The sequence below is a fragment of the Gossypium arboreum genome, chromosome 7, assembly GCF_025698485.1.
Source record: "Gossypium arboreum isolate Shixiya-1 chromosome 7, ASM2569848v2, whole genome shotgun sequence".
NCBI lineage: Eukaryota > Viridiplantae > Streptophyta > Magnoliopsida > Malvales > Malvaceae > Gossypium > Gossypium arboreum.
The window spans coordinates 83,317,868-83,389,956 of record NC_069076.1 but is presented as its reverse complement, the minus strand read 5'-3'; the positions used below and the strand labels follow the sequence as shown (position 1 = coordinate 83,389,956).

Genomic DNA, 72,089 nt, shown 5'->3' with positions numbered 1-72,089 from the left:
CACACGGGCGTGTCCCAGGCCACACGAGCATGTGTCCCTATCTTCAAGGAAAAATTTCTAAAGTTGTCAGTTTAGTTCCGAATCACTTCTAAAACATATATTGGGCCCCGTAGGCCCATATTAAGGATTTTAAGATGAAATTTGATAAGAATTGATCTGGAATGTAAATTTTATGTCTCGTTTTGTGTAAATGTTAGTGTATAAGTCCAGCAATGCCTCATAGCCCTATTCCGGTGACGGCTTGGGGTTAGGGGGTGTTACAATAATAGTGTGCACAAGAGTTCTAGGTAACCCAGTGTCAACCAAAGTATCCCAAAGAAAGTCCTAATGAATCATGTCATATTCTTTCTTAAGATCCACCTTGATCACTAACCGCCTCCGAACGTACTAATCTCCAAAGTGTGAATACTACAACAAAATATAAAATGACAAGATGGTCCTTGCAAGTATACGGGTCGAGTTGTAATATAGTATTACAATGAAGTAAGTGAGTACTCTAAGGATCGTACCCAAGGGAGGCGAGTGCTAGATCAAATGTAACACCTCTAGCCCATATCCGTCGCTGGATTAGGGTTACGAGGCATTACCAGTCAAAACACAATTTCAAAGCATTCATATATATATAATCACTCAAGTCAAACTCATTTATAAATAAAATATAATTAATTCACCTTTCAGTACATACATCGATTTATACCTAGCATATATAGATCACAACAAATTTCAACTTATTACTAACAGTATATAATGCATTTAATTACACAGCTTTATCAAATACCAACATGGTTAAATATACTTCCATTACCACCTATGTAATTATACATATAGCCACCAAAATTACATATACATTCTTATAACCCAATAAGCCAAAAAAAAAGAAAGCACATCTTAAATCACTGCATATACGGCTCAGGTAATAATCAATTTGAATTTTGCATGCTTTACACTTTACCACAAATTGAAACAACCACACGATATTATTCACACATTTCCATATAATTCATTTAGAGTATTAATTATTAAAAGAAAATTGTACATACCTACTTTAGTTATTAAATTACACGCAATTGGCCTTAGTGAATTTTAACCATTTCATTCACACACCACCAAGAAATACATCGATTAAATATACTAGTTAATGTGTCCAAAATTTCGTATTCAATAACAAAGTAATAGTCAATGTTCGGACATCTTAAATTATGGATCACTTAATATCACTCATGGTCTAACTTTAACAGCAAATTCTTAATAACTACATTTAAGCATACAATTATATTACATAATTTAATAAGTAGTTACATATGTGTATTTGGTACATTATACCTTGGCCGAACATAATATTAATGCACATGTACATGATAAGCAGTTTACCCTAAAAAAATAACGATCACACTTAACATTGAAAACTTACTAAACAATCGACCAAATATTCATGAAACACATGCATTACATATTTTTCCACCTCAACTAATTAACATACCAAATGCATATTGTACTATTATTCCTTCATAGTCGAATCTTCTATTTGAAATCATGTACATATCCCAAAACTTTCATCATCAATTACCAACGAACATGCTCATTAAATATTTTGACTATGATCTTACCATGCCAAGTTCAAACATAATCAGCAAGCCATTCCCAAACATATAGTGCTTACCACATATATTATACCTTCATGGCACGCAACTTAGTAACCAAAATTAATATAAACCTTAACTAACATAACCAAATTCTAATATAATAACTTAGCCATTTTTGCATGGCTTAGATTACACATAACCAAAAATCCAGCTTACAAAAGCACACTCTAGCCTATACATGCCATAATTCGAGTTTGAATATTAAAATACCGAAGCTGTAGATAGTGTGATAGACTTTGCTGACGATCCCCGAGCTTGTAACTCGAATCAAAAATCTATAAAACAAAGACATATATACACACAATAAGCTATTTGAGCTTAGTAAGTCATAAGCAAACAAACAAACTGATAACATAATCAACTTATTTTAACCAACCAAATTACAATATCAATATCAGGCTTATTCTTAACTTTTAACTTCAATAATAATATACCTGAACACATATATCCATTACCTTGGTCGAATGTTCACAAGATTAAGTCATCAAATCATTGTTCAATTTTCGAAACCAAATTATCAATATAAAACCTAATATACATACCTTTGTATAAATAAGCTTTTAAATCAAGATAAAATTTATATACACACATTAACTAAGTAACCGAATATGCAAGATCATTATATATATATGCGAAAATAAAATCACACCAACAAGGATCATACTTCTAGCCCATAAGGCCGAATACACATGATATATTTACACATATACTTTTCATTCATGTCACATATGCTTGTAACTAATATCATAACACTCACTTACCTTGTTGCAAATAAATACTAAAGTAATACATACCTGATTACTTAGCTAATTTTACATATTTTTCCCCACTTATCGATGCCTGATGAACCATTCTGAATTGGGTAGGGCACTCGGATAATCATACATGTATCGTACAATGCCAACGTCCCAGACGTGGTCTTACATGTAATCACATATCGATGTCACTGTGCCAGACAGGGTCTTACTCGTACACATATATCGGAATCACATATCGATGCCATGGTCTTACTCGCACACATATATCGGGATCCTATGTCATGACATATGTATCCTAACTATTCCTGAGGTTCATACAGGGCTTTCGGATGTCATAACTCAGTCGAAATGAACTCGGAATGTAGTAACTAAGCTTATTCATATTCGACCATAGTGTATATAATTTCATACATTTCGTTCCAGCATACATATTTAATATTAAACTACAATTAAACACGTCTATTTACTTATAAACTTACCTCGGACGATACAAAACGGAACAAGGCAGCTAGTCGACAACTTTCATTTTTCCCCGATCTAAATCCGATTTCTTTGGTTCTTGATCTAAACATATTCTAATTAAGCTCATTAAAACATATTTTGATTCAATTTAGCCCAAAACACATAAATGGGTAAATTACCATTTTACCCTGACATTTACACTTTTTACAATTTAGTCCCTATTGCACAAAACACAAAATATTCAAAATTTCAAGGTACCCATGTTTGGCTGAATATTCCTAGTGTTCATACAAGCCCAAATATTTTATTTATTTCACATTTTAGTCCCTTAAATTATTATTTTTTCAATTTAGTCCTAATTACTCAAAATCATCAAAAACTCCAATACAAAATATGTTAATCTAAAACATATCTTTCATATTTCATCATCAAACAAAAAAAAATCACAAGATATCAACAATGGCATAACTCAAAATATTCATCAAAATCAAAAATTAAAGCTCGAGTTTTGTAGTACTCGAAGCAACGATCTCAAAAACGTAAAAATTATCAAAAACCGAGCTAGAACTTACCTTGAATCAAGCTTGAAAGAGCCGAACCCTAGGTTTCTTTTCTCTTTTCTTTTGTTTTAATGTTTCAGTCATAGAAATAATAATATGAACATGGTTTCTTATTATATGTTTTATTATATACTTATTATTACTTATTTTACTATCATAACCTTAGTTATAAAATTACAAAATCATATATAACATACCCATTACCGTCCACTTTACTTAATATTGGGATAATTGCAACATAAAGGCTTCCATTTAAAAATCCAAGTGCAATTCAGCCTCTTTTAGAAATAACCACCTAATTTTCATTTTACGCGATTAAGTCCTTTTATTTAATCGGACTCTCAAACGACAAAATTAAATCACGAAAATTTCACAGACATAAATTCACACAATATAAACACAAAAAATATTTTTAAAATATTTTTTGACTCAGATTCGTGGTCCTGAAACCACCGTTCTGATTAGGGTCTAAATCGAGCTATTACATCAATTCTAACCTAAACAATAAAAGATCTAATTGGTACTTTTAAATAAATTATAGTACTAGAGCATAAAGAGGGTCTTTATGGTTTTTATAATAATAAAATAAAATAACATAAAATAAATAAAACTCAAGAGATAGAAAAGTAGAGTAAATCATATCTCGATTATGGGTGATTAGCTCATTTTGATAATCCACATAACTGCTGCTTTAGGCTCCTCGTCAATCAACTAGTCACTACCCTAGCAAGACCTTCTGGTCTTCCACTAACATAACGAGTCAATAAGAACTACTTATCTTTTAACATCACAGTCCAGACTAGCTTGTGATGAAGGTGTTCATGAATGGGCAATATTAATTTTAGGTTAATTCTCACCATGATGACTTATCGGGGTTGTTAGGTCCAGGGTTTGTTTCGCGTTCTTCCTTTCCTAAATAGTTGATCCGTTGAGTGTCCCTACAAAACAATTAATAGATCATACCTCCATTCGCTAATCCCCCACAGAGGGATTAGTTTCTCATGGCTTTCATAAACAATATGGAATAGATGGAAGAATTAATCATAATGAATGAATTGAAGTAAAGAGTTTAAGAAAAACCTAATTGATATTGATAATAAATAAGAATCCACAAAAGTTGATCTCCTGCACAATTCAGATATCTTGAAATACAACAAAAACAAATAAACTAAACTCTAAAAAACCTAAGAAAGTAAGAAAACAAAACTAAATCTAAAGAAAGAATCTAAGCTAATGGAATGGTGTCTATAACATGTGCTAAAAGAGCCTATTTATATCCTTCAGGTGGCCATCGTCCTTACCCTAGGTCAGCTGATGTTCTTGAGTTTTAAGTTTGATTATGCAGACCAAAATGCCCTGCTTCGTGTTTATTTTCCATCCCAGAGTCGATGTTGCGACACACCAGGACCTGTGTCGCAACAGATGTGGCAGTATACTCCTTCTTAAGATGTCTTTAGGGATATGTCGCGACACTGTCAATCTGTGTCGCGACATCGAAGGTAGTTTCGTACTCTCTCCATTCTGCTCTATATGTTACGACATTAAGCCTCCCGTGTTGTGACATAGCATCCAGTATCGGTCTAAAATGCCTTCTAATGGTCTCTTATACACTCACAAGGTATGTTAGCTCTCCCTTAGGCCTCTTTTGACCCTTAGGGTCAATAAAAGACTCAATTTTCACATTTTGTTGAAGGTAAGTAAAGCTAAAGAAACTTAACTAAAATATAACGAAAATGCTTATATTCGAGCTCCTTAAATGTGAAAACTAGTTTAATCTATTACACCGATTTATGGCAGATCAACCACCATCTACCCTTTTTAACTTTTTTGTAGTCTTCATAGTATAAATAGCATCTTAACAATGATTATGTTTGATATGTTTCGCGACGAGATGAAGCTTGATTGGTTTTACTTGACCAAAGCTTGCATTGCTTGTCAAAGCCAGATTACAATTGTTTTGGTGATTATTTTGCACAGAACATTGTACAAACTAATTGGGTGAAATTGATTAATAGTTTTTGCACTAGCAATCTCAGTATTAGAACTAGAAGAGTCTTGTTAAGTTTAGGATCCAAGTATTCCTCTGAGAACACGCGCTTTACTAAATTGAAAACACTAACCCTCACAACCTCTCAATTTGCTTAGTAGAATTTGGCATGAATCCTATCCACCCCAGATACCTTAAGAGGATTCATACTAAAAATAGAACAACAAATCTTCTTTAAAGTGACATCAGGCAATAACTCACTAAGAATATTAGCCTCCAAATTTGGGAAATGTCCGCACATATGAAACCTCCCCATCGAATAATTATCAATCATATATAAAGATGAGAAATAATCAATCGCATGCCTTCGTAAAATATCCTTATCAAAACACCAACCAATCCCTTCGATCAGTAAAGCTTCAATTTTATTATGGCTCATCTGCTTTAATGTGTGATTATGGAAAAAAGCAGTATTCTTGTCTCCATTCAATAACCACTCACTTCGATATGTTTGAAACCAATGCATTTCTTCTTGGTTTAGAATGTGTTATAATTTGAGCCAATTTTTTGTTCTCTAAAATTGAGCCTCATACTAAAACTTATTTCTAAGGCTTACTACACACATTCCAATTCTCTCAACTTCATTCTTTTCCTGTTAAAAATGTTATCAAATCCAATTCTATTCCACTCCTGTATTGACTTCAAAAATGTGTCAATATTCTGCATAAAATCACCCCCAGAATCCTACACCTTCAAAATCACATCTTGGAATTCCAAGTGTTGTAGCCAACTCACAAGGAACCGGAAGGGGCGAACACCCCTCTGTACCTCTTTAGGGCTATTTGACACCAATAAAATATGGTGATCCAACTTTAATTTATAAAGGTGTTTGATTGTTGTATTCAAGGCAAACCTCTACCAATCATCATTGCAAAATGACCTATGCTTGATTGTTGTATTCAGGGCAAACCTCTACCAATCATCATTGCAAAATGACCTATCAAGTCTATGAAACAATTGAACCCTACTCCAAGTGAACTTCGATCCTTGGAAACCTAAATCAATGAAACTGTGATGAAAGAAGAAAGACCTAAAATTATTACACCAAACCTATAAAGCATCTACACACCTTGTCCTTCATCAGCACTCATAATCATATTAAAATCACCTACCATAATCTATGGCTCATTAACTCCAGAAGCTAAATGAGCAATGTGATCCTATAATTGTCTCCTTAAACCCCGTTGGAGGCTCGTATATAACACTGTGCAGAGGAAAGGCATTCAGCATCTTTGGTCCCGAATCTGCACATGAATAAACTGAAAATGTGCCTTTGGGCTCTCCACACTAGTCCTCTCCTTCCACAACAACCAAATATCACCAAGAAAACCCATGACCTTAACCCTATATAAATAATCAAAACCCAATTTGGCAATCACAGCCTCAACCTTAGAGACACTGATTCTAGCTTCAAAAATAACAACAAAGTCCAATCAAAATTCTCTATTATACTCATTTAAAATCCTGTGAAAACGTGGATGCCCACAACCCTGGCAATTCCAAAATAGAAACCAAAAATCTAACCCTATAAAAAATATTAAGTAATATAAATATAGGAATTCCTTACCCCGAATTAAGCTTCCTCAGCATCTGCCAATGATTCATTACTCGAACCACCATCCTCCATCTCATCGTCCATCAATCTGGAGTTTTCTCCATTATAGCTATGTATCCCATGAATAATTTCATTCATCACTATCGTAATGGTTAGAAATGGTTTCTCGTGCGCTGACAAGGTGCAAGGAATCTAACAAGTATTTTCCCCTGCCTCTCCCCCAACCAATCTGTTTGACCTGTGGCGAGAACTTTCTCCCATTTGAATTTCCAGTTTAGAACTATAATTTTTTTTACAGAGTCCCCTATCGGTTCTTTCCCCTTACTAGAAGGACAAGTCACCGCCACATGATTCCCATATCCAGTCTTGGGCCAGATGCTTGAAAAAAATGCTCCTTAAGTTTTCCCCAAGAAAAATGGTTCCCATTTTAGATCCATCATCAAAAGGGTTCTGGGCCAACCCCAAAAGAGGTCCACCAAGGGAATTAAATTGCTTTAGGACCTCGCGGCCCACTTTAGGCCCATCCTATATTAATATTAATTTTCCCTTATTAGCTGACTTACCCCGTATCATGTTCCTAGTATTAAGTTTACCAGCAGCTTGTTCTTTTGCCAATCTTTCTCCGAATTCCTCTACAAATTGCACCTAAGAAATCTGATTCACATTCTCCACATTAATTTCCTACCCAAAATCACCAGAATTATCGCCCGAATCACCACTCAATGATTCAAATCTGGACCTATTCCTTTCACCTACCACCGTGGCTCTGCATGTTTTTTCCAACACCGCTTTAACCCCTTTCTTCTGTCTCCTCTCGACTAGCATCCAAGGGCCATACCTTTCCTCCTCAACATATTTTGGAACCCCAGACGTCTCCTTTGACAACTGATCCACATCTATCATTGAAGTAGTATCCTGACCCGATTTGTAAGGACAAATCTCTTGGCTATAGCCATACCTTCCACAGTTAAAACACACCATCGGTAAGGATTTATACTCCACACTATCTGGTCATCAATCTTGATCTTTGATATCAAAAGTTGTCCTAAATCAACAAAAACCGCAAGTCTAGCACATTTTCCTCTAGCTTTGCTGTCTGTAATCCGATCAATTTTGGCTACTGAACCTATCACACCACCAATAAACTTCAATAAGCTTGTATTGTATATCCTTTCCGGTAAGCCAGGCAAACAAACCCAGACCAACAGATTATTGGGCTGTGTTTGATTAGTTGAAAAGTCTGGTGTCCATGGTCTCACCATTATATAATGTCCAAAAATTACCTACGGTCCTCCCGATATTACAGCAAGGTACTCATTTTCATCGTGGAAACGAACCGACAAATAAACATTCTCCAGATCAAATATGTAACAGCTCGTTTTCCAATGGTGTCGAGACCACAACTTCGGCGTATCAATTCGCAAATACTAATTATTTAATTTTACGAGGTCATTAGTGTCGTATTAAAATTTGGTTAAGAAATTTTATTGTTTGGATAGTCAATTAAGAAAAAAGGATTAAATCGTAAAAGCTATAGAAGTTGTTTCTAGTAGTGGAATGTGTCAAATGGTATAAGAAAGGAAGGTAAGGATTTTAAATGGTAAATATACCATTAGGACTTTAGTGGATGGTTTAGGTGAGTTTGAAGTTGAAATTTCATTAGAAATCAAAGGTTAATTTAGTAATTAGACACATTAAATAAGAAAAATAAAAGTTAACAAAAAAATTAAAGTGGCAACATCTTTATTTATTTCATCCAACTGAAACTCCATTGTCAAGGGAGAAGCAAGCTTTCAGTCATTTAGGGTTCTTCGTTTTGGTAGGTAAATCTTACACGTTTTTAGTAATTTTTATGTTTCTAAGCTCCTATTGCTCGATCTAGCTAACTCGAAGACTAATTTGTAAAGCTTTAAAATGTTATGGATTATGCCATTGATGAATTTGGGGCATTCTTGAAGTTTTATGATAATTTATTAAGCTTGGTTGTTAAATAGGACTATTTTGTAAAGTAGTTTTTGGTAATTTTAATGTTTAAGCACTAAAATATGAAAATAGTGAAATTACTTGTACTTGCTGCGAATTAAAAGTAAATATGGACTGTAGTGAGGTCCTAAATAGTTTGGCTAAGCTGGGTTTTAGTGGAAATTGGTTAAATTACGAGTTTTGGACTTAGGGACTAAATTGCATAAAAGGTATAATGTTAGGGGTAATTTTGTAAAAATGTATAAAAGTACTTATTAGCATCAAATGAGTTAATTTTTCTGTTTGAATTGGTTAATTGAATGGGATTATTATTATAGATCAAGAACGAGTTGAAAATTGAGGAAAAGAGAAAGTTGTTGAATAGTCCCTGAAATTTTGTCATTGCTACAGTTTAGCTTGGTAAGTTCGTTCAGTTTAATTTAATACAATTATTATGCTTATCTTGTAAAACTAAATTGTTGAATGTTAGTTTAATATAGTCAATGTTAAGGTAAGGAGAATTATAGATCTGATTTGTATATATTGTTGGTTGGTAATGTGTACCCCTATGCATGATAAGCGTAGGATAGAGTATAATTGGCATGTCAATAGGTTATAATGCACGCTGTACGAGATTGATATGAGACAAGAGGATGGGTCCTGTATATTTCTTATTCGCTGAATATACAAAAGTCTTGCATTTGTTGCGAACTATCGTGTTACATTACAGTGTTTTTTGGTATGTTAGGGGGGAAAATGTTAGCCTACGGGTTAGGCACTTAGTGCCAAGGCGTGTTATTGGTTGGATTGGCTCGTATAAGTGTTTGGCGTGTTTCCAGATGGTTAACTGTGTACTCATATCCATATATTGTTCATTGACAAGATTCTAGTGAAAACAGATTATTATTTGAATTGTGGTGTCAATAATGGTTAGGCACCTAAGTTGATTGTTTGGCATGCTTTGAGTGTTTTTGAATGTGTTTTGAGAGCTTGTATGAATGTGCTTTTGGTATGTTTAGGTACATAAGCATTGGGGAGTGAAAATGACAAGTTTTGGTTTGAATTTGGATGCACATGACTTGGGACACAAACTGTCACGAGGCTGTGTGTCCTTGTGCCTTATTTGTATTCAATGTAGGTTGGTTCACACGGGCACAGAGAGTTACACAGCCTGGCGACACGACCATGTGACCTTATACTACATGGACACAGTTAGTTACATGGTCAGCGAACACGAGCATGTGAAGTAGCCACACGACCATGTCTTAAGCCACACGATTTGGGCTCTATCACACGGCCATGTGCCCCCTGTTTTGAAATTTTTCATATTTTCACTAAATCTTCTGATTTTTTTCTAATTGGTCCCTGATTATTTCTAAACTATTTTTAAGGCCTCGTAGACCTGATTTTAGGCCAATGAGTGTATGTTTCACTTTAAATTACATGACAATATAAATGATTGTAGCGACGTAAAAAAAAATTCGTTTTGGTTTGGGGTCGCTAAATGTGGCGTTTATTTGAAAATTTAAACCGACTTTCGATTTTATTAAAAAAGGGAGTCGCCACCGATCTTTTTTCTAGGTGTGACCGGACACCTAATAAACCATCCTTTTTTAGAAAAAAGAAAACTTATTATTGTACAAAAATGAGGGCCGAATTTAGGTCTACGTCAAAAGTCCAGAGAAAAATTGGGGTTCGGGAGTCAGTTACGCGCGAGGAAGGTATTAGCACCCTCGCGACGCCCAAAATTGGTATCTCATAAACATGTGTTGACTTGATTTTCAAAAATACGAGTTCAATATAATATTTAATCGTGATCCGATTGAAAAATAAGAATTTTAGTTTTTGATTTTTTAGAAAGGGTGTCCGTTTTTTAACACAAGCCATTTAATTTCACCCAACATAGCGATGAAATCGATAGCTTAATATTAAATCGGTACATTGCCTTATTTTGAAATTAATTAAAACATGAGAAAAATATTCCTAAAGTGAGAAATTAAAAATAGATAAAGGAAGCAAAAAAAATGATATCATTAATGAAAAATATTAACATGGAATACTAGAATATTAGAATAACAATAATAATGATATTTACAAAATAAAAACAAATCACGTACTAATAATAAAATAGGAAAAATGATATATTTGGTAATAATAATATAAAATAATAATATGTACATAAAAATACATATATATATATGCATATAATAAAAGTATGTAATAATAATAATATCTACAATAAAAGAAAATATTAGGAAACATACAAAAAAATATATACATAAAATTTACAACAATAATATAAAATAATGATATGTGCAAAATATATATATATACATATGTACATAAAATATACACTAATATAATAATAGTTATAATAATACTAGCAATAGTAATAATTTGTAATAATAATATATACACAATATGGTATTTAAAATATATATATATATATAATAGTATTTAAGAATATATACATAAGAAATATATAACTAATGGCATTAAAAATATATACATAATATATATAAAATACCTAAAAAAGGGAAAATAAGAGAGAAGGGGGGAAAGGAATCCAGGCCAAGGGGGGGTCACACGGTCGATCGTCGGTTTCATGGTCGTCAAACACCACCTACAGTGGCGGAAAATGTAATTTTTTTAACAATATATGTATATATAAAGAAAGAAAAAACAACACAAAAAAAAGAAAGAAAAAGATTGAAAGAAGAGGAAAAAAAGAAAAATGCAACCTTTTTATTGATGTTTCTTTTGTGTTCAAAATTTGAAGGATTTTGTGTTTGTCTCCTCTTTTTTTTAATCTTTTCAAAATCCCTCCTTCTTTCTTTTTTACATGATTTTTGAATGGCTTTTTATAGCCATCTTTTACATGATTTTCTATTTTTTTTTTTCTATTTTGTAGGTGGTGGTGGTAGACAATGGGAGGAAAAATGGGAGGAAAAATGGGGCAAGTGGGAAAGTGGTTAGGTGGCTAGGTTTTTTATCTTTTTGTTAGGTTTTCTTTTTTCTTTTTTTTTTTTTTTTTTGGGGTTAGGTTTTTTGGGGTAAGTTTTTCTTTTTTTTTTTTTTTCTTTTTTTTTTTGGGTTAGGTTTTTTTTGGGGGCTTAATGGGCTTTTGAATTGGGTTTGGGTAGATGTAAATGGGTCATGGGTTAAGGGTTTTAGTGGGTTTAGAGGTTTGGTTGGGTTTTCATATAATTGGGCCGGGCAATTTGGGCTTCTACAATTGCCCTCTTTGCTCATTGTCGTTACAACGATAATAGAGTAAAGACTTTCAAGGAAGACCAAACTTGCCGGTCTTGCTAGGTCTTGACTTGATTTGGAACTCTTCTTGTTTAGTTAGTCTCTTTTCAGTCCACCGCATCTTGTAGCTTTAGTTCAATCTCTCGCAAATTCGGAGATATGCCTTGTAGCTTCAATCTGTTCCAATGTAACTTCAAGGATATGAGATTTGTGGCTTCGATCCGTTTCACTGTAACCCGAAAGATAAGATCTACAATTTCAATATGCTCTTCTATCGCCGGTGAGATAAGGTTTTGGTCTTCTCTCTGCGACTCGGAAAGGCAAGATCGATGCCTCGATCAACTCCATTGCAACTTTAAGGAGGCGAATCGGCGTCTTCAATCGGCTTCAATCTTTGTTCTCTACTCGGCATGTGATCCCGAGCTCAACTCATTTTTTGCAATATGAATTGACTCTCTAAAAGCAGACATTAAAAGCAGAAATTGAAAATAGCTCAATAGCGTGAGCCAAGGCTCAACTCACCTCTCGCAATATGAGTTGATTTTTGAAACTTAACTTGAAAAGCGATTTTGAAAATACCTCGATATGTGATGGAGGTTCAACTCACCTCTCGCAATATGAGTTGATTTTTGAAAAAGAAATTAAAAGACTCAACTCAACTCTCGAGAATTAAAAGCTCAACTCACCTCTCGCAATATGAGTTGAATTTTTTGAAAAAAAAAAAAAATTGAAAATAGCTCAAGACGTGAGCCAAGGCTCAACTCACTTCTCATAATATGAGTTGATTTTTGAAAGCGAATTTGAAAACAGATTTTGAAAATACCTCGACATGTAACTTGAGGCTCAACTCACATCTCGCAATGTGAGTTGATTTTTTTGAAAATATAAATTGAAAAAATACCTCGGTGTGATGATCAAGCTCAACTCACCTCTCGCAATATGAGTTGATTTTTTGAAAGATAGAAATTGAAAATAGCTCAACAGATGAGCCAAGGGTCAACTCACCTCTCGCAATATAAGTTGATTTTTGAAAGCAGAAATTGAAAATACCTCAACGTGTCTTGAGGCTCAACTCATTTCTCACAATATGAGTTGAATTTTGAAAACAGAATTGAAATTACCTCAACGTGTCCCGAGGCTCAACTCACCTCTCGCAATATGAGTTGATTTTTTTTTTTTTTGAAATGCGAAATTGAAAATGGAAATTGAAAATACCTCGGCGTGTGATCTCGAGGCTCAACTCACCTCTCGCAATCTGAGTTGAATTTTTGACAACAGAATTGAAATTACCTCGGCGTGTCCTGAGGCTCAACTCACCTCTCGCAATATGAGTTGATTTTTTGAAAGGCAAAAATTGAAAAACGGAAATTAAAAATACCTCGGCGTGTGACCTGAGGCTCAACTCGCCACTCGCAATACCAGTTGATTTTTTTGACAACAGAAATTGAAATTACCTCAGCGTGTCCTGAGGCTCAACTCACCTCTCGCAATATGAGTTGATTTTGAAAAAGTAGAAATTAAAAGGTTCAACCTACCTCTCGCAATATGAGTTGATTCTTGAACAACGTAAATTGAAAACAGAAATTGAAAATATCTCAGCGTGACCTGAGGCTCAACTCACCGCTCGCAATATGAGTTGAAATTAAAACACAAAAATTGAAAATACCTCAGCGTGCCCCGAGGCTCAACTCACCTCTAGCAATATGAGTTGATTTTGAAAAACAAAAATTAAAAGGCTTAACTCACCTCTCGCAATATGAGTCAATTTAAAACTAAAAATACCTCAGCGTGTCCCGAGGCTCAACTCACTTCTCGCAATATGAGTTGATTTTGAAAACAACAATTAAAAATACCTCAACGTGTCTTGAGGCTCAACTCATCTCTCGCAATATGAGTTGAATTTTGAAAACAGAAATTGCAATTACCTCAGCGTGTCCCGAGGCTCAACTAACCTCTCGCAATATGAGTTGATTTTTTTTTGAAAGGCAAAAATTGAAAAATGGAAATTGAAAATACCCCGGCGTGTGATCTGAGGCTCAACTCACCTCTCTAATCTGAGTTGACTTTTTGACAACAGAATTGAAATTACCTCGGTGTGTCACGAGGCTCAACTCACCTCTCGCAATATGAGTTGATTTTTTGAAAGCGAAATTGAAAACGGAAATTGAAAATACCTCGGCGTGTGACACGAGGCTCAACTCGCCACTCGCAATCTGAGTTGATTTTTTGACAACAGAATTGAAATTACCTCAGCGTGTCCGAGGCTCAACTCACCTCTCGCAATATGAGTTGATTTTTTTGAAAGACGAAATTGAAAGCGGAAATTGAAAATACCTCGGCGTGCGACACGAGGCTCAACTCACCTCTCGCAATCTGAGTTGACTTTTTGACAACGAAATTGAAATTACCTCAACGTGTCCTGAGGCTCAACTCACCTCTCGCAATATGAGTTGATTTTTTTTGAAAGACAGAAATTGAAAAACGGAAATTGAAAATACCTCGGCGTGCAACCTGAGGCTCAACTCACCTCTCGCAATACGAGTTGACTTTTTTGACAACAGAAATTGAAATTACCTCAGCATGTCCTGAGGCTCAACTCATCTCTCGCAATATGAGTTGATTAAAACACAAAAATTGAAAATACCTCAGCGTGCCCCGAGGCTCAACTCACTTCTAGCAATATGAGTTGATTTTGAAAAACAAAAATTAAAAGGCTTAACTCACCTCTCGCAATATGAGTCAATTTAAAACTAAAAATACCTCAGCGTGTCCCGAGGCTCAACTCACTTCTCATAATATGAGTTGATTTTGAAAACAACAATTAAAAATACCTCAACGTGTCTTGAGGCTCAACTCATCTCTCATAATATGAGTTGATTTTCCTTGAAAAGCATGAATTAAAAACATCAAAATACCAAAACCTGTCCTTTGGTAGAATTCGGGTGTCTTTTCCTTTGATTCAGTTCGACTCTCATTCAAGATTTCTTGCTCTGTTGGAGTACCTGTATATGCCATGTATGATGTTATCATGATATGCACATGTTTGTCTTAAATGCTTTTATGCCTACATGATTATGCAGTGCTCCTTAAGCATGTTTGTTGTATGTCCATTTAGCCACGATTGTTGAGGATCTGTGTTCATTGCTTTGATTCTCGACTTTCTCTTCAGGCCTTATACTTGTCTTCAAGCTTTACGAGTAATCGACGTTTCTCAAATATCACTCTTTTGCCCCCGATTGAACTTTGTTCTTACTTTAAGACTCTTGTGCTTATCAAATTTTCATCCAGGTAATGCTTAACATTTCTTTTGCTTAGAGTGTGTCATTTCACCATTTATCATGTAAATAAACACATAATGAGATGCATGAAAAAGGTCAGATAGGGACAAAAATGATATTTCATATTCATCTATTTCAAATGTGGCAAACAAAGCAAGTTAACCAATGAGAGTAAAAAAAAATGTCAAAAAGAAAGAAAGGATCGTATTCAACGGATACAAATGCTCTAGATATTCAACACATGAACTCTTCCTCGTTCCTCAATCAAAAATCTTTTCGAGCGCGGCTTCTTGTGTAGAAGATTTCGAGCTTTCAGAAATGCTTCAAATACTGTAGTCTCACTGTTTGACCCGCTGTTAAAACGCCACGCTCTTTAAGCTAGGTTTACCTCATTAGGACGCCCTCTCGGGTTTTCATCCTAATCTTTTGTGCTAATCAAAGGCGCCCTTGCGGGTTTTCGCCTTGATCCTTTTTTTTTTTGATGCCCTTTTCGGGTTTTCATCTCAAACATAACATTTCTTCACAACATCGAGTTCACTGGATTGTGAGCTCCTTGCCATCCATCTCGGTAAGGATCAAAGGTCCTCCGAAAATGCCTTCTTTACTGACGTATGGTCCTTCCCAATTTGGTGCCCATTTTCCTCGCAGGTCCTTACGTATTGGGAGAATCTTCCTCGATCGAGTTCTCCTTCGTGGAATTCTCTTGGCCATACTTTCTTGTCATGGGCGCGATCATTCTCTTCGGTACATCTGCGCCGTGACAAATTGCTCTTAGACGTTTTTCTTGATGAGGTTCAACTAATCATATCGAGCTCGAACCCATTCTCGCTTCTTCTAACTTTAATTCCATTAAGACTCGCAGGGAGGGATCTCAACCTCAATAGGTAGCACGACTTCCATTCCGTAAGCGGAGAGAAAGGAGTTGCTCCCGTAGATGTTCGCACAGATGTGCGATATGCAAACAAAGCAAATGGAAGCGTCTCGTGCCAATCTTTATATGTCTCAGTTATTTTCCCAATGACCCTCTTAATATTTTTATTGGCTGCTTCAACAGTCCCGTTCATCTTTGGGCGATAGGGCGAGGAGTTATGATGCTTTATTTGGAATTGCTCGCATACTTCCTTCATCATCTTGTTATTTAGATTCATGGCGTTATCTGAAATGATTCTTTCAGGCAAACCATATCGACAAATGATTTTCCTTCTTTAAAACACGCAAGCTGCAGTCTTGGTCACATTGGCAAGCGAAGTGGCTTCTATCCATTTGTGAAGTAATCAATGACCACAAAATGAATCGATGTCCATTAGAAGCTTTGGAAAATAGCCCTATGACATCCATGCCCCACATAGAAAAAGGCCACGGAGAAGTCATGGCGTGAAGGGCGAAGGGCTACATGAATTTTATCGCCGTAGATTTGACATTTGTGGCATTTTCTGGCAAAACTAATGCAGTCGCTTTCCATCGTCAACCAGTAGTAACCGAGTCTCATAGACTTTCTGGCCATAGTGAAACCATTGGTATGCGTCCCGCAAATTCCCTCATGGACGTCTTCAAGTATTTTTCTAGCCTCAACAGCATCTACGCATCTCAAGAGCACCTGATCTTTTCCTCTTTTGTACAGGATGTCCCCATCAAGAACAAATCCCGCTGCCATTCTTCTGATTGTTCTTTTGTCGTTCTCGTTTGCTTGTTCAGGATACTTTTGATTCTTGATATATTCTAAGATATCATGGAACCATGACCGTCCGTCTGGCTCCTTTTCAATGCTGAAACAATGGGCAGGGACTTCGTATATGCTCATTTGAAGAGGCATTATTTCAGTTTCCCAGTTTGCTTTGAACATTGAAGCCAATGTGGCCAGGGCATCAGCCAATTGGTTTTCTTCTCGCGGGAAGTAATGAAAAGTTATTTTTTTGAATTCTTTGATCAATTCAGCTACTAAATCACTGTACTTAATCAATTTTGGGTCCCTCACTTCCCACTCTCTACGGATTTAGTAAATCACTAGAAATTTGAGTCCCGTACACCTCCAAGATTTTGATGTTTCGTTCGATAGTGCACGAAGCCCCATGATCTGAGCCTTATATTCTGCGATATTATTGGTACGAAGAAGTTCGATCTTCTTTGTGAGCGGATAATGATTCCGTCTGGTGATACGAGATTGCTCCAATTCCATGCCCTAAAGCATTTGGCCGACCATCAAAGCACATCTTCCATGACTTCTCTTTGATGACTCGATTCTATTTCGTGATGCATATTAAGTCTTTATGCGGGAAATCGAATCTTAAAGGCTCATATTCCTCGCTCGTTCGAGTTGCTAAGAAGTCAACTATTGTGCTCTCTTTTATCAATTTTGACTTACATAGGCAATGTCATATTCGAAAGGAGGATCGCCATTGTGCCATTCTTCCCGAGAGTGCGGGCGATTCCATCACGTATTTTATTGAGTCCACTTTGAAATTAGCCATGTCGTGTGATACAACATATATTGTGCGAGTCTCCGAGCTACCCAAACCAGAGCGCAAGCAAGTATTTTTCAATGGACGAATACTTTGCCTCATATTGATGAACTTTTCTTGAGGTAGTAGATCGCCTTTTCTTTCTTTCTGACTCGTCGTGTTGCCCCGATCGCAACCCATTGAATTTTCAAACACGGTTAAATACAATATCAATGGTCTTCCGGAGTTGGTGGTACTAGCCTTTGGAGGACTAGACAAATATTGCTTTATTTTATCAAAGGCCACACGGCATTCCTCATTCCATTCTCCAGGTTATGTTTTGAAGAAGTCGAAAAATTGGGTCGCATTGGTTGGTAAGCTAGCGATAAATCGAGGCGATGTAATTTAATCTCCTAAAATCCTCTAACATCCTTTTGCGTGCTTGTGGAGATGGTAACTCTTGAATGGCTTTTATTTTATCGGGATCAACCTCGATACCTCTTTCATCGACAATGAAGCCTAGCAACTTCCCAAGGTAGCCCCAAACGTACATTTGGTGGATTAGGCTTTAGTGAAACTTTCTCGACCTTTCAAACAACTTCTTGAGGTGCACTACATGCTCTTCTTCTCCTCGGGATTTAGCAATCATGTAAATCGACGTAGACTTCTATTTCTTTATGCATCATGTCATGAAATAACGTCACCATAGCCCTCTGATATGTTGCCCCAGCATTCTTTAACCCGAATGGCATCACCTTGTAGCAGAACGTTCCCCACATTGTTATGAAGGTAGTTTTCTCCATATCCTCAGGGGCCATCTTGATCTGATTATACCCTGAGAATCCATCCATGAAAGAAAACAATGAATGTTTTGTTGTGTTGTCCACCAACGTGTCAATATGTGGCAAGGGAAAATTATCTTTTGGGCTTGCTCGATTCAGGTCACGGTAATCCACGCACATTCGTACTTTGCCATCTTTCTTTGGTACCGGGACTATGTTAGCCACCCATTCTGGATATTTGGAGGGTTGTAGGAAGCCAGCGTCAAATTGCTTCTTGACTTCCTCTTTTATTTTCAACAGCATTTCGGGTCTCATTCGTCTTAGCTTTTGTTGAATGGGCTTGCATTCTGGCTTTAATGGGAGCTTATGGACCGCTATATCTTCATCCAATCTGGCATGTCTCGATATGACCATACGAATACATCTTTGTATTCATGAACAAAGCAATCAAATTATGCCTAGTGCCCCGAAATAGAAGTCCCAATCTTCACTTCTTGCCTCCTTTCTTGAGTTCTCGATTTATTATTTCAACAGATTCTTGATGAGGCAAAATCTGTTCATCCTCTTGTTCCACCATTCTTAGCAAATCAGAGACGAGACATAGTCTTGACGTTTTCTTGACTTCAATTCTCCTAAACAAACAGCCTTCTCAAAATCAATTTCGGGACTCGAATTGGGTTTGTTCATCTTTGTTGACATCCGAGCACCGAAAGTTGAATGGAAAAGGAACTATAGAGGGCATCCAAGTATTGAAACCAACAAACGAAATGTTATGGCATAGGATGAGGCAAATGTAAGGATTGGCTATGACATGAGAAAATGATTATGAAATTAGTGATAATGTGAAAGATTATAACGAAATGCATCTTCATTGATATTCATTTGAATGATAAAGAGCGAATGCAGGCTCTTACAAAAGAATTCTATTATATCTAAGGACATAACAGAATGTTAACATTTGAGCATTACTCTGAAGACTTATAAACTACAAGAAGGTCCTCGGTAGTCCAATTGTTCAACATGAAACCAGGAGGACAAGGCGTATCCTCGAGACGTCTTTACTCACATCAGCCCCTTTGTCAATAACATTTATACTGACATTTTGAAGACCCTTTTCAATTAACCATAGCGTGTTTCGTGGACTATCTTGTCCAGGGTACATCATTCCCGCAGATGTAAATGTTTTTGACAAAGGAGGGTACTCTATTGGTTCCCATTCTGGTTCTCGGCCCAAAGTTCTTACAATCCTTCTTTCCTGATTTTTTTTCACTGTCTTCTTCTTTGACGCATGTCAGGCTGGAACCCCAAACCGTATCGGGCCCTGTGGTGCACTGGCTTTAAAGCCCTGACTATTCCTTGCAGATATCTTCCTAAACCTCTTCTCGCTCGAGCTCCCCTTCCTACTGTCAATTTGACACCCATTCTAGTATTTCTCGACAATTTTGGTACCGGAATTCTGTTTCTCTCAACGACAAAAGTGGCATTGACAAATTCAAGGGATCGGAAGGAACATTCCAATGCGTCTTTGTTCACTTCCAAGTACGGTGCATCAGCAGAGACAGATGCGACAGTGTCTTCTTCTCCCTCGACAGTGACCAAATAACCGTCCATGATAAATTTCACCTTTTGATGGAGGGATGATGGGACCGCTCCAGTGAGAATGGATCGAGGTCTTCCCAAAAGCGATTATAAGAGGTGTAATGTCCATGACTTAGAACTCGACATCATAAATGTAAGGCCTACTTTCAAAGGATTTCGATCTTTCCCATGACTTCGCGCCTCGTCCGTCGAATGCCCTTACCGTGGAATGACGAGGTCTTAAGTAGGACAAATCCATCGGTATTCGAAAAGCGTGGCCAATGGCATAACATTTAACGTTGACCCATTATCGATGAAAGCACGTTCGGTATTATGTAGCCCTTGCGTGAGTCGTGATATGCGGCGCTTTCATCGAGCCTCTACCATTGGGCGATATTTCATCATCACTAAAAGAAATAAAATTATCCGCATTCAAGTTGTTCATCCATCTAGTCAGTTTTTCAACGGATACATTGTTTGCCACATAAGCTTGATTTAACACTTTCAACAGAGCGTTTCGGTGTGGTTCTGAATTCAACAGCAGAGATAATACTGAGATTCGCACTGGCTGCTTACTCAATTATTCTACCACTATGCTTGATAAATTTTAAGAATTCCTGTGCTTCCTCCTCGTCCACAGGATTTTTAGCTTCTTGTCCAAGCGCAGTTTCATGCTCATCATCAGTCACGTGCATCGGTGCTTTTCCTTTCTGTTTCAAGTCACTGTTCTTCTTTATCTCCTTCGAATAACATCTTCCACTAAGAGTGAAATGACCTACTTCCCCGACGTTTCCAGTCATGGCTTTGGGCTTTTCATCTTCAGGTGTAACAATGTTGACATCGTACTTCCACGGTACTGTTTTATTGTCCTTATAAGGGAAAGGAGATGGTACTTCAATTATCATTTTTGGTTTCACCGGCTCCTTCTTCGCGTCATAATAGATTATTAACGGTCGGTCGGCGCTATATGGGAAACATATGATTGATTGTGAGAGGCACATATTTCTCTTTCATTAGTCTCTTCCCTTTTGTTAAGGACCTTAATCTCTTTATTATCCATCCGGTCTTGAAGCAACCTTTTAAATTCCTCACACGACTGAATGTCATGTCCCACAATTCCATGGAAATTGCAAAAAATTTGACCTTCTTCTCCGAGAATTCTATCGGGGTGACAAAGTAATCCTTTCTTAACTAGTACCTCCCAGATTCTCTGCAGAGGTGTTTTTATTTCAGTAACCCATCTTCTGACTTTCCATTCGTCCACTTTCCCCACTATGCTCACATCCCTTTCGGTATGGTTAGGGAATGGGTTCCCAGTTGCATTACTGGCACTATCGAATCATAGGATACCTGCATCAATGAGTCCTTGAACTCTTCTCTTAAAGGCTAGGCAGTTTTCCGTGGAATGTCCCTGGTTTCCCGTATGGTATGCACAACTAGCTAATTGTATGTTTTAACCTCAATGACAGTATGGAATATGCAATGAATGAATGAATGCATAAATGAATGCATGAATGTTAAATGAATGTCAGTCATGAATGAATATGCAAAAATTTGGTGTTAATTTCAAGATAGCCCCTATTTAGGCATTTCCTTAATCAAAGGAGTATTACACAACGTTTCGGTCACTCGTATAATTGACTCCTCCATTAGAAACCCGTTTTGGCAACCAATCTCTAATCAACACCTTCCTAACAAGATGCCTTCGATGCATGATGAAAAATAAAAATCTGAGACAAACGACCTTGGTTAGCGCAACACATATAAACATAGAAAAATTGTGGAAAATCTAACAAATTAAGCTACTTGGTCCAATGGACTCGATTCCCTTGCTTAGAAAGCACAAATGTAAAAGAAATAGAAGGTAAGATGTGCTTTTCCGTGTACTTATTTGGTGACTACTAAACGAGCGGAGGTTCGGCATGGCTCTAGTTAGGTGGCTCGTATAGTTTATTATATGCGGTTTTGGTTCTAGATAGGTACTCGAATTGTCCGTCTTGTCATCTCGCTAAGATTAGTCTGAAGCCTCGGTCATAACCCATCACAGCTCACGAGTTCAATTCGAGGATTACATTTACTTATGCCTATGCGGAGGGACAAGTTAACTCACGAAAGCATAAGTCATATGTAACCCGAAAGTATTCACTAGCTTTGCGGAGGGACGAGTTAACTCACGAAGGCGTAGCGTTTACTTTCACTTAAGCGGACGGAGCCGGGTAGAGAGCTCATGTTATGCAACAAAATGCACGTGCACGGTGTGTGGGGAGAAACTTGCAAACCTTTACGTTTTATTTAAAAACTAAACCAAACTAAAATCACAAAAATTTAAAGTGAAAAACAACCGGATAAAACAAGTTAGAATATATACAACACGATGCAAATGCATGATTTTTTTGAAAACAAAAATTTGAAGATCACGACTAAATGTTAATTTGAACAAGGAACTTTGAAAATTTTGACAACGCGAGTTTAATTGACTCGACTCTCAAAAGGTTCCCCGATTGGAGTCGCCAAATTGTAGCGATTAAAAAAAAATTCGTTTTGGTTTGGGGTCGCTAAATGTGGCGTTTATTTGAAAATTTAAACCGACTTTCGATTTTATTAAAAAAGGGAGTCGCCACCGATCTTTTTTCTAGGTGTGACCGGACACCTAATAAACCATCCTTTTTTAGAAAAAAGAAAACTTATTATTGTACAAAATGAGGGCGAATTTAGGTCTACGTCAAAAGTCCAGAGAAAAATTGGGGTTCGAGTCGATTCTGCGAGGAAGGTATTAGCACCCTCGCGACGCCCAAAATTGGTATCTCATAAACATGTGTTGACTTGATTTTCAAAAATACGAGTTCAATATAATATTTAATCGTGATCCGATTGAAAAATAAGAATTTTTAGTTTTTGATTTTTTTAGAAAGGGTGTCCCGTTTTTTAACACAAGCCGACGAATTTCACCCAACATAGCGATGAAATCGATAGCTTAATATTAAATCGGTACATTGCCTTATTTTTGAAATTAATTAAAACATGAGAAAAAATATTCCTAAAGTGAGAAATTAAAAATAGATAAAGGAAGCAAAAAAAAATGATATCATTAATGAAAAATATTAACATGGAATACTAGAATATTAGAATAACAATAATAATGATATTTACAAAATAAAAACAAATCACGTACTAATAATAAAATAGGAAAAATGATATATTTGGTAATAATAATATAAAATAATAATATGTACATAAAAATACATATATATATATGCATATAATAAAAGTATGTAATAATAATAATATCTACAATAAAAGAAAATATTAGGAAACATACAAAAAAATATATACATAAAATTTACAACAATAATATAAAATAATGATATGTGCAAAATATATATATATACATATGTACATAAAATATACACTAATATAATAATAGTTATAATAATACTAGCAATAGTAATAATTTGTAATAATAATATATACACAATATGGTATTTAAAATATATATATATATAATAGTATTTAAGAATATATACATAAGAAATATATAACTAATGGCATTAAAAAATATATACATAATATATATAAAATACCTAAAAAAAGGGGAAAATAAGAGAGAAGGGAGGGGGGAAAGGAAATCCGGCCAAGGGGGGGCCGGTCACCGGTCGATCGTCGGTTTCCGCCGGTCGCCGGCCACCGATCGTCGGTTTCATGGATCACCACACCGCATACAGTGGCGGAAAATGTAATTTTTTTTTAACAATATATGTATATATAAAGAAAGAAAAAAACAACACAAAAAAAAAAGAAAGAAAAAAGATTCGAAAGAAGAGGAAAAAAAGAAAAAATGCAACCTTTTTATTGATGTTTCTTTTGTGTTCAAAATTTGAAGGGATTTTTGTGTTTGTCTCCTCTTTTTTTCAATCTTTTCAAAATCCCTCCTTCTTTCTTTTTTACATGATTTTTGAATGGCTTTTTATAGCCATCTTTTACATGATTTTCTATTTTTTTTTTTCTATTTTGTAGGTGGTGGTGGTAGACAATGGGAGGAAAAATGGGAGGAAAAATGGGGCAAGTGGGAAAGTGGTTAGGTGGCTAGGTTTTTTTATCTTTTTTGTTAGGTTTTTCTTTTTTTCTTCTTTTTTTTTTTTTGGGGGGTTAGGTTTTTTTGGGGTAAGTTTTTCTTTTTCTTTTTTTTTTTCTTTGTTTTTTTTTGGGTTAGTTTTTTTTGGGGGGCTTAATGGGCTTTTGAATTGAGTTTGGGTAGATGTAAATGGGTCATGGGTTAAGGGTTGGTTTAGAGGTTTGGTTGGGTTTTCATATAATTGGGCCCGGGCAATTTGGGCTTCTACAATGATGACAATTAATTAGAAAACTTGATGCTATTTGATAATAGATGTTCTGCTTTGTATTGTAATACTCCGTAACCCTACTCCGACAACGGAGACAGGTTAGAGGTGTTACAAAGCATCTGTAAAGATTGTTTTGTTTTCCATATTGACTAAAGTTTATTTGACATAGCATGGTACGAAATCTTCCGACCAAGGAGCTTCACAATCACAATCTTGGACATTCGTTATGCAATAAAATCATGAACCTGTTCAAAAAACTTAATCGAAGGTATCCCATCAACCACTTCCTTCACAGCATTGCCTTCATTTAAGATGAAATCCTCATCCTTTTGCAACAAGCTAATATCGCCAAAGGTACCTAACAACCTGTCTTTCCATGACACAGTGGTTTTTTGACCTGAGCCAATTGACATCCCCGCTCCATCCACAATAGGATCATCAAGATCCAGAGGTTCATTCGACCTCTTCCAGATCTTCTTCATTGCTCGTCCTAAGGCTCCATCGACAGTCAACACCCCATCAACCATTTTTCCTTAAAACTTTTATTATTAATTTTACACTTTTTAATTTTAGAAATAAAATTAGTGGTTGCACTTTATTATAACCTCAATAGTTATTTACTTGTAATTCTTTTATATACCAAAATATAATAAGAAAAAAAAATAATATCTTCAATATAATATCTCAATTATCATGATAAAACTTTATTCTCTCAATTTATTTTTAATTTAATAATATTTTTCCTATTTTGTTCGAGTGTTGAGATTTACTAAACATTCCAGACGAACAATAATTGAGAAAAATTGGAACCAAATTTCACCGACTTAATTAAATGACAATAACTCAATCCAATTATGTCACGTGACAGTGTTTCAAATTGGACCGCTTCAATGTAGTTGATGTTAACAAAACATTGACATGTCATGATTAGGGCAAGCAACTATCTGAACCTATTGATATGAATCATGACTAATAAGTCAAAAACAACTTTATTTGTTTAAAGCTTCTAGATTTGAAGGGGAGAGAATGGTTGTGAGAATAAGAGTGAAGATGAGGCTTGAGATTTTGTGGTTACACTTCTAGTGCTATAAAATATAATTCCCCAGTTTCAAGTTCACTGTTCAAATGCCATAAAATGTACTTTCCGAGCTTTGCTACTTATCTCACTATTCTTAAGAAAAGATATATAGCTTATCGTATATTTTAAGAACACATATCTTGCGGCAACCGTAAATCTAGAAGAGCCTGGCCTTGATCTTAAAAAATAATAAATTGCAGTTTAAATCCTTATAAAATTATAAATTAATATAACGGTATAATTAAATTTTTACCCCAAAAATTTTATTTCAATTTTATTCCCTATAATGATTTTCTAACTTTGCTCTGTCTAGCGGATTTAAATTCAAACGCCAAATGTTGAAAAAAACCCCCATAAAAAAGATTGTACCATGAAAGTTCCAAATTCCTTTTTCTTTTTTTCTTTTTTTGCATGTTCGTTTAATTTTTGCCCATCTTCTCTTTAAACAAATGTTAATAGATATAAAAGACAACTGATAATAAGCAATCATTGATACAAAGTAAAGGTTGAAAGTTGAAACTGAATTTCTATGGGGGAGAAAAACCAATTTGGCTAAAGTGAGTGAGAAATGGGAACCACATAGGAGGTGAGGTGAGGGAGAATTGGTCCTGCAGTTACCGAGCTCATGGTACCATGTTAATACAATTATGATTGAAGTCAAGTCACATCCTGCACAAAAAAGGAAAAGAGAGGAGATAAGGTCCACTATACTACTAAAACTCAGTAGGGAAAAAAGGTAATATAACATCCCCACCTTATCCTATGTATATATCTAATCTTTTGTCATTTTCCTTAATTCTTTTTTTATTAATCGAGAAATTACTTAGATGACAGGCATCCACAAAGTGAATCTGAACTTAAGCATGCAGGTAGGCAAGGAGATATTGAAACAGTTTAGTCGTGAATTGGCTATCAATCAGTTTAATTCAGTGGTCAATCACCAGTTATACAATTACAGTAAAAGAATTAGAGTCCCTAATTAACAACCTTTGGAAACAAAATATGATAACATAAAAGCAAGTGGTTATAGGTATAAAACAGTTTTGTTAGTAAACAAGCTTTCTAATTCTACCACTAAAAAGTTCCACACACCACACCTTGAGTTTATAAAAGATTTAAAATTACAATTTATCATAAACTTTGAAAATAACATTATTAAAAAAAAAAACAACCATGAACCCCATGACATGGACCATAAAAAAAATAATATCACCATGACAAGGCCTACAATAGGTAGGAGAAAAAAAAAAAGCAGTACCTAAATTGTATATCTTTATAACAAAATAGGTAATTGTTTCTGACAGAGAGGAAAATATCTCTCAAGAGAAACAAGAAAATGGAAAATAAAATATATCCCATTATTATGAATAAATTTGATTTACTTTGGATTACTCCGAATCATAATACCAAACTCAGATTTGTATTCATATAAAAACAAGTTCACTATAAAAAGAAATCAGTAATGATTGAGATTGGCATTTCAGAGTTAAGCAAAAGTAGCGCAAATATGAAGAGAATCTTTAGATATAATAATAATAAGCCATAATAATAGGCTTGAAAAAGAATGGCAATCAACCATTACAAAGGGCAGCAGCTAATGCTAAATGCATCAGATGATCTACATGGACAAAATCAGGGCAACCAACCAAAGGGAATGGCAAAAATCACAACCTTCTCCCAACTATACTGTGTATACAGAAATTCACTAATAATCAAAATCTTGTTTATGTACTGACAAATTACACAGGCAACTTGCCCCCATTTACGTTTTGATTGAAGATTGAACCAACCAACCAACCTCGATTTAAAGACGGAAAGTAGTAGCAAAAACCTCAGCGGATCGTAATTGTCATTTGCAGATGCACACTTTGATTACGTAAAAGGAAGTAGTCCTTTGAATCGACACTAGCGAAAGAATTACATTTATCCAACAAATCAACAAGCAAAGGTCACAGATGCCATTTCAGTGCTAACTTGTTGCCTCACATTGTCATTTGCTTTTAGTTCATGTAGAGTGCCACTCTTTTGTGCAATGTCACCAAAGGGAGGTAAAATCTAAAATAGTCCCTAATTGTATATTTTAACAGGCTTCTCAAAGGTGTGCCGGTTCTGCAAAGAAGCGTGATGTTATTAGAGTCTACTATTCCAGGCATCTCCAAAGGCCAGTCATTTTCATGGACTTGGAAAAAGCAGATATATTAATCGCAGTCTTAAAGAATATCTTTATCCTTAGGGTATGTTTGTTATCAACTGATTTCTGCTGAAACTTTGGGAATACTTTATGGTTATTACCTGATTAGCAGCATAAGCTCTTTTCGGAGCATTGTCAGAGTGCTCCAGCCCAAGATACTGCTCCCAAGCACCATAAACATCTCGTCTCTGAGTATATGTATAGTAAAACCAAAATTAGAGTAACATCCTAATGAAACTTGGAAAATTTTTCGAATATCTATAAGCAAAACAATGTGCACACCTGAAAACGACTAGATACAATATCAGAATCTTGAAGGTACTCTGGCCGGCCAAGTGAGAGGAATGCAAACTTCCACTGAAAAAACAAATAGGATTCATATAAATAAAACGGAGAATACATAACTGAAAAGGAAAAACAACTAGTTAAAAAGAAATATTAACAGAGGATACATCACCATCAGAGTTCCTACTATACATCAATTCAAATTCAAAAAGAGGAGAGAGAAAAGGGGTTGAACACACTAAGAATTAGGGTAAATCAGTGAGCACAAGTTCACTTAGGATTCAGGAAGTACAACAAACCTTAGCAAAGTCCTCATCAGGAACTTGCAGCTTCTTTTGTATTCGGACTTTTATTTCAGCCAGTGTCTCACCTTCATGAATCACCAAGAAAAAGGGCTCTCCAAAATTCAGAATTTGCTGTCAAAACAAGAGGCAAAATCTTTGGTAAGGAAACATAACAGTGATAAAGAAGTAATATTAGGCAAAGCAAAATGGCAACTGAAAATAAGATGATGTAAAAAAAATTATTACCATCTGGTTCTGTGCAGTTTCTTTAGTGAAGTGGTAAACATGAATTAGGCGATCATTTGGACCAAGATTTTTCTCTTCTTCTGGAATCTGCAAGATTAAGAAACAAAGATCAAAATCAGCACTCTATTAACTTAAAGAAAGCCATTATCCAAGAAATGATATTCAAAAAATCAAAACCAACAAAATACAACAGAAAGAAAATGATTCCTTAGATCATAGCAGGAAGCATGAGTGCATGCATAAGAGATAGAGAGCAGGGTGGAGGAACTGACCTCTTCTGCCCGTAATGTCCAGTACTGGTCATTTATATTCTCAATCTTCTCACTAGGTGGGAAAATCTGCAGAAATGTGATGGAAACAAAATTTTGTGACTAAAGGGAAGAAAAGGGAACGATAGGTTAATAAAGGAACCCCAAATTAGCAAACCAGGAAGAGCAGAAAATACAAACCACATAAAGGAATATACAATTTAAGAAACTAACCCATGAAACAATCTTTTCAACAAGCAATGTCAAGTTTTAAACAGATAAGACTACTGATGGCATTAGAAGATTATGAAAAATAAGATATTAGGCAATACATCACCTATACACTCAGATCAAATTAAATAAACATGGCTCATTCCCCATTTCCAGGGTAAACACTGATATGAGCAAAAAATAATCATGATAACATGACATTCAAACCTTGTAGATCTTGTGATAGAAAACTTCAAGCAACCGCAGTTCTGCATCAGGATGAGACAACTCTACCTGTTTCCGAAAGATTATTAACAATATTAACAATTTTTACTCTATTATTTAAGAAATTATCCATAAAAAGTATACATGACCTCAACATGATCATTTGACCCATCAAATGAAAGAAAACTTACCTTTGTCTTAAGATCATTAATCACATCGCCCACAGTGCTTTGTTTTGGAAGCCTAATTGTATGGATAACAACCTGGATCACAAAAAACCCAATTTTAGTGTACTACAACAGAACTTTTACATCATTCATCAAAACTCTTAAATATGATCCATATACTCACTTCATCCTTAGTAGCATGATGAAATGCTACCTTCAAGGTTTTCAAACCTTGTAATTCTGGTAGAGGGATGTCTAAAACTTCATAGTATAAAATATCAGAAGTCTGTCAACAAACAAAATTGGTTAGCTTTTAGCCCTATCATCATTTGGCCTCTCAATATGCATTGTTAAGGGGATTTGATTATTACCTGATTGTAGTGGACCAGCATGTCAGACAAATGATCCACCCCACGATACTTAATAGGCTGAGGTTTGGGTTGCTGAGAGTAACAATTGTGAGATGTAAGCCTGATTTTTGACGGATCATTCAAACCAAGTTGCTGAGCTACTCTTTCAACAACATCATCATAGGTATAAAGCCTTGACCTAAACATTCAAAAGGAAGGAGTGTAAGGCCTTGATCATCAAATTCATATTTAAAATAGAAGAAAATAACAGTAAGAAAAGGTATGTCAATAGAAAAAAAGTACAGGAAGGCAACTTCAACTGAAATTTTGAACTTACATCTCAAGACAAAAATCATCTTCCTTGGGTTTCTCCAAAGACCGAAAGTGTACAATCTACCATAAAGAAATTTAAAAAAAAAATGAAAATATTGCTTTAGTGAATGAAGCAAAAAAGCTTATTCAAGCTGGATATAACTGAAGGGTTGTATATTCCAAGAAACGACTGAAAGTGTACAATCTGCCATAAAGAAATGTCTTCACAAATAGGATAACAGCTTAATATGCCTTTGGACAGCATTCAAAAGTGAGCCAAAACAGTTTGAAGGCTATGTGAATATATAGAGCTTTTACTGTATCATTAATAGACAAAAAATATAACCATACACCTTATACTTTTTCGGACACATACAAATGAAAGGGCTGCCCTCATCACTCATCCAAACAAGTAAAACCTCTAATAGCATTTTCTCTTGTATTTAGTTTCTGGGTGACAGCCTGTTAAGTTTTATGTATAACGTAAGCAAACTGGAATTAATTATGCTGATAATTCTCTTTAAATAGAAAATGCAGAACAAAATGTGATTTGACTATTTTCATTCATCAAATGCATTTATTTTCAAAGAGTGGAAAGATTGAATTTTTTTTAAAATTAGGGAATTTAATAAAGAAATAGATGGTGCTTCTGGAACCAAACACTATTATTTATAATTGTAGATATCATGATCTCATCAACCAAACTCTGAAGCCCATTGAGACAATGAAAGTAATGCCAATGCTATTAAAAAAGTTAACTTGTTTTCTTCTTTAATCTATTAGCAATGCTTACCAACATTAGCACATGCAACCAGTAACCTAATATGTCAGATCAAAAACTGCTCATGGAATTAATGAATGCGACCAAAAAAGCAGACAAATAGTATTCAGTTAATCAAACTACCACTGAGAGAACAAAGTGCTCAATATATTGCACATTAGCTCCTGAATATCATGAGTGAAAATCTACCTTTTATAGGTCTGAATATTCGTAGAAACAAATAACCCAGGCATCAGATTGGACTGAAAAGACGCAAGACTAATCTACCTACCACACATCATCCATCACAATCATACAAAAAGTAGCTATATGACCAGACAGGTCAACCCTCATGCTTGATATCCATCAAGACTTCAGATGAAAATGCAGTGAAAACAATAGAATAACTGCAAGAAGGTAGTATATAAAGGATAAACAGAATTTACTTGGCGATTATGCACATATTCCAAAAATGAAGGAACATCTGGATAGCGGAATTGTTCAATGCTTTCAACAGGAAGAGACTTTTGAAAGCAAACTATGTCACCATCCTCAAGCTGCAGTGGAAAATGATGGAATATCAAAACAGTTAAGTAGGATCAAACCAAATAAGAATTGTCCCAAGGACCCAAAATGAGGTATAATGCATACCTGGCTAGCTCGGAATGTGATTTTCTTGTCAATGGGTTCACACATAACACTGGGCTCAAACTTAATTTCCTGTACATTCAAGCATACCCAATGTATTATTCCTCATTACATTTTCAAAATTTATGCAAACGCTTGGACAAAAGAACCAGATGGACATTATATCCATTTCACTGTCAAACACAAAAATATACAGGAACTTTTATCCAAGTTTTTTATCAACTATTCAAGTGAAAATAAATTAGAAAATGCCTGAATAGTTCCAACTAAAACCACTATAGAGGAAGAAAAAAAATGTCTTTTCTAGGACTATGCATTAGTTTCAATTACCATCTCCTCAAACGCAAGCAAAAAAGAGAGAAATGACAGGAAAAAGTTAAAAGAGAACTAAAAATTGCACTGCTGTAGAACGAATAATTGGAAGCAAACCTCGTAAAGGTTGATCTCTTCATCAGGAGCATATCCTGCCATTTTGTTTAATTTTGATAAAATTTCAATCGGCTTGCCAGTGCTTTTCACAAACAGCCTTCCAACAAAGCTGATGCAACAGAAAGATAATCTCTTATAAGATTTCACATAATTCCCCGAAGATAAGGGGAAACACGCAACATGAGACAACTTACCGAAGCTCTTCTTTCTCAGGATTATAGTGCTTAAAGAAAAGTAAAATATCCTCCTTCGTCTTATCCGGAGGAGCAATTGGGCGTAAATCCTGAAAAGTAATGTTTAAGTCATGAAAAGAATACAAGATGACCGCAAAATTACCAAGGGGAAGAAGGCAAAACTGGATGAAACACTCATTTTTAAATGATTCATATACATAGGGTTTGCCTAAAGAATTTAGCAAAAAGGAGACAGTTACAAATCCAATTTTTAGTTAAAGGGCGGATAAGTTATTCTGTGCTGGACATGAGTGAAGCTTAAAACCTCATGGTCTGATTCCTACTTTTTCCTTTTATATTGGAGGTTTCTGAAGCTTTGACCCATGGTCACTACTCACTAGAACTAAGAGTTCAGCACTCTACCAAAAAACAACAAGGCCATTGGAAAATGCCTAACTTCTATGGTGACAACAGACAGCATTTTGCACTTGGAAGCTTTTAGAATCCCAACTAAGGCCTATCCTTCAGGATCTCTCCTAGTTCTCATTTTTAAATGATTCACAGACATAGGATTTGCCTAAAGAATTTAGCAAAAAGGAGACAGTTACAAATCCAACTTTTAATTGAAGGGCGGATAAGTTATTCTGCGGTGGACATGAGTGAAGCTTAAAACCTCATGGTCTGTTTCCTACTTATTCCTTTTACATTGGAGGTTTCCAAAGCTTTGATCCATGGTCAGTACTCGCTAGAACTAAGAGTTCAGCACTCTACCAAAAACAATAAGGCTATTGGCAAATGCCTAACTTCTATGGTGACAACAGACAGCCTTTTCCACTTGGAAGCTTTTAGAATCCCAACTGAGGCCTATCCTTCAGGATCTCTCCTAATTATAATTTTGGGATTGGAGAATGAAGATCCTGAATGGGATAAAAAAAAACATAACTAGACAGAAAATTTGAGAGATGGAAAGCCAAATTACCAGTCCAAGCTCAACTTCCAAGAACAACCTCAATTCTGCATTGTGAACTTTATTTGATACCTCCCGCAGTGTTCCAACCTACAGTGAGGAAATTCAAAGTTGGGCAGTGTTAGATCCTTGACAAACAAAAAAGGAAATTTCAGCAAATTTCTATGTTGTCCAGGTTTTTTCTGTATTTTTTTAAGAAGAAAAACATGTATAAATAGTATAAATATATACTCATTCAACAGGAGAGGCATGCAACAATATGCATGCAAAGGTTTTAAAACCAAAAGGACCTTAACTATGCTGAACAAAAACAGAAGTTAAAACTAGACACAATTACTCCTGAAACAAGGTTTTAGAACCAAAACAATATAAGTGACGCTTAGGAATATTACAGATTGTGTTTCCTCCAAAGGTGTCAATGGTCGGTTTGGACGGTATGTATGATTTTGACGCTTGGCCCACAACCAGAAACGCTGAAATTGCACTGGTATGCCAAACTCTTTAGCAATCTCTTCCTGCGTGCACCAACAAGTGAAATCATGAACACAGGAGATAACTATTACCATAAGTGCCAAGTACAAGCCAAGAAGAAATCTTTTTTTTTCCTTTTCTCTGTTTACCATACCTTAAACACATTGAAAGTTATCTGCTTCTGAATTCGAAAACTCCTGACTTTATCATGATCCACAAGATCAAAATATATATCCTTCCCAATTTGCTCTGCAAGATCATCATCTCGTGCAACCTGGACAATCATATAGCTGTAAGAAAGTACTCTCAATAATGCTCCATCCAGCCACTAAAATAATAAATCAAACAACAACCTTTATAATAGTGTAAAGGTGTGCCTCTGCCTTCTCTTTTTTCTTATGCTCCTTCTCTTCTTGTTCTTTCTTCAACCTCTCCTAGAAACATCATAAAAAACATTGCACATTAGATTGTGAGAAAGGGAAGATCGGAAATGATCAAATTGAGAAACAACACCTAAAATCAGCTTGAGACTACTAAATATGCTGAACAATCCTAGTTGGAGCCATAAACAACCCGAGCTCAAACCCAGCTAGGGACTAGTTAATAACTCCCTTCCACCACATCTCTCGACTTGGCTCATTTTTAGCTCTAATATGTTAACAACAGAATCTTACCCTAAGATGTTCGGCAATATCCTTCTCATCCACATTACATATTATCTTGTCTTTGTCACTTTCACGTATATAGACCAGCATGTATGCATTTGAGTATTTGGTAAATTTAAAAGGAGTATTATTGAATCCTGGATTTGTCTGTGGTAACTGGCACATTAGAAGAAAGAAACTTTGTTAAATCATAACCCTGAAGATACATATAATTAAAAGAAAAAAAGCTAAAACAAAAAGTTCATAAACAGTGCGTAAAACATACTAAGATAGTACCTCTTCTTCACCACCATACTGCTCCTCCAATGCCCTTTTCATATCTTCTTTGGTTACTCTTTCATCATCAAATTTATACCTGAAAAGCATTCAATATCAATACAAAAGAAGTATCACCTGCAAGTCTCCGAAGCATAGCTGGCATATGTATGCTGTAAATAAAGTACCTTAAATACAATCAGCATAGGTTAGTTTAATAGTTGTGCAGCAGACTAAGCATTTAGTAATCAATTAGTTTAACATTTGTGCAGCAGACTAAGCATTTAGTAATCAATTCCTTTTCTTTTCTTTTCTTTTCTTTTCTTTTTTTTTTTTTTTTTTTTTTTTTGCTTCAAAGGATTGAATGCATTAATATGATCCATACCATTGATCAGAAAGAGTCGGCCTGATAAATGCATAATAATGTCCACCATGCACCCCACCACTGTGAACGAGGACACTGTAACCAAACTCAAAGATGTAAGCACCAGCTGTTATTATAAGCATTAAAGAAACATAAAGTAGCATGTGCTGTCACTAAATTTCTGCACAAGCACAATCAACTTGAGATCAGTTACCATCTTTCATAGTATCATTAGAGAACCCCGGTACATGGTTTCTAAACTTAATGTTATTATAAGCAGTGAAGAAACATAAAGTAGTATGTGCAACCCATCAAATCTGTGCACCAGCACAATCAACTGATATGCGTAAACAATCTTTCTACACATTATTAGAGAAACCAAGTACGTGATTCATTTCTCAACTTCTGTTTGTTTTTGCTCACCATCTTAAAGTAAGCAATTGGAAAAATAACTATGTGCAATTGTTGAGGTCAGTTGAGGGGAATGTAACACAGAATCAGCATTCTCTAGCCTCTCTACATCAGGAAGGTAAAGATGCCTCAACTGAAAATTCAAAAATTTGAGGACAAATTCTTTATCCAATTATACCATCTTCTTAGGATTAGGGTCTTCACAAAGAAGACTATTCTAAGTCCAACATCTCCTTCATAGTTCATAAGTCAGTAGAAAAGTAATTATCAACCCTAAACCTTAGAATTTTGATGTCAACAGGAATATTAGTAATTATCTTCCATGCTGGATAGGACATTAAGTCAAAGTCAATTGGGTCCCATCTTTAATATATTTTAGGTACAGTGCTTTTCCTTTATACATTAGTTTGGGTATCATTACTTAGCCTAACCACTTACCAAACCCTAATCCTAGTAGACAAATAAGTATTTTCCCATCTATATCTCTTTGTATTGACCAAACTTGGTAGAGTGGATTTAATCAAGGATATGAATTATTTTTTCTTTTGAGAATGTTGTTATTCAGTACTAGCACTTCATGTTCTTTTCTCTTGCTAGTTGCTACGTTGTTTGAGGTTTCAGACTACCTTCCACATAATGTTGTCAAGGGCACCAAGCGTACTCAAGGCGCTAGGACCTTTATATAGCCTGAGGCGCAAGACGCAAAAAAAGCGTTCACCCGAGTAAACCGAGGTGCAAAAAAAGCGCTAGCCCTAGTAAACTGAGGCCCAAGCGTATAAATATACATGTAAAATGTATATAAAAACATATGTAACTAATACATATAATTAATAAGTACTAATTAATTAGTAAAAGAAAGATAAATTTTAATATAGTTCAATTTATAAATTCAAAACATTGTTCAATAGTTTAAGTTTGATGATTTACTTAATGTATTGTAAAATAAAACACCATAAGAACAAAATTATATATCATCATCAGAAACTAGCTCTAAATTTCCTTCATCTTCTCTTGAAAAGTTCTAACTTTTAAGAGTTAACTAGGTTTTATATAATAAAATTAGATCAATAATTAATTAAAAATCATTTATTATATTTTATTATATTTTTCTTTTAAAAGCAAAAATAATATATATATAAATAGGAGAATGGCTCTTCAGTGAGGCACGCTTTTTTTGCGCCTAGCTTTGCAACAAAGGCACCCAAAAGCACACCAGGCACTCGCCTGATTGAAGTCACCTCGCCTTGAGGTGGCTGAGGCGGTAATGGCATTTGCGCTGCGCCTAGGCACGCCTTGACATCACTGCTTCCACGCACGACCCTCTTTGAGATAAAAAAATCCCAACTAAACTAACCCTAATTGAGTTATGCCCAAAAATATCTATTTCCACCAAAATGACTTCACAAAAAAAATATAAGTATACAATTTTTGTTACAATGAAGCCCGTACCAGATCCTGAACAATAAAAAGCCTTACCATAAAACCATTAATGAATTACTACTAATGATACAAGTTCAGAAAAATATATATCAAACATATCAAAGAAGTTATAAAACATCTAGAAAGTATTTCCACCATGAAAACGAGTAAAAAAAAAAAATTCAAGTCCAAAGAAAATGTGAAGGTATAAAATTTGGATATCCTTCAACTTTCCATCAAGAGCAGCTTATTCTAGCTACTGGTTACCAAAAGATGGAAATGGAAGAGCACATCTGAGACAGGCTAAATGCTTAATGTTATAGGTACCTGTGAAGCGTGTAAAGATTGCGGACTCTCCTATCAGCATCTGGTGATAAGTATTTTCCACCATCTCGGTCAAGGTCAAGTTGCAAAGGGAACTCATAGCGATCATTAATCTACATAACAAATGGAAATATTAATTTTACCATTAGAATCCAGGATAAAAACACACTTAACGACTGTTAGCACAACCCAATAAAAGCATGCAAATAAAGAACTAATATTTGTCAGATGACAGAACTTGCAGCAATTCCTCACTGAGATAAGGAATGTCAATTTACGCTGAAGACATCAAACAGGCGTAATGGTGCCTCTTTAAGTTTTTGTTACTAAAAGCATCCACGGTGTGTGTGTAACATAAGGATTTCTGTTCTCTAAACAAAATGAAGAGAGGCTGGAAAGTCTACGAAGTTAGTTTTAAGTTTTAATGCAAAACTTCATCAAAACCACACAACAAATTAGCATCGCAATACAACAGCTATTAATAAGATGCAGACAACTAGTAATTGTATTCTGCCAGGTGAGTTGGTTTGAACCCCACGCTTCCAAACCGAAAAAAAAAAAAGACTCAAATATTTTAATAGCACAGAACATGCCAACCGGCCATTCAAAGAGGGGAAGGGGGAACCACTACAGGTGAGAACCAACACCCCCCAAGCTTCGATTCTTTTACATGGTCTGGGGACTGGTCCCCTATATAGCTTTAACCCTTCATCTTTCTTGAAGTGCATGTGTCCGACACATGGATATGATGATACGACCTCTAAGTACGTGGAAAGAAATAGAAATATCTGACCATACTTGTGCTGGGCAAATACTGTATCTGACACACACACCCAAGTCCGACTATCAAAGCCAGTCAAAGGGAGCATAGTGGGCCCCTTGCCAGGCACCATTCCCAGACCTAGCTAGCACCTAGCAGCACACAGTTAGAGCTCATTACATCTGCTATTTTTTGCAACAATTGTTTGCATGTATTACGAGTTAAACAAGAACATATAACTATTTTTTTCTCTACTTCTGCAAAAAGAAAATTTATCATCATGTATTATTAAGCACTAACAGCGAAGCCCCTGGACCGCACATGCACCATTGGCTATGAAGAACCACGCAGAATTAAGATGTTATAACTGCTGACCTTGACCATAGTGTCCCGCATAAAATCATATTCAAATCGCTTAAGCTGAAGCTGAAGGACCGGAGGGAAGTCAATAAACAAGACACCCTTCTTAGCATCCTGCAATAACATCATCCAAAATGCAATTATTTAAACAGGAAAAGATATTACACAGAATCAGATATAATGCACTGAGTAAAGGATAAAACAAATAATAGAAAAATGAATGCTTGTATCAAGAGAGAACTTGACAAGCTACCCTGTTTCAGAAATAGAGAAGATGGCATTTTGTTACTACCATAGCAAAAATAGCCACATTTTGTACACCCTGGCCAAAATAGTGGCTCTTATGCAGCTTTGTACCACTGAAAAATGATCTAACTAAAGGCAAATTTGCTAGTAATCAAATAACTTATGATGCATGCACAGATCATCCTATCGGTATTGTCTTAGAAGCATGAAATTAATTGATGAAATCCTGCATCTACTTTAATCAACCTCATCATAAGCATCATCTAGAATCTAGCATTTTGCAAAATACATAGAAGCTAACCTGCAAGCCATATTGTTCGGCATGATATTTATTATCACCTTCAAGGCGTTCAACCTCTACATACTTGTCAAAAGAAGCATATACATCATGACAGCCTTTAACATCAAGCTGAAGATCTGGTATAGGCAAAAAGTAAATTAGCATCACATGGAGAACAGGACATAAATTCCAACCAGTTATTTCAGAAAAAAAAAAAAAAAAAAGATACCATAAAATGACTCCTTCCTTGTAGATTTATAATCCACATTAATGCACTCAATGTAATTCATATGGTGCCCCTCAAACAACTGTTGTATGGTGCCTTCCACAACAGTTCCCTGGTGGCATAACAGAAGCAAACAAAATTTACTTCAATTTCACATTAGAATGAACTCATGGTTAAAGATCATTGAAGCTTTTTACCTTCATTTTATCTTCAAGTTTTTCACACAGAACTCTATTAAGTTCTTGAACATCGTGCTGCATGAAAGAATCATGTGTGTCCCATCCAAAAGATTTGGTCAGCTCTTTTGTTGCAACACTGCTGTCACTGTACTGGAGTTTGTAAAATAAACTCTGCAGAGCAAGAGGGATGCTTCCTGATGGCATATCATTCTCAGTTGTAGGCATATGATACACTGCCTGAAATATAACATCAGAAGCATTAGCAAAAGTGATCCATCAACACATCCGTTCAACAAGACATGGAGCATCAGTACTTACCTTCCTGAAGTAAGGAATGTGATACAGAGTTTGAAGCAGAGAATTCATGTAACATGTTGCTCCTTGATTTTTAAGTCCAACATAACCAGTTTCCTTCTTTGAGTCATATGTCCAGTAATCAACAATCCTGCGGACAACCACCTCTGCTTCAACAATCAAAGTGTCATTCACAAGATACCCTCTGCAAGGATCATATAACTCGCCGAGGGGCATAAAGGATGTAAAACCCCAATCACTTTCTCGTGCATTGAACTGGTGCTGTGTGTCTGTAAAAATCCAAGTCAGGTGCAAATTTAATAAGCTTATCATTATTCTCTCCAATGGTATGACCAAATTCACATCAAGTTACAGAAAGATACTAGAGAAAACTAAGACATGAACATGGTACTAAAAGCTACACTAGTGCACAACCTACAGATTCATCGGAGGGGGGGGGGGAATGGAACTGAACATTAGTCAGATGCTATACATGCAAGGAGAGCACTATGGTCACAAGGAAAAAGGGGATTGTACCAAAGAAAAAGGACAAAAAATCTTAAAATCAGCCAAGTTTAGTCATGTCATTCAATCATCAGAAATGACAATGATATCAAGAACTCCATATTGAAAAAAAGGGCATCATAAAGGCCACATTTTCTTTTTAACCTGATTAGTAATCAGAGATAACCTGCCTTTTATTGCATCAAATCTACATTAGACTGTTTACAGAGTAACAAAAGCATAACTCCTAAATGATGAAACAACATCACAAATAAGGATGTTCTAGAGCTGGTATTGATCATAGCAAAACAAAACTGATTCAATGAAATCCAGAAACAAACTAATTTGATGTTATAATACCAACGGAAGAAAATACTGAAACAGTGTACAGATCATCTACTTAAAGGGTAATACCTTTTCTGATAGAATATTTATTATGAATTTGATTAACTACTGCCAAACTGAACTGGGCATATCTACTCCACCCATAGGGTAAGCTTGCTGAGTCAGCAACATCCAAATACATAGACAAATGATCCACATTGTTTCCCTTTGGAAATAGCAGTATTCGCCTAAGTAGTTCAAACCAGAAGTATCAAATCATCAATTATCATCGCCAAAAAATATAACGAAAGAAAGAACAGTAGCAATATCAACAAGGGAAAGAGATATACCATTTATAACCACCGACAACGAAGACTTCAGAATAATGCTTCTTAGCGTTTAACCTAGAGAAGTTTTCAATCCTCCAAGTGAATCTTGATGAAGGAGGATCCTCAACTGGTTGATTTTCCACAGTATTTGCAGCTTCGGGTTGCGCTACAACTAACAATTAAGATATAAATCACAAAGATCATAATCAAATTAAACCCTCTTTTCAGTCTACCCAAAAAAAAAAAGGTAGAAAATTTCGGAACTTGCATTGATGTAAGCGAATCAAAGAAGTAAATTTCTCAAAACAACAAAAAAAAATACCTTCCATGGGCTGGTGATTGTCGGTCAAATCAGACTGTGGGACGAGCATTTCCTCGTCTTCTTGTTGCTAAAAAATCAAGGAAAATTTCAAAAAAGAATTTATTAAATCAGAAGAATCAGATCCATCAAGAAACCAAATTGGACAAAGAAAAACCCTAAAAAACTCCAAAAAAAAATCAATTAATCAAAAAAATCATAAAAAAGGAGTAAAAATAGAGAGAAAGAGAGAAAGAGTACATCGATAGGAGCAGGGGCCATAACAGTCATAGCTATGAAATTGAGAGGTAAACAAGCTTACGAAAACAAGAGGAACGAGAAAGGCGAAACTCGGAGAAAGATTTTTTCTCTATTTTTTGGGTTGATTTTATTTGGTGATTTTATTACAGTGAAGAGAAGCGAGGAGAAAGCAAGGTCTTTCGATGGTCTTTATTTGGGAAATGGGTAATTTTGGAATTTCATTCATTTTCTGTACTTCCTTTTTGTTCTTGAGAGATGGCTAATTGGATACGGTCAAACACATATACTTCACCTTTACCACTATTCGAATACGATGTATCATAATTCAATAATACAAATAAAAATTACAAAATAAAAGCTGAACTTCCCTTTTAATCCCTTATAATAAATTTAATCTATAATTTAGTCCTTTTTTTTTATATTGGTCAATCAAATAAAAATAAGATGAATCTTATGAAGAACCGAGGGGAAAGCTTTCACTAGAACCACTAGATCATAAAAGGTAGACATTATTTCGCCTTTTCCTTTAAATCATTCAAGTGTATTTAAATTTTATTTAATCTTTAAATAAATTGATTAAATCGCTAATATATTAGAATTTTTATTAAAATTTTAAAATTACAAAAATACTTACAAAATAATTTATTGATATATTTTTGTCTGAATGGCTTAAATATTATCTTGTATGAATGTCTTAACACTATTTTTAACCTTACAGTCTGTCCAAACAAATCTAAAAACTAAAATAATGAAATTCCACGCATTGGATTTGATTTATTTTTCATTTTGGAATTGGTTACGACAGAATGATTCCAAAAATAAGAATTTAATTACCACTCTGAGTAACCAAGGGAGTCTGCAACTTACCGATATGATAATAAATGATGAGGTAGGAAAAATATAAGGTAATTTCATTGGAAAATTCCCTTGCTTCAAATGACAAGTCAAAAGATGACTTTTAAGTTGTAATAAAAAAAAAGAGATGACTTTTAAAATAAGGTTGTTACTTTGATTAAACAATTTTGACACATTTCCTGGGGTCAGAAATATGACCTAAAGTATTAAAGAAATAGAGATTAACATAATACTCAACCAAAATAGAGATCATAAGAATATAAGAAATTCCTGGAAAGTTAAAAAACTCAAGACTCAAAAACAATTCACTTGTTTGATGGAACTTTCGTCTTAAATGTTTAGCTCAATCCAGCTAGAATTTAAAGCTTAAAGGATTACTCATAGCTAGAGAAGACCAAAATACTTAACCCTAATCAGTTATTGCAATACAAATCGAAAGAAATCAGGCTTGATGAGAGTATCCTGCCACAAAAGATGCACAAGGCTCTTCTCATCGAGTAATTTCCGAAAAATGTTGCATATGTAACTGTGATGTTTGTTTTGACGTCAAAGGGGCAAAATTAAAACCCCATCCGTAACAAAATTGATCTTTGGCTCTTTTTGAGAGCCTAGACGGCAAAACACCCACCACATTGGGGGTGCAGTTATACAGGTGTATGCAAGAAGAAGACATGTATTGCGACAACAGTAATGTTTCCCTACACATATCCGTTTGGTCTCTCTCCACTTTGTGCGGATCTCTTCTGCATGCTTGCTTCATAATGTTGAATAGCAGCATCTAGAGCCTGCACAAGTCATATTCAACAGGAGCAAACTTCAGAAAATAGTTCAACCTAATTAACCAACTTTGATTAATGATATGCCCCAATAGGCATTGCTCGCTGGCTCCGGAATGTATAGGAGCTGATTTCATCCCATAGAACACGAGTCATGACTGCACCTGCATGTGCTGCTAATAACATCTGCTCATGAGGCTAATGGAATTAGAATGCCCCGATCCAAAACCAGCATATGCAAGCCAGTAGTTTAACTTCGGAGCCCAAAGTTCACAAGAATAAGTGAAACTACTACTGCCTAGCAGTTTAACTCATATAGTTCCTCTGAATTCTCCCTTTCATTTTTCCGGACTTGAACTAAGAAATAAGAAAAGTTCACACCTGATGCATTGGACGAACAAGGAGGGAAACCTGATGCCGAAGCTCTGATGGGACAGATCCCTTAATCTCCTGAATTTTATGGCGGACTTATAAATTATTAAAATTAAGTGTATCCAAAATAGAGGTAAAGGCAAAGCATCTTCAACAAATCATTCAAAGAAATTATGCTTCAGCATCACTCAAGCCAGGAAGATAAGAGAAGGGTACAGGAGGTAAATTAGACAAAATAACTGCAGAAAGGGTAGAATTGGAAAGTTGAGTGAAGAAACTTCTCCATTTTTTATTTTTCTGACATTTACCTCTAGCTGTGGATAGATATTTGACATGGCATCCTTTAATCTGTTTACCTGCATACAGTTACCGAATGAACAACAATTCAGAATGACAGATTTATGAAAAGAAAAAATTTATAATCAAGAAAGTCAATCACATTGAGATTAACATTCAGAATGCAATCCTTTCATTTATGGTCGTCATCAGCTTTCAGGATACTGTTAATAACAGATAAAATACACAGCATTTCTGAAAACAAAAAATGTCTGAGAAAAAAAAAAGACAGATTTTCCTTGCAAATACTCAAAAGCAGCCTAGCTTCTTGTTTGAAGAAATGGTTCTTTTGTAACAAAATTTTTCCTTCTCTCTGACTCTGTGGGTGTCTATCATTATATGCAGGACAGAAGGAGAGAGTTCAGGACTAACACAACCAGTTTGAAAATTTATTTAAAACTTGAATTTTCATCCATTGAGAGCAAACATCATCAACCTTCATTAATAAGGTAGTTAGCCAGCTCCAGGCTTTTTTATAACAATAAGTGCAGCATTTACCTTCACATAGAGGTAAGTGGTGGTGATAGGATATGATGCCCAAAAATGTTTGAGTAGTTCAAGGATTGATGTCCAATGCTGGAAACATTCAGAAGTTCTCTATAAGCAAACCAAAGTCTAGAAATAAAATTATCAAATTAAGCAAAATAAAGATGCACAGCCATAAGGGTTAAGGCAGAACAGGTAATGCTCCAAAATCCATTGTATAAAATGCAACTATATCAAGTACACTAACAAAGAAATCTCACATGCAATAGCTCCTCCTTAGTTTTCCTCGGAAGTCTGTCCAGAACACTCTCTTGAGGATTTTTCCCAATATGATATTTGGTGTTGGAGATACTATTGGTCAAAGCATCAAAAACCTGTATGATAAAGTTTCACTGTTAGTTCTTATATCCAACACTTCCCATTATTAACAAGCACCATGAAAATATTGCCGTTACTTGATGAGCAACTTCAGGTTTGACAATAGGCTCCTTCAACCCCATAGCTCTAATCGATGAGATGGACTCCCTTAAAGAACCATACACCTCCTGGGTGCTCAAACCGCATTTTATTTGTTTAATTTCACCAAGTGCATCTCCAGAACTTCTAAGTGCATTAGCTTGTTGAGAATCAAAATAATCTCGAGGGTCCTGGTTTTGGGCACACACAAATAAGGTATCTACAGAAAAGCATCTATTAAAACCACATGATCACAGGAGTCACCTTAATGCAAAGTGGTGCTAGTGGAAGAGTATTTGGTCCCTGAAGATCTTCTATTTCAGTCATCCTTGATAACCTATCTAACCTCTCACGGCTTGTATCCCCATCAGATTCTCCCTTATTTGATGATTCTAATGCAAAGATAGAACATAAATACCCATAGAACATAAATACCTATTCTACAGCATAAAACCACAGTTGTAAAATAAATTAGGAGAAAACCAATACGAACTCTGTTTTGACTGAGCAAGTGCTTCTGCTACAGCCTTCGTGTCTTCCAACTCCACATCTACATTCAAATTCATAGAGCAGATGCAATCCAATGAGACATGTATGTTCTCAAAAAGAAAAACTGGACATCAAGTATCAGAAAGCCATTACTAAACCAATATATATATATATATGTGCAAGAAAAAAATAAATAATAAATAAATTCTGCAGTGGTAAATAAATTCAAGGGAAAGCCTTTACCTACAGCTCTTCCCTCAAGAACAACCGCAGCATGCCGGTTAATATCCTGGGATAGAGATCTTTTGTATAGCTCATTTTGTGATTCTGTCATTTCCTTACTACCTTCACGTAAAATCCCATGATCCTGCAGGTTAAGAAACATAAACAGATATGATTTTTTATTTTCCCTAAAGTTAAAACTGTAGAATTCATCCATTACAAACCTTAAACAAACATACATGACCCAGGGGTCAAACTTGATAAATGAAACAAAAAAATTCACTTTTATCTTCAAATTATCAAAAAGCAAACCTCTAAAAAGCAGTTACAAAATGAATTAATTCACTTAAGTGATAGCATCGAACATACCGGAAGATGTGTATAATCATCACCCTCATCAGCCTCCATGTCCAGAGTTGGGTCAACCCGCCGGATCTGCAAAGAACACATTATACAAAAGGGTAAGGACCATCCTCATTCATGGTATTATTCACAGGAGAAAAAAAAAAATCAACGGAGAACAAGATATCCCAGTTAGGAGATTATGTTTACTAGGTATTTTATGACTTCGATTGTAATGTTTATAGCTGTCAAGGCTATTCAAGGTTACTTTGAGGTTATAATTGGTTTTTCTTTTTTAAATTTTACTAGGGTTTTAAGGTAATTGTAAGTACCTATTTTAGTTTCAATTGGGTTTTGCAAACCTAGCTGTTCATGCATCCGCAACATATTCGTGTAACTTTTCAATTCCATGGTCAAGTTTAAAGTATTATATATTTATATAAATTTTGACATATTAGTACATTTGTGTCACTGTTTCGTGTCATGTCATGTTTTAGTTATTTTTTCAATATCGTGTTCATGTCGTGTCCAATTTACCAGGTCAAGGTTTTGGATATTGAACATTGAATTATTGAGATTTGCCACTAAAGGTTCTGTCTGGTTCTCTTCCTAAGTTCTTCTGTTTCTCCTTCAATCTCTTCTGTTTCCCTCTAATTGCTTCTATCTATTTCTGATTTTCTCTCTTGATTTCCATATTCTATCTGTTCCTCCTACTTGTCTACATCAAGGATTATTCCAGTTTTGGGGGGGGGGGGGGTGAAGAAAGAACAAATAGCACCTTCTTCCGCGCCTCACTTGCCAATATGTCATCCTGCTTTAGAAATACAGCAAGTTCCTCATCTTCAGCAGCCTCTGCTGCAGCAGCAATACTGTTTTTCGTACTATGTAGGTATTCTGCTCTAAAATATTTTGTCCAGAAAGTCCTTTCTGACATCTATAAACCAAAAAAAAAACAAAAAAAAAAAAGACAGTAGGGCATACGGAAAACATGCAGAATGAATCATACCTAATGGTCATCTTCAAATAGCCAATATACCAATAGGGTCATTGTTTATAGGCCAACTGCTAGAAGAAAAGAATTGTTTCAATGCTCCAGGTACCTTGTTAGGAACATAACTTAAGAATGCACGGTGAACAGCTGGCTTCTCCGCAAATATCTGTCACATATCATCAAGCATTGGTTATACTTACACCAAGTCTGACAGCCAAAGACTAATGATTAAACTAATAATAGTAGAAACAAAATTTAAGAAACAAGATAAGTTTAAATAGGCTCTTGGCATTAACTAAATATAATGAAAGAAAGAAAAAATGAAAAAGATACCATACTTGAAGAATGACCTCCGGTGTCAAATTAAATGTGACTTTGTTTGTCTGCATAACAGCAGGATAAAGATAATATAAATCTTCTGTACCCAACTTACTTGGAAAATGACATTAAATGAACTAATATATGGTAATTGATCTTGTGAGTGAGACATAGGCACATGGGATGGGAAAGATGTGAGCAAGTATGCAATTGTTAGTGAGAGTGAAAGAGAGAAAGGTTGTACCCGACCATCAGTTGATGGTTTGATGTCAGAAATCATTGCACTTTTGAAACCCAGCCGCTGTTTTGTCTTTTTGCTGGCTTCTCTATCCAACAACTTCTGCAATTTATGCAGAGGAAGATTTTAATATTTATTCCAATATAACAGTCTCCACTGAAGAAAACAAAGGCCTAATGTGCACTTAACCTTTCGTGTTGCCCAAAACTCAGTTTCTGTGAGGACACCACTTAGCACAAATTGCTTGTGAAGTTTCTGCAGTTCACTGAGAAGAAGAAATGTCATTTAGGAAGTTCTTATCAGCTCAGGAAGTTCCATCCAGTAGCAAAGAACCCAGCCAAGCAGCAGTAGAGACTTTCAAGAAAAGAAAAGCCAATGACATATAATAAGAAAATGTTTAAAACACACATTCAGTTAAGAATTTTATTTTACATGTGAATCTGCTCAGAATACTTAAGTAGTTGTCACAACACAACTCACATGATCATTACCTTATTTATCCTATTAGGCTTAAATGATGTAGATATACATATAAAAGGCTATCATGTATGACATCCTGTGTCCATTTCAAACTAACATATTTTTCGTTCCACTAATCATGCATAAGAACAAATGAAATTTTTTGTTGCTAAAATTTTCATATTTACAAAGATACAAAATGACATATCTTCTAAAAAGACACAAGGAGATTATTTCAGAGCAAACTTACTATCAACACCTTGTAATATGTTTTAACTCCCTCTAGAAGTTATGGTTTACAATTTATCTAATATCAACATGACTTACATTTTTATAAACCACAGCCCGACTAAAAGTTCCCTTATCTATCTGAAATCCTTCCAAGCAAAAACTTAATCCTGTAAACCACCACTATATTAATTACTTCCCCTTGCAGCATGTTTTTTCCTATTTTCCCTCTCACCTTAAACTTTTTCTTATGTTTTCTTAAGTAAGCCTCTTCAAATCCTCAAGCCAACCCAGTTGGCATTCACAACACAAACTGGTTTGACACAAAAAGGTAAATTTACCTATCTTCCTGTAATAACTTAATTCGCAGCTCCATTTCAGCGGCACTGAGTTGCTCATCAGGATATGCAACAGTCGGTTTTTCAGAAACTTCTCCACCCTTTGCAAGAACTTTTCCTATTCATGATAAACAAACATCATATCTTGAAACAAGTGTGCTAAAACTTCAATTAATACAATGTAACATGCAAAGCGTAGAAGAGTGAAAATAAAGGAGAAGAGAAAAGGGGATTTTTAAGTTTTTACTTAAAACCACCTCAGGCCCATAAGGGCTAAGGATAGAAATTAAACAGAATTATACACTTGTTAAGAGAAGAGAAAAGAATCTTTAATGCCTAAAATAAAAGGCAAGAACAAATTAACACCATTGATTAGCTACTCATGTTAATAAGGAGGAATAGAAAAGGAAAATTCGTTCTCAAACAATTTACAAAAAAAAAAAAGAAATTCAAAATTCAAAAACATGCATGACAACTGCTAAGAACAAGGAAAAACATGAAAGCAAATCCTTAATAAAATCCTAGAACCATATTGTGCCAAACTCATTTGACTTGAACATGTAACTTACCCACAAAATCTCGACATTCTTGGAGATCTGAATAATTTTCGAACTCAAAGATGAAACTCCCATTCTGAAAACAACACATAAAGAAAATTTCAACATATCATTGATCCATAAAAAAAGCATTTGGATTCAATCTAAATAAAGACTAAAATAAATCAATAACCAAAACAATGATTATCCAACCCGATAGGAAACATATATTTAATCAACATAAACAAAGATACCTGATTGTTAGTAAGATTAAGCCATGGCGGCTTATTTGATCCTTCCTTCGTATGCTTTTGGCCTGCAAATCTCACCATTTAAGCAGCATTATTTAGACAGTACGATAGCTTGCATTCATACCAAATTACACACAGCAATTTACCTTTAATGTATCGAAACTCCACATCAAGCTTTCCAGCTGATTTAGGATTATGAGGCACAAATAAAATTTTCTCAAACGTCTGTACAAAGCAAAGTTACTTAGATAATTATTTCTTCGAATCATTCAATAATTATTCAACCATTACAACATAAAAATTCATATATTAATACAACAAAACACACCACGAACTTTAAAAATATCCTATATAATTCCAAAAAAGTGAAAATAAAATTTAAAAATATCTATCAGTAAATACAATGCGTATAAATTTCAAATTTCGTAAAAAAGAATATGAACTGTAAACATCAGTTCATTATTCTTTTTCAACATTGACAAATTTGAAATTCAGTAAATAAATTCAATAAAAATAAACAAAATAAAATGAGTACCATTCTAAGAGTACCGGGAGTTCCTGGATCCTTGATTGTGGTCTTATACTTAGCTCGCTTAGTCACGTGAGTGCTCGCCATCTTCGATTAATTAGGACAACAATTTACCAAAAACAAGAGAAATAATATTATTGATGAAAGAAAATCAAATAATCAAGCTTTACAGTTTTGTTTATATTGTAGTTAGAGAAAGAGAGAAGGGATCGAGCAGGCAGAGTGAGGAAGAGGCGACTGAAAACTGAAAAGCCAAAGATCAACCCAGAAATCCAACAAAGGAAGCATCGGAACCAGGGAGAGACAATTATTGGGAGAAAAAAACTTCAAAAAGAAAAACAATCAAAACTGGGCTGTAGAATTGGATTGTTGAGTTTCAGGCTCAAATATATGACTCAAATTTGGGCTTGTTTTAAACGGTTGGGCCCTCAGACAAACACTGCTTTTAAATTTGATTTCGAAGCCCAAAAGTTATAAAATGCAAATTGAGTCTACTAGACCTATAAAAACAAATATCGATGATCGAAAACCAATTAAGTAATTCAGTTTTATTCATTATAAATACCATTTTAAATTCGAATTATTTTAATTTATTCAATTTTCGATTTTGAATATCCAAATCCAATAAATTAATTAAGCATCATATAAATCTAACTCAATATTTGTACCCAACCCAATATTTAAAGGCCGAATACCCTTATATAAATCACCTCAAAAATGAAATAACCCAACCCAATTAAATTTCTCAAATATAATGTTAATAAATCCAAATTAAAAAATTTCCAACTTATTAATTTATAAATTAATTGAATCTAGAATTAAATATTCAAATATAAAAATATCAATTCAAATATACAAAATTTTCAATGAAAGACTAGAATTTTATCACAACGACAATAAAAATATTGGGTAAATTATACTCAATATTACTTTAAAATACGGAAATGTTTTTGGTTTTTTTAAAAAATTCAGTTTAGTTATTCCAAATAAAATAATTATTCAAACTAGTAATTTTAATTAAAATCTTCTATTTTTCTCTAATAAATTATAACGTGACACATTAATTAATTAAATTACGACACATGATATTTTTTATTGATTTTTGTATTTTTTATTGATTTTTGACTAAAATTTAAGAACCTCTTTATAATTAGTCCAAAACACACATTGGTTTCTGGAGCTTATTTGTTTTCCATGCTGCTGCTGTTGTTGCCTTTGTATGTTATCTAATTTAGTAGATTTGAGAAGATCAAGCTCTTCAGACCACCAGTGGAAATTGGTGACAGTCATCGGAGGCAGAGCAACAAAACGAAGCGCTATCCGCTTTTCCACCAAAAAATTTCAGAATGTTTAGAAGAACATGTCTTTTAATTGGATATAGATTAAGATTTGTATTAATGTTCAGACTTCACATGTGAAAAAAGAAGGGGAAAAAATAAGCTTATACACTCCCAGGAATGGAAAATCCAAGGTTCTTGATCCAGCATTTTCTGCCTTTTTAGTTCAACTTCCTTGCAAATTTCAAAATTAAGATTTTCATCTTATTGATTTTTTAAATTTTATTTATGGTCTTCCTTTCCACAGTTTTAATTTTAATTTTTAACTTTAGAATTCCCTTTTTATTTTTAATTGTTTTATTAACCTTTGTAGATTCAACCTTGCTCGCTGTTATATACCATTTTTGTATTTTTGAGTAAGAATTGTATTTTTGGGTCCGTTTGGAAGCAAGGAAAATGTCTTCCGTAAATTGTTTTCTTGCTTTTACGGTGTTTGGAAGCATGAAAACATTTTACAAATGTAAAATAACCTTCAATTTGGGGAAAATGTCTTACCGATTTCATTTCTGTAAGACATTTTCCATCTCTCGTTCTTCATCCAGGTAAGTTTTCTTCTTCTTCTTCTTCCATTCTTCAACTTCTTATAATATTTTTTCAACTTCCTCTTCCCAATTTCCGTCACATATCTTCTCTTCTCAGGCAAATTTTACACGCTGCTGTTTCGTTTCCTATCTTTCTCTCTATCTCAGGATCTCATTACTCTTCGCAAGGTATGGCATCTTCATTTAAAAAACAATTTTTTTTTGTTCTTGTTCTTTACTTGTCCAAATTTTAACTGATTTCATGCCTGAAATTTTATGCCTTTCTTTGTTTCTTTATTTTTTTTTTTTTTTGAGTTTGGAAAATTCTATCGATTCAGGGCAATAAAAATGTAATCTGATGCCACGTTTTGTTTGCAAATGTGCTTGATTCTTGTGCTTGTTGTTTTTGGAAATGTCTGCCCAAACCTTAACAAGTCTCTGCAAGCAGTAGAGAAAGGTTTTTTTTCAGTCATTTTTAGATCATTTTTTTTTCAAGGAAAAATGGAAGACCAATACAAAATTAAAGGATAACAATGGCACTAGAACTATTCCTAACTAGAGCTCTTCTCTCTGTCTTCGGTGTTAGTTTCTTCCTCCGTTGCACTTTGATTGGATTTACCATCTGTAGGCTTCTCAACATTATGTATTCCCTGCCATATCAAATTCAAGTTGACTAAACTAATGTATAATGGAAGAACAATTCTAACACCATTGTTATGTAGACTAAATTCAAGTTTTTTTAAATAGCTGGATCAAAGTAAATATGATCTTTGCATTTTACGTTGCTTCATGGTTTTCTTCATCAACATCAAGCTAATTGAAAATTCATAAAAATATTTTGAATACAAGGAAACTATAAAATGGAGATATGAGTTGGGATATTTAGAATTGTCTTTTTCTTATGTAAACCAGTGAATGTTAGAAAAGAAAGCTGCTTAAAATATTTCTCATTGTGAAGTTTGTGGTTTAGCTTGGCCAGATTCATATTGCAAGGTTGCCTGCAACATTGATTCTCCATAACCACCCTCTTCTGCATTTTAGCATTAGAAGCCAAAGCCTTCTCGTACTTTTCCTGCAAATAAATCTTTTTTTTGAGAATTTTAATATAGTCACAAAAGAAGAGGAAACAACTCTGCTCATAGGATCTTGAATTTAATCAGAGTAGGCACCTTAAAATGAACTGTATGGTAAATGAATCATAAGAATAAAACAAACCTTAATTCTTATGGTGAAAGACTTAAAGAAGTTAAGAGAAACACAGCATACCAAATAACTTAAATTGCCTAACAGTAACTTAAATTTTTCAATAGGAGTCACATCACAAGAATATATATATATATGTGTATATATTTAGCATGACTAAAAAACAGAATGATTAGATTCCTTCTTGATGTATACACTCAAGTATCTTTAAACTTCTCTTTTAATCCTATATGAACAATGGTATAAAATCTGTAGTTTAACATTATCAATGATAACTAGGACATCAAGAAAAGAAGATGAACACAAGCTCAAGATTTATTCATATAATATGTATATTTATTTGTATTGTGTCATCTTTTAATGTACATGAAATCACAAGGATGAATTGGTTAGACCATTGCTATTGAGAAGGTATAATTAATAAATAAAATTGAAACCCTTCCATAACAAGTATAATATGTATATCTATTTGTATTGCATGTTCTGTTTCAAGCATTCCTTCATTCATATAATATGAGTCTCAGTTTCTCGCTTTGTTGTTTCTGTTTGGCTTTATAATTTTAGAACTAATGTTTATTTTATTTTATAATAAACATAAAAATTAAATTATCATTGGATGCGGGTTTTGGTGATCGAACAATTCAATCACTTCTTCTCTTTCTTTTTCTTACCAATCTGTGTGGATTGCTAACAACAAGACGGTCCATGAAAGTAAGGAATTGATAGGTTCTTGTCCAACAATGTAAAATGTCTTACACTCGTCGATAAAATCTTCTGCTTAAGACCCAAAATAGATATTCATTTTTGTGTGTGGTGGCAACATGAGCACCAAAGTGTTGGTTGAACGATAAAAAAATTATGGGTCAATGCATTTGTAGCTTAATCTGGTCAGTTTGGTTGCCCATTTCCTTCTTAACATCCAGCATAAACATGTGACCAAAGTATTCATTTGGCTGCCTTTGATTAACATATTGTCCTTTGCTGATTCCTGTGTCTTTCATGTCTTTGGTCATACTCCACAAAAGCTAGATCTTGCCTATCAACAAAATCTTTATTCTATTCTCTTATCTTAATCTTATCACTATATGATTAATTGTATGTTTGCACTTTGATTCTTATTTACTTTGCACAATTATTTGTGCGAATTGAATGATTGGAGAGGCATTGCACGTTTTCAATTTGTATATTTTTTGTAGTGATCAAATATTTGTGTGGCATTATTTTGGCTCCGTTTGTTTGCCACCAACTGGAAATATTAAAAGCAAATTTGAATTCTTCTTATAAAACAGATTTGAAAATCTGATGTGCAAATATCATGCTTCGAAATTAGAAGAGAGTTGTAATGCTAAGTGTTCTTGCTTGACTCATTAATAAAGATGCCAAATATGATGAATCATCCAAGAACGTGCTTAATTCTTTCTTCTGACTGTTTCTTGGTCTTCTCTCATTGTCTTTATGTTGAAAACTACTATTACTCTGCTTTTGTTTTCTTTGGGTTAAATCTAATAAATTTTCTTCAATTTTATGCGTCTTATCTTAGTTATCATTTAAAACATTTTATTCTTGAAAATAATAGCTTACTTTGTTTTATTGATTTTGACTATGTATCTACTTCAAAATTGGAGTTTTGTTGCTGAATGATTTCTTTGACCTTACTCAAAGTTGGGTTTTCTTTTACTCTTTAGTGACTACAAAAATTAATTAATCTCGTGAACTTTTATCATTTTATTCTTGGTGAAGGAAAAAAGAAACGACTTGTGAAAACTCAAAAGTTAATAAAAGTTGAAGTCTTGATAAAAAAGATTTATTTTTAAAAGCAAGAAAAGATGAAAGCTCGAAGAGAAATGGATAAAAATGAAAAAGAAATTGAGAAACACGTTATGTGAAATGAGAAGTTGAGATAATACACTGCAACAAAAGAAGACAATAGCCAAAGGTCAAATCCTAAAAAAATTAATTAAGCAAAAATGATGCCTTGCGAAGTGGGAAGAGCTTCTTTTGGAGGAACATTCATATCAAAGTTATTTGTTTTTTATTTTAGTAGGATTTTAGAATTTCACTTTATTTTATAAATTAGTTTTTAGTATATTTTAGGACTTTTAAGTTTATTATATATTTTTAGATTTTAGATTGGATAAAGTATAAAGAAATGTTAGTTTGATTTGTGCAAGGAAAGTAGTTTTTCACTTCAGCAAAAGATTTATCCGCTGGAGCAGAGCGACTACCTGATAAGCGCCGCAAATTTTGATTATAAAAAAAGAAGAAGAAGAAGAAGACTCAACCTTAAAAGAAATGTATAAGTGTAACTTTAGTCATGATAACTTTAGTCATTACTTGAGAAGCTTTATATATATATGTATGCATTTTAGTCATGGTAATTTTAGTCATATATGTGATCTTATGAAAAGTTTACGTATTTTTTGTAGTGATCAAATATTTATGTGATATTGTGTAGATGGATCGTAATCAACATCATGCAATTGTCGGAGTCGTGGCTTCAGTTTTAGCTTTTGGGGCTCTCTGGATTAAAAAATTAAAAACTAGGAAGGAAATTACTTCTCACCCTCAAAAAAGTGTCAATGATGAACAAATTAAATTTGTGGGTGAACAACTTGGCAAAATTGCTAATGCTTTGGAACAATTTACTGTGGATAAGACACCACATCTTTACGAAGAAGTGATGTCAATGGAGGTAGAAGGATTTGATGATGACTTCCTTTGTTCTGTGTTTGATTATTTAGTGTAACATCCCGAAATAGGGCCTAAACGGAACAGTGGTTGCGAAACCACAAATTCGAGGTAGAATGTAACGGCCTAATTTTCAGTGGTGTCAAAAATGGTGATTTGAGATCACTAAATCGGACAAATAAGATTGAACAAGATAGTAACTTAATATTTATGAGTCAAGTAAGAATTTAGAAGAATTTGTGAAATGGTGAAATTAGTGAATTAAAATAATTTATTAGGTCAGACGGGTCAAAAACGAGGTATCGAGACCTCGAATTTAAAATCGAGCTATAAATATTTTTATAAATATTTATGAAGTGTCATTGAGTTAGTATTAAAGTTTCGTTAGAAAATTTTGATGTTTGGATAGCTAATTAATTAAAAGGACTAAAGCGAAAATAGCTCAAAATTTGTTAAATTGTGAGTAAATAGCTTAAGTATTTAAAAGATGGATTTAAAGAGCAATTAGACCCAAAGGTTAATGGCGGACGGTTTGGGTATGAAATAAGCAAGAAAACAATGTGAACAAGGGACAAAATTGGAATTAGCATAAAAGTTAATAGTTAAAAAATGATGTAATTGAAAATCTAGACATTTCTTCATTCTCAGCCGAAACGCCGTAGCAGGTCTCCTATGCTGGTTTTTCATATTTTTGCACCATGTAAGTTCAATTTTACTATTTCTTAGTAATTTTATGTTTTTGTGACTTTTACAATTAGGTCCAATCATCTAATTCATTAGTTTTTGATTTGGTGGGTGAAATTGGAAGTTACCCTGGCTGAGTAAGGGTAGTTTATGATGAATTATTATGAAATTTAAGTTCTAGTTTCATATTAAGGTTGTTTTATTAAGTCATTTTGATAGAAAATGGTATTTAGGACCTAATTGTGTGCAAAATTGTGAATTAGATGTTGGTGTTGAAATTCAGAATATCAAAGGCTGTGAAATAGTTTATAATGATAAAATAAAAGTGTTAATTTATAAAAATTAGTTCAATTGATGGGTGAATTGAGCAGGGACTAAATTGTAAAACTGTAAATTTTGGGGTAAAAGTGCAATTTCGAATTTTGAACAGCATAAATTGTGAAGTGAAATAGAAATCAAATAAATGCTAATGAGTAGAAATATTTTATATTATAGATCAAGAATCCAAAGAAGAACGAGGAAAAGAAAAAGTAAAGGACTAAAGTGTAAGGTTTAGTCACATTTTGTATCAAGGTAAGTTTACAGTAAATAAATGCAATATTCTTTTATTTTACATTATTATTGTCAATTTCAGCATTTATATATTATGTTATGAAAATATTTAAAGTCGAATTTAAGGTGAAGTGACAGAGGAAAAGTGTTAGAAAGCCCGGTTGAACCCTAGGAATGTTAGGATATTAGGGTTGACAGACGTAATGAAATGAGCCATGTAAGTCCATATTAGAAATATGGCTTTGGAGACAGGATTGAGCCATGTAAGTCCATATTATATATGGCATTGGAGACAGAATAATTCATGTAAGTCCATGTCAAAGACATGGCATTGGCGAGATATTGATAGACAGAACGACCTAGTATCCTTAGTATTCCGAGTGGTTCAACGGGTCAGGATACGAGTTAAATTACAGTGAATTAACAGCAAAGGAAAAGTAGATTATACTTATGAAAAGGAAAGGTCGGTAAGAAAGAAGGTAAGGAATAAAGAAGAAGATAGAAATTGAGAAGTAAAGAAATTTATGATGTTAGATGATATTATGCATAATTATCCATTATGTTGAATGTTGTGATTTATTTGCTTGTAAGCGTACTAAGCCTAGTGCTTAATCTCTTTATTTTCTTCTTCTTATAGTACTTATCTAGTCACTCGGGGATCGAAGGAAATGTCGGAGGCCGATCACACTATCAAAGAAATAACTCGGTATAACTAGACGTTTTGTTTTGGGTATGGCATGTATAGAAACTTAGCTACTTTTGGTATAATATGAATAATGAATGATGTGTAAATACTTGCTAGTGATTAGCTAAGAAAATAGCTGATGATATACATGTTTATTAATATGTATGATTGAATGATGATTATCACATGAAAATTATGAAAATGTGAAAGTAACCTAAAAGCAGATTCAAGTAATGAAATGATGTAACTTTGAAAATCACTAAAATTGTAGAAACATAGTTTGAAGATGAATAATATAAGAAATTAAAGCTTATTATGTATATTTTCTTATGGAATAAGCAAAACAGTAAAAGTATTATATTTTATGATATATATCGAGTTTTAGTGAAACAGGGTTAGAGCGATTTCTGGATCCCTGTTTCAACTTTGGAAATTCACCATAAATTGTACAAAACTAATTAGAAGGTATAATTTATATGGTTAGAATTCTTGTTGAATCTAGTTTTGAGAGAAACAAATGACTTAGTCATATGAATTTTGTACAGGAAGAAAAATGGTTCGTAGTAAGAAGAGGTCAGTGCAGTCGAGTTTTGAAACAGGGGAAACTTTAACTAATAAACTGTACTAATTGGCTAAGTCAAAAATTATAGAAAAAAATTAGTAGATATATATATGAGTCTAGTTTCATGAAAAATTTACGGATCTTAATTTCAAGTTTTGAAACTCGAGAAATGAATTTTTAAGTAACCATGACGCAGAAAAACAGTTTATTCCGAAAATTAAAATAAGTGATTTAGAGTTGTTTAAAAGGTAATATAAGTTTAGTAACACCTCAAGCTTGACTCCGGTGATGGTTTCCGGCGTGGGGGCGTTACATTTAGTGAGTCATGAATCTGAGACAAAAGCTTTTTTAGTTAAAAGTAAGAAGCATAGAAAAATTTGGCTTCAAAAATTTTCTCAAGGTTGAAGATATTGATACTTTTAATATGGTGTAATATTAGTTATGCACTTGGACAATATTGTTGTTATCATGTGGTGTAATATTAGTTATCATATGGTGTAATATTACTTATGTACTTGGATAATGTTGTTGTTATCATGTGGTGTAATACTAATTATGTATTTGGATAATATTATTAATTTCTAGTATTAATTGTGGTTTGGAAGCTAATTTATAATTATTCAATCCTTATTTTTGTTTTTTATAACATAATTACAAATAATTTATTTGACTTTGGTTGTTTTCAATTTATGACGGTTAATATTCTAATTTAATAATTGAGTATTATTATATATTTAAAATGATTTATTTATTTATAAATAAATCATTGCAATACATGTAAAAACAATTTAAAATATAAATTTATTAATATATATATATATATATATATATATATAAAGTAAACTCAATCAAACAAGGAAAAGATAATAAATTCTTAAATATATAAATTTTTATTAAAACAGCTTTTCAGGAAAATATTTTCAGAAAATCTGCAAACAACAGAAAATATTTTATACAGATTCATCCAAACACTAGAAAAATAAATCATTTTTCAGAAATTATTTTTCAATAAATTATTTTCCAAAAATCATTTTCCAGAAAATATTTTATCTGCAAACAAACGGAGTCTTTTTTTTTTATTTCGATACCCATCAATTGGAGGTTTGGATTTTTTTTTTATTTTTTATTTTTTTTACATATGAGAAGGCAATAAAGAACGTGTAAATTTAGGCTCCGTTTGGAAGCTTGGAAAATATTTTTTGGAAAATATTTTCCTGATTTTACTGTGTTTGGCAGCTTGAAAATATTTTACACTTGGAAAATAGATTCCAAGACACGGGTAAAATGACTTGCAATTTGGGGAAAATGTCTTATCAATTTCTTTTTAGTAAGACATTTTCCATCTCCTTCATCCAGGTAAAATTTCTCTGATTCTCCCGTTCTTGAACTTCTTATATTTCTTCCCTTTTTCCTTAGTTCGTTGCATATATATGCTCTTCTCAAGCAATACACGCTGCTATTTCGTCTTTCTCAGGCAAAGCTCTTTTTTAGGTAATTTTCCAAATATCCCCATATTTTTCGATTATAGGTGAAATTTTGTTATTATTGTTCGATTGATGGGCTTTGAAGGTTATTGTATCTCTGGGATTTTCCATTTTGTTTCATGTAATATAGATTTTCTAATTATTAATTTATTGGGTTTGCTTCTTCAGGCAAGAAAGAAACTTTCTATGGAATCCATTGATTACCCATTTGGAGAAGAGTAAGCAATGTTCCCATGATCTGTATGTAAAAGCCCTGTATAAATTAGCCTGCAACAACTTGTTTTCCTGGTTATTTTTCATATACCTTACAAAGACACAATACCAACTAAAATTTGCAAGCATATTTTAAAGTATTCTTTCAAGCTTAGGATGATGGAATCTATCCTTCACATAACATAATTTACATGGCTAAAAGAGAAATAACAAAAATATTAGAGTCAGACCTTTTATATTGATAACAGCTTTATTTTCTTTTTTGCATTTATCAATTTGGCCTTATTTTAGGTTTGAAATTGAGACAGTTGAGGATGAAAAATCTTACTTGCAAAACAGACTTAGAGAAGAGGTTCTGCTACCTATCCACCTTTCGAAGACTTACTATTATTATTATCTTGACTTGTATGGAAGCTTTTCATAGTAAAGTCATCTTTCTAATACAGATTGAAGGTAATACCAAACTAAGCCAGTGTGGAAAAACAAAAGAAGACATTGCAAGGGCGTCAACTATGTCTTGAGAAAGAAGTACGTTTGTAATGTGAAGCTCTTTTGTTTTTTGTTTTTGCAATATATGGAGTTTAATATTTGTATTTGCTTTATAAATTAACCGTTGTGAACCTTGATTGTTGCTCTTGATTGTACTTAATAGGTAGCAATATTAAAGGAAGAGTTGCAAAGGGAGAGAGATAAGAGGACAACTTTGGAATCCGTTCTTAATTCATCTCAAGAACAACCCACAGTTCTCCCAGCTAAGATTGACAAAAAGGTATACGATGGCCTGACTCTGATTTAAGTAATCCACCTAATCTTTAACTTGCATCAAATTTTAACTTGCAACTATTATGAAGAAAAAGGCAGATCTTAATGACATAGCTCTAGCAGAGGCAGATATAATTAATTTGAAAAAGAAGGTTGAAGATCCGGAGGTGCAGCTTAATCAACAGCTTGAGAAAAAATCTACTTCCATGAATGATTCATGCAGTCAACGTCAACCAAATCATCATGCAAAAAAGTAAGCTTTCAGTTGGTTCTATCACAATGTCATATCTTTTTGGGTATATGTAGCAAAACATTTCTTATTTTTGTCTCTTTGGTGATAAATACTTGTCATCCTTTTAGTGATTGGAATTGTTTAAACTTTAATGTAAAATACATTTGGAGTTTTTTGACATATTTTTTACAATTCACATCCTCATCTGGAGTTGTTTTAACTTTTTTTTAACTATATTTATGTTGTTTTTACACTTTATACAGAGAGGATAAGCCAAAGGGTACTGGAGCTGTTGTTAAAGAGTCAGGAAGCAAGGTAAACTTACATTCATTTGAGTCAACATGCAGTACTGTAGTTTACTAGAAAATGAATGGAATTGATCCTGTTGTTTTACTTTGATGATTGTATTCCATTTTCTCCAAAATCCAAATAACTCTACCTATTTATTGAATTTTTGAGTGTTTGCCTTAGTTGTTGCTTATGGATGTATGAAGATTCTTGATGCACTCACCCCAAAAGAAATTGTGATTGTGAAAGTTGATGTGGAAAGTTGAAGAAAAAATTGGACAGGCTCCGAGGGATGTGATCAGTTATATGGTTGAATTTATTTTAAAAGAAAAATCGAAACCCCTTGTTTCAACTTTGTCTTAACTGATCAGTATGAGCTGCAATTTTTTGTTATGATGTGGATATTGAGTGTTGGGTTTAAATGATTGCTTGATCTTAGCTTGGACTCACACTAACTTAGACTCAACTATTAGTATTTAAGGTGAATTTTTTCTTTAATTTTTCTTTCATTTGTTTTCTTGATCGTAGTTAACCCTTGAAGAAATTATTGCTGAATAAACAAGATTGGTTTAATTCTACAGCAAAAAAATAAAAGCAATCCTTTTCTTAGCCTTTATTTACTTTTGTTAGGATTGAACTCTGATTAGAGATTTTGTTTTGGGTTTAATTGTTGATTCATCTTTTTTTTCTATTATTTCTTCTTCGCCTTTATTTACTTTATTAGGATTGAACTCTGATTAGAGATTTTGTTTTGGGTTTAATTGTTTATTCATCTTTTTTCTATTATTTCCTGGCAACTCCTTTGTTAGTGAATGTTGTTTCCATGTTAGTTTATTGTATGTTTTAGAAAGATCAGAAATCAGGGAGCTTGGGTTGTGTTATTTAATCAAGAATTGAGAAGAGAGGCTAGAAAATAATAGAAGAAAAGAAGGGAATATGAGTGTGTTCATGTACAGTATCTGATAATAACTCCTTAGCTAACAGCTGAAAGTAATGGCCAATAAGAAATTAAGACTTGGCCAATATATGATCTGTATGGTTACAAAAGGGAATTTAAGCTAACTTTCATCTCAGCAGGTCTATGCCTGATTCTCTCTCCCTTTAGCTCCTTTTGTCAATTTCCTTCTTGTTCTAGGTTGCATTGCCTATAACCTCGGAACCGGCAGTGGTACATCTGTGCTTGAAATGGTTGTTGCTTTTGAGAAAGCTTCTGGAAAGGTTAATGCTAGTTGTCAATTCCCATTCAACATCTATTTGTCAATTCCCATTCAATATTCTCTCTCGGCCTCACTCTCATTTATGCTAATATAAAACTGTTGCTGCTGAAAATATTGCAAAAAAATCCCCATTAAACTATGCCCCAGAAAGCCAGGAGATGCTACAGCTGTTTATGTTTCCACTGAAAAAGCTCAAAAAGAACTTGGTTGGAAGTATGTTTACTATCCTATCTTTTTCCTAATAGATTATTTAGTTAACATGGATAATCTTTCAAAAAGAATTTTCAATTACAGTACAAGATAGGTCCTTTTAATCTTAAGAGTTTGCTATATTGCAGAGCAAAATATGGTATAGCAGAGATGTGCAGAGATCAGTGGAAGTGGGCAAGCAACAATCCATGGGGATACCAGTCAAAGCCTTAGGCTGCAACTAAATACTAATTTTCTTCCCTAGTCTTTTAAAATTGTCTCATAGGGAGAATTAAGTGTACAAATACTTGTTTAATTTAAACAAAACTGATCTTTGATGATCAAAAGTTAGGATTTATCAAATGTTCAAAGATCTTATAAAATTCCTTTGTGTTACATTTATAAGTCTTTGTAAGAGTGATGTTTTTATCATTTCTGGAGTTGAAAAAACAAATGGTTTTAAATTTACCGTAAGGAGTTGACCTAAACAAGATCCCTTTCAGCTTTGATCTTCAATCCTATCTATTGGTTGTCTCAATCTCATCTTTGATAAACTATTTTTTTTAAGGATCTCCATATTCACAAAAGTCCAACTTAAAGAAATAAGTCAAATTTGAGTTTAATTGAAACAAGCAAAGACTTGAGAAGAAGAAGTTCGAACTAAAGAGTGGAGCAGGTAAATGAACCAGTGAAAGATGAAAGAGAACATGTCTAGAAATTATAAAAATTTAAGCTAATTTATTTATAAATAAATCATTGCAATATATGTAAAAAAAATTTAAAATATAAATTTATTAATATATATATAAATTTATTAATATATGTAAAATAACTTTTTCGGAAAATATTTTCAGGAATTCTACCAAACAGCAGAAAATATTTTACATAGTTTTATTCAAACACTAGAAAAGTAAATTATTTCCAGAAAAGTAAATCATTTTCTAGAAATCATTTTCTGGAAAACATTTTATTAGCAAACAAACAGAGCCTTAACGTTTCACAATTCATTTCTAATATCCAAGGTGAATTGAGGATCCCGGAAGAAGTTGAAATCCTGATTAAAGGAAAAGCAAGAAGATCAGTAAGTGTTTTTTAGATTAAGAACCAGTGACAAAAACATTTTTAAATAAGCTACTTTTTGAGAAAAAAATATTTCTCTCAATTCAAAAATTAGCCCAAAAATACCTTGTTTAGAAGTTGAAAATTTTAACTTCTCCCCAAAAATATTTTTTTTCCTCCAAAGATACTGTCGAAACTATTTTTATTTTGAAAACGGGGATGACTTTAAAACAAAAATTTAGTCGCCGCCAATCTTTTTTGTTTAGGTGTGATCGGGTCACCTTGTGATCAATCATTTTAATAAAGTATTTCGGTTTATTAAAACAACGTTTTTAGTCTACGAAAAACTAGAAAATAGATTCGGGAGTCAGTTACGCGCGAAGAAGGATTAGCACCCTCGCAACGCCCAAAATTAGCACCGTATTGATCAATTTACGTCCTAATGTTGAAGCTTTGAAAAAGATTTTAAAATACAATTCCCTTAAAACATTTGAATAACTTGAATTGGATATTGAGATTCTCTTGCTTAGAAAGCATAAAATATTACGTCCAGCACAATTGGATATAATATTTCGAACGCTCGACACAAGATCATCTCAGGATTTCCAAAACACATGCACTTAAAACTTTTAAAAATGATATTTGACTATTCGACTCAAACGGTAAACCGAAACCCAACACGATTGGACACGATTTATCGAATTTCTAAATACGAAACATTGCCTCATTTTAATTTGAGAAAACATGGATGGAATTTCAAAAGGATATTCTGTATTTTAGTCGAATGAAAAATCGAAACCCAGCACGATTGGGCATGATCTCTCAAACTTCCAAACACGAAATATTGCCTCGTTTTAAGAGATTTTTTTTTTTTTTAATGAGGGTGATTATAAAAGCGGTGAAGTACATTTATTCGGTTTATATAAAAATGAATTAAACAATTTAAGATGACAAAGTAAGCAAGCTCGATCATAAATTAATACACAGAAATCCAAAAGCAAAGTAACTAATATGGAACATGTACATAGTTAATATATTACACCATTTATCAACGATATTACAAAGGTGCAGATATGTAAATTAAAACACACAAAAACAAACAATAAACAAACGAACAATACATAAAATAAACTATATGTATACAGACAAACAATACATGCAAAACTTTAAAATTAATTATAAAATAAATAAAATAATCAATGCATAAAATACAAAATATTGATCTATCTAAATTAATAATATACATATAATGAAAAACTTATTATAAATATATGTACAGAAATAATAATATAAAACATTTGAAATAAACAAAAATACATCATAAAATAACTTTAAAAGGCATAAAATATATATATATATATATATATATATATGGATTTAAAAGGAAATGTATAATCACAAATAGATTTAAAAGAAAATACATAAATAATATAAAATCAACAATGTATATATAAAAAATAATGTGCAACAATTCAAAGCTGATGATATAGGAAATATTTACATATATATAAGTGTAAAAATAATTTTGTAACTAAACAAGTATAAATGATATACAAAACAATATATATACACGAATAAATAATATACACAAAATACAAATAGCTTAATATAAATAATATATATAAAAAATAATATAATATTTAAAAATGTTCATAAAAGAGAAAATAAATAAAATATAATAAAAAGAATGAAAATATACAAAAGAAAATACAACAAGAAAAAATTAAAATAAGGTGGAACCAATTAACAAAATGTAAAGATAATATGAAAAGGGGGGGAAAGAATGAATGAATTATAAAGAATATAAAAACATGAATTTTAAAAGAACTCAATGGAAATAAAAACAAAATTAAGGGGATAATTTGTAAACGAATAGAATTTCTAAAGCGTAGACAAGGACTAGAATGAAATATACCCAAATAAATAGGGATTTAAAATACAAATATTTCAACTCACAAAAGACAGTATTTAAATGAGGAGCAAATTAAAACGATGCGCAAATCCTTCGAAATAAACACCATTATTGAATCGTTGTTTTTTTTGTGTTCGTATTCAGCATCTCCTCTCCTTTTGTCAAAAAAAAACCTCTCCCTTTACAATAGTTTTGAATGGCTTTTATAGCCAAATTTTACAACTGATTGCCCCTTTCTCTTTTCCTAGACAAGTGGGGTAATGGGGTTAGTGGGGTGATTTAGTGAGGTGATGGAATTAGTGACAAGTAGGGTGATGGAGTTAGTGGTCGGTTTAATGGTGTGCTAATTAGATGGTTGGTATTTTGGGCTTTGCTTATTGGGCTCGGACAAAATTTGGGCTTTACATATACTTTTAAAAAGTATTCTTAAACTACGCCTAAAGTTTTTTTAATACTTACAGTTATTAGAAAAGGGAATAGACACAAGAGAGAAAAAGTATAGAAGATATTGCACAGATTTACTAGAAAGCCTAATGGTGAGGACTTTTACCATTACGGGCTACTTGAAGCCACCTATCATGTGAATGTTGGCAAATACGGAAAGGTGAATTTGATCATCCAGTCCGTTTAACGAGTGCTCAATGGATACCCATTTTGTTTGCATTTGCTTAATTAATTTCTTTTATGATTTTTAGGTTGTTTTAGTGATTTTGGCTTGATTTCACATTTTACGTTTTCATTTTTGAATTTTTACGAAATTTATGCATATTTTTAGTTTTTTTTTTCACATGTTTAATTTTAATAAGGCGTGTTATTTATGAATTGAAAAAGTTTGGGATGAAGGTTTTAGTATATAGCCGCATGCAATCAAAGGAATAAGCCCCCAAGATGATGAAAGGAAGCCTAATAGTTAAGAAATTCAAAAATCCTGTGTAGAATTCCAGTTCAGTGTTTTTACCAGATCTCAAACTCCAAAAATTGATTTTATATATGATAAATATTGATTTCATAATTTATCTGGCTTATGATGAAACCAAAGCCCCGAAATGACAAGAATAAAAAATATGAGTCACAAGTCCTGAATTCTATTTTAACTCATTAGAGGAATTTTATCATTTCCACCCCTTTTTTGCGATTTCACCCTTCAAACACATTCTTATGATCAAAATCATGGGTGGCCAACTTCTGGCTTAACTATTTTATTCTCTTAGGTTTTTTAATAGTTTTCTCTTTGTTTTTCTTTACTTTTAGATTTGTTTCCATTTTTATAATCAATCGCTTGGATATTCTATTTTGGATCTTCAGTAATATTTGATGGATTTTAATATCAATATAAGTTATTGTATCTTTTATTTTAATCTTTGATGGCATGATTTTCTTATTAGTTACTAATTCTTCCATAGTGATTAGGATTTCTATAGCTTAATTTTGAATGATTGAAATAGAGTGAATTATGATTTAGGTTAATAACTAGATTAACTACTTTATTTGAAGTTATTACTAAATTGAGTAACGCCTAATCAATAAATTATTAAGAAAAATATGAAAGTTGATTATAGCGAAATAGTCACGTAGTTAATGGAGTCTAGCTAAGATAAACATCAACTATTTGGCTATCTTATAAGATATCCACCAACTTAGGTTAGTGGGGACTCTAATAATAGTGTAAATGCCAAAAGAATTTTGATGTTCCACAAGGGACTGTTCCAGTGATTTCATCCATGTATCTAATTAGAAATTCATTTTTACTGGATTTAATTATTTTTAGACTATTGAGATGCTATTAGGATGCATTTTGAGATGTTTTTAGAGTTTCAAACTCAATTGGATAAAATAAGAGATAATGGGCACAATTATAATTTTTGCCCTTAGGAGTATTTTGGTCATTTGGGATCTAAATATAATTAAATATTAAAGATATATTGATGCATGGTAATGAGATAATATTTGGGATGGTTAAACATGAACTTAGCTTTAGAATTTCATTGGGACCGCACCTTTTGCTAACCTTTGACTTGCTGACCCCCTCCCCCCCAGAAAAAAAAAATCACTATCTACCCTTTTTTTACTTCAGTCTCTTACCATTTTTCTTTGTTTTCTTGCAAAATCATCCTTTAGAAATCATAATAGAGCCAAGATTCTCCACTAATCACCCACACATTTAGATTTTGGGTTCTAGCATATAAAGATTGAGTTTGAGAGAGAAGGAAGAGCTTTAGTAAAGATTCGTGGCTTTTTATCATTTTATCATTTTATTACATGTTTAGAAGCTTTAAAATGAGTTGTTTAGCCATTAATATCACTATTTCATGCTATTGTAACATATGGGCAATTGGAGAAAATTGTTGTTTTGAATGAAATTAAAGAGAAGAAAGTTGCTAGAGGTCATTGGTTGTGATTTTAAAGTGTTCTGTAATAGTTTCTTTTATATAATTCAGGGTTCTTTAAGTAGGTTATATGCATACCATGAATGAAGGGACTTACAAAATATTTGAAGTGTTTTTAGGTAAACTTAAGGAGTCACATTGCGACTACAGAGCCCAACATCGTGACATGGCATATATGACGTCATGACCTCGTTATTCAGTAAGGCTCATCGCGACGTCCTTAGTCCCTACATTGCGGCGTCGCGCCTGTTTCAACACTACAATATTTTTTAAGTTGTTTGGACCTTTCGAGGCCTGTTTTGGGTTCCAATCACCTTTGATTAACTCTAAGTAAGTCTTAAATGATTTTAAATTGTATTCAAAACTTTAAATCTTGTCTAAAATATATTTTAATTATTTTATAAAAGTATTTCAAAATTTCAATTCTCAAATAAATTCAAGATTTCTTACTTGTACATGATTCGGTGACATTTCTCATCTGTACCGATCATCTAAAATGGGTGAGGGGTATTATAGACAATGATGATTGTGACATGCTTGTGAGGTGACAAAAAATTAGGTAGCTTTACGTCAAGTCTATCTAAGTTATTATGTCGAGATTAGGTAAAAGTTGGATAGATTATTAATTACCTTTAAGTAAAGGAATTTCGGATCATTAGTTTGTGAATTAACATTATGATTAGTTTTTTGATGTTATTTTATTTTATTTTGTTAGTTAATTTAATTATCAATCATATTTGGTTGTCGACTATGTGATTTATTTGGAAGGTTGCTTAATTTTAGTATTGATTATTTGATTATTATTGTGAGTAGAATAGTTAAGTTATTTACTCTAGTAGTTTACTTTCCTTTTGGGTTTTGTCGTACCAATTAAATTTACTCTCGCCAATGAATTCTGTCAAATGTGGTTGCAACAAGAAGGAAAACAAGGAGGGAGAAACACATGTTGTTCCATAAGCTTCAAAGAGATGGTATGACACTCCAAACCTTCTTCTAATCACATTTCATATATAGCCTTCCCCAGTAGGCATAGGAAATTTGACAATCATGCAAAAGGTGGCTACAACCATCTTATCCATCCGCATTATAGGTCTCTTAAAAATTCAATTGTAGGCCACCAGGTGGTTTATGACCAGGAAATTTACCATATTTGTGACTATATCTTCTCCATCCACTAAAATTATTGGAAGAGTGACAAACCCCTTAACTGCAACCGGCTAGTTGGCAAAACCATAAACCAAGCTAGTTTTTGTCACAGGAGATGTTTGGATTTAGGGGACCCTTCCCTTAGTCGCAAGAAGCATGGGGATCAATGTCATTATCATCAGAAAAGCTTGAGATATCCTCACTATAAGCACCTATTTGAAGTTGTCTTCCAGAATGTCCTACTTAAGTTGCGACATCCTTAAGATGAAGAAATGGATTCCAGTGAGAGCATTCTTAGGAGTGAGCAAAACTCTATTTGACTCGAAAAAATAAAAAAAAATCTAAATTTCGAGTTAAACGAATCGAGTTATTCGAACTAATCGAATTATTCGAGTCAACTTGAATCTTTTTTTCAGAATTTCGAGTTCGAATCAAGTTTGGTTTTTGAATTCGAATAAATCGAATACCAAACTATAATATTTTACATTTTACCCCAAACTCCCAAACCTCTTTACTTTCCCCCAAAACTTTTACTCCTTCCCAATTTCCCCCTAAAACTTTTACTCCTCTCTCATCCCACCACCTTTTACCCCAAACCCATTCCCCCTCCCAAATTTTACTCTCTCCATTGGCTTCCCCCCAAAGTTTTACTCCCTCAACCCTCACAATTTTTTATTTTCCCCTGAAACTTTTACTTTTCACCTTTTACCCCCAAATCAAAAATTAAAATCATCCAAAAAATCCCTAAACCTAAATAGTAATAATTTTATTTATATATACTATTATATTATTAAATTAAATTTTATATTTTTTACTATTTATATTATTGAATTATTTAATCATATTGAATTTTTATTGTAACACCCCAAACCCGGCCTAAACGTTATGGTCGAATCTGGCGATGTAACATGAGAGTGTTTTTGAAAACGCCCTGCCCTTAAACCGTTCCAGTTATTATCTTTTAACAGTTCGAGAAAACGTGGACTAATTGATTTGTTTTAAAACATTTCTTTTACGAGGAAGCTTTTGAAACCCAAATAATTTTTGAAAACTGTTTCATTTACTAAAAATCTTAGTTTATTTTAGGAAAACTGTACTTAATTACGTTGCAGTTTATAAATCCATAATCAACAGTTCGAAATCCAAAATTAAAACTGAATAGTCCCAAAGTCCATCATACATAAAATACCAACAAGAAATAAGCGATGTAACCGCATGGTAGTGGTGGTCACCGTTGAGCCCTCCGCTGCACTAATCTATCAAGTCTGGGAATTTATCTACACAGATTAAACAGAAAAGGGTGAGTTTTCGCAAACTCAGTGTGTAATCTCCACAGAAAATATACACAGTATCAGAAGTTAGTCATATATCCAAAAAACAGATAATTCGAGCCTGAGCCCTTTATAGAATCAATGTGAACCTTAGTCCACTCAGATACAGAATAAGATACGAACTGGGTCTTAGCCCATCTTAAACATAACATGCATAACATAACAAAATAACAGAATTATGCCCACCAGCCCTGCACACCAACTCTGTCCAACCCAACACACCATGTGGGGATAAAATCGACCTACCCATCCTAACACATTGTGTTGTACCGAAATACAACACATAATCAGATAATTGCAGTTGAGCTACCAGATGACAGGCCTAAAAACCTTTCAGAATACTTCCTCCATCATAACACCAACCCCACTCTAATGCAATGCATCAAACAAGTATGACATGCTATAATGCAATTTAACAGATCATACAATCGGTCAGATACACATGCTAAGACTAACATGCTTAATTTATACATCACATAATCAAATCACAAAATCAAGGGTCTAAGTAATGCTTATCGACCCTACAGTAGGTCACAGTCGACTTGGGTGACCCGTGCAACCTTACAGATTATTTCAAAAAAATGGGCTCACGCGCCCGTATAGCCCCTATGGCCCAAATTGGCCTTGGCCACGTGGATCACACGGCCTGGCCCAAAAATTCTACACGCCCGTGTAGGCCCACACGGGCCCAATTAGTCAAGCTCGTATCTCACTCACGGCCTCAGCGGCCATTACACAGCCGTGTCATACACCCATGTCTTACGCGCACGGCCTGGCTTGTCGATCACAAGCTCGTGTACTACCACACGGGCGACCACATGCCCATGTGACGTCGACAGAATCATTTTTTGGCTTTCGCCGACCCTAATTTTTTGTGGTTTTGGGTACACGCCTGGTTACAAAACGAAGCTAAAACAACCCTGAGCATTCTAAAACCTAAAATCAGTGTATACAACATCAGTTTAGCAAATTAGAAATTGAGACTAGCAAATTCACCATTAAAGATTTTCCCAAAACTCGCCTTACCGTTAACAGAGAACTTTTGCAGCCACTTCTTGATCCACAACGCGAATCCACTACTCAAAGATTATCGCCTAAACCAGTAATTCTAGAAAAAGGTTCAAATTCTTATTCTAATGATAAGTAATCACAAGAAAAAAGAAAAAGAATCACCTACCGAAACCGCACCAATGCACTCCTCGAAGCAAGAGGAAATCAATACTCAAGAATGAAAAAAGGATAAAAAGAAAAAGGGAGGAATTTAGGAGAATTTCAACAGAGAAAAGCAAAAGAATAGAAGAGGAAAATCGTCAGAAATTCAGAGAGTGGGAAGGAAAGGCCGAAATTCGCTATACCGGAACCACACCACTACTCAGAAACCTAGACAAAACCAACTCTTGCCGAATTGATAGCAAAAATTATCCCATTTTTCCCACATAGAGATTTGAACACAAGACCTCAAGCACTACAACTCTCCACTTAACCACCAGACCAACAAGCCCATTCTAACACATTTTGACAAATAAATACTTTTAAGCCTAATAACTAAAGGTCAGGCTTTAAACAATAAAAATGCCAAAATTTGTCTAAACTAAAGCTTGAACTTGAGACCTCACACACACACACTCAAGACACATAACCATTAAAGCAAATAGATAGTTATGTCAATGAATTACAAAAATATATTTAAAAACATTAGGCGTTACATTTATAATTTTTATTAAAATTGATTTATTGATGATGCTATAAAATATTCATGTTTAAATTTTATGTTGGTATCAATTTCACATTTTATCTTTAAGATAAATTTTATTAAAAATCACATTTTTACATTTAATATATTTTTTAATTTTAAAATACATAGCGACAAGAATCAAAAGATAATTGAAGCAACTAAGCAAGCAAATAAACTAACCCGTATATAAAATATTAATAAATAAATTATGAGGGGATGAAAGTTAATAACAAATTTGATTATGGTGGGTGATAGTGATTATAAGGACCTAAAATCATTTTTTTAATTTAACTCGAACAAATATATTCGATTCCAATACCATCTCACTCGACTTGATTTGAGAAAATTTCAAATCGAGTTAGGATGATAAAATAAGATTCGTCAACTCGATTAACTCGAAATTTTTTTATTCGATTCGATCAAATGCTCACCCCTAAGCATTTGCCATAATATACTCGCCTCCCAAAGTAATCGTAAAACTT

General features: G+C 33.8%; 3 protein-coding genes and 1 long non-coding RNA gene across 11 annotated transcripts; 2 read left to right on the top strand and 2 right to left on the bottom strand.

Moving 5' to 3' along the window:
• Positions 1 to 26,104: 26,104 nt before the first annotated feature.
• Positions 26,105 to 41,519, bottom strand: LOC108450115 (ubiquitin C-terminal hydrolase 13-like). Of its 2 annotated transcripts, none has more exons than XM_017747603.2 (32): positions 41,199 to 41,468; positions 40,962 to 41,028; positions 40,661 to 40,811; positions 40,401 to 40,558; positions 39,507 to 39,772; positions 39,207 to 39,425; positions 39,013 to 39,121; positions 38,805 to 38,920; positions 38,273 to 38,371; positions 37,141 to 37,250; positions 35,005 to 35,079; positions 34,641 to 34,719; positions 34,374 to 34,520; positions 34,053 to 34,133; positions 33,854 to 33,973; positions 33,621 to 33,743; positions 33,241 to 33,318; positions 32,283 to 32,371; positions 32,089 to 32,197; positions 31,663 to 31,731; positions 31,458 to 31,568; positions 30,277 to 30,332; positions 29,961 to 30,138; positions 29,774 to 29,875; positions 29,614 to 29,685; positions 29,426 to 29,491; positions 29,012 to 29,077; positions 28,740 to 28,826; positions 28,509 to 28,625; positions 28,207 to 28,281; positions 28,026 to 28,112; positions 26,105 to 26,402 (listed from the first exon to the last, which is right to left on the bottom strand). In XM_017747603.2, exons 1-32 carry the CDS (start codon positions 41,226 to 41,228, stop codon positions 26,391 to 26,393), a joined length of 3,324 nt encoding a protein of 1,107 aa, XP_017603092.1. In that variant the 5' UTR covers positions 41,229 to 41,468; the 3' UTR covers positions 26,105 to 26,390. The 2 variants fall into 2 exon arrangements, with proteins under 2 accessions (XP_017603092.1, XP_017603083.1); XM_017747594.2 differs by lacking the exon at positions 26,105 to 26,402 and adding an exon at positions 27,231 to 27,842 and having other exon boundaries at positions 41,199 to 41,519.
• Positions 41,520 to 42,331: 812 nt separating this feature from the next.
• Positions 42,332 to 49,777, bottom strand: LOC108475724 (general transcription and DNA repair factor IIH subunit TFB1-1-like). 3 transcript variants are annotated; one of them, XM_053030733.1, is made up of 20 exons: positions 49,427 to 49,777; positions 49,038 to 49,116; positions 48,895 to 48,956; positions 48,674 to 48,737; positions 48,108 to 48,222; positions 47,269 to 47,344; positions 47,086 to 47,181; positions 46,862 to 46,906; positions 46,633 to 46,689; positions 46,311 to 46,466; positions 45,560 to 45,625; positions 45,212 to 45,335; positions 44,973 to 45,029; positions 44,744 to 44,871; positions 44,479 to 44,670; positions 44,284 to 44,397; positions 44,036 to 44,113; positions 43,510 to 43,557; positions 43,211 to 43,296; positions 42,332 to 42,838 (listed from the first exon to the last, which is right to left on the bottom strand). In XM_053030733.1, exons 1-20 carry the CDS (start codon positions 49,505 to 49,507, stop codon positions 42,832 to 42,834), a joined length of 1,731 nt encoding a protein of 576 aa, XP_052886693.1. In that variant the 5' UTR covers positions 49,508 to 49,777; the 3' UTR covers positions 42,332 to 42,831. The 3 variants fall into 3 exon arrangements, with proteins under 3 accessions (XP_052886693.1, XP_052886692.1, XP_052886694.1); XM_053030732.1 differs by having other exon boundaries at positions 43,211 to 43,279; XM_053030734.1 differs by lacking the exon at positions 43,211 to 43,296.
• A 6,558-nt stretch (positions 49,778 to 56,335) lies between these two features.
• Positions 56,336 to 57,197, top strand: LOC128295097 (uncharacterized). The gene is made up of 2 exons (XR_008285410.1): positions 56,336 to 56,426; positions 57,043 to 57,197. It is a non-coding gene; the product is annotated as an uncharacterized LOC128295097 (long non-coding RNA).
• A 1,703-nt stretch (positions 57,198 to 58,900) lies between these two features.
• Positions 58,901 to 62,442, top strand: LOC108485171 (uncharacterized). 5 transcript variants are annotated; one of them, XM_017789185.2, is made up of 10 exons: positions 58,901 to 59,143; positions 59,305 to 59,354; positions 59,641 to 59,701; positions 59,796 to 59,877; positions 60,002 to 60,118; positions 60,235 to 60,364; positions 60,607 to 60,658; positions 61,767 to 61,849; positions 61,996 to 62,061; positions 62,187 to 62,442. In XM_017789185.2, exons 6-10 carry the CDS (start codon positions 60,318 to 60,320, stop codon positions 62,269 to 62,271), a joined length of 333 nt encoding a protein of 110 aa, XP_017644674.1. In that variant the 5' UTR covers positions 58,901 to 59,143; positions 59,305 to 59,354; positions 59,641 to 59,701; positions 59,796 to 59,877; positions 60,002 to 60,118; positions 60,235 to 60,317; the 3' UTR covers positions 62,272 to 62,442. The 5 variants fall into 5 exon arrangements, with proteins under 5 accessions (XP_017644674.1, XP_052886259.1, XP_017644532.1 ...); XM_053030299.1 differs by having other exon boundaries at positions 60,207 to 60,364; XM_017789043.2 differs by having other exon boundaries at positions 60,201 to 60,364.
• The last annotated feature ends 9,647 nt before the right edge of the window (positions 62,443 to 72,089 follow it).

Bases quoted from the DNA above. Each gene is read 5' to 3' on its own strand.
- LOC108485171 (XM_017789094.2), top strand. From the start codon at position 60,318: ATGAATGATTCATGCAGTCAACGTCAACCAAATCATCATGCAAAAAA. The intron at 60,659-61,766 runs GTAAACTTACAT...TTCTTGTTCTAG, and splicing joins TTAAAGAGTCAGGAAGCAAG to GTTGCATTGCCTATAACCTC. The intron at 61,850-61,995 runs GTTAATGCTAGT...ACTATGCCCCAG, and splicing joins TTGAGAAAGCTTCTGGAAAG to AAAGCCAGGAGATGCTACAG.
- LOC108450115 (XM_017747594.2), bottom strand. From the start codon at position 41,228: ATGACTGTTATGGCCCCTGCTCCTATCGAT. The intron at 33,974-34,052 runs GTTGTTGTTTGA...ATGATTGTCCAG, and splicing joins ACCTTTACACTATTATAAAG to GTTGCACGAGATGATGATCT. The intron at 29,686-29,773 runs GTGAGTATATGG...TTTGTGATCCAG, and splicing joins ATCATGCTACTAAGGATGAA to GTTGTTATCCATACAATTAG.
- LOC108475724 (XM_053030732.1), bottom strand. From the start codon at position 49,507: ATGGCGAGCACTCACGTGACTAAGCGAGCTAAGTATAAGACCACAATC. The intron at 49,117-49,426 runs GTACTCATTTTA...TGCTTTGTACAG, and splicing joins CTCCCGGTACTCTTAGAATG to ACGTTTGAGAAAATTTTATT. The intron at 47,345-48,107 runs GTAAATTTACCT...TCTTCTTCTCAG, and splicing joins AAGTTATTACAGGAAGATAG to TGAACTGCAGAAACTTCACA.